The sequence below is a fragment of the Magnolia sinica genome, chromosome 1, assembly GCF_029962835.1.
Source record: "Magnolia sinica isolate HGM2019 chromosome 1, MsV1, whole genome shotgun sequence".
NCBI lineage: Eukaryota > Viridiplantae > Streptophyta > Magnoliopsida > Magnoliales > Magnoliaceae > Magnolia > Magnolia sinica.
In genome coordinates this window covers 12863655-12935743 of record NC_080573.1, presented here as the reverse complement: position 1 = coordinate 12935743, position 72089 = coordinate 12863655, and the positions used below count along the sequence as shown (strand labels likewise).

The 72089-nt window shown below is 39.3% G+C and overlaps 2 protein-coding genes across 3 annotated transcripts; both read left to right on the top strand.

The window, feature by feature from the left end:
- The first annotated feature begins 2638 nt into the window (after positions 1-2638).
- On the top strand, positions 2639-6331 carry LOC131240269 (protein translation factor SUI1 homolog). The gene is made up of 5 exons (XM_058238396.1): positions 2639-2662; positions 4158-4249; positions 5442-5647; positions 5738-5791; positions 6045-6331. The coding sequence occupies exons 2-5, from the start codon at positions 4213-4215 to the stop codon at positions 6087-6089; spliced, it is 342 nt and encodes a 113-aa protein (XP_058094379.1). The 5' UTR covers positions 2639-2662; positions 4158-4212; the 3' UTR covers positions 6090-6331.
- Positions 6332-16305: 9974 nt separating this feature from the next.
- On the top strand, positions 16306-52901 carry LOC131240252 (CDP-diacylglycerol--inositol 3-phosphatidyltransferase 1-like). Of its 2 annotated transcripts, XM_058238384.1 has the most exons (11): positions 16306-16506; positions 21759-21889; positions 22058-22142; positions 22248-22297; positions 37258-37297; positions 39126-39170; positions 39269-39334; positions 44682-44796; positions 44885-44941; positions 45033-45131; positions 52692-52901. In XM_058238384.1, the coding sequence occupies exons 2-11, from the start codon at positions 21829-21831 to the stop codon at positions 52749-52751; spliced, it is 678 nt and encodes a 225-aa protein (XP_058094367.1). In that variant the 5' UTR covers positions 16306-16506; positions 21759-21828; the 3' UTR covers positions 52752-52901. The 2 variants fall into 2 exon arrangements, with proteins under 2 accessions (XP_058094367.1, XP_058094362.1); XM_058238379.1 differs by lacking the exon at positions 16306-16506 and having other exon boundaries at positions 21723-21889.
- Positions 52902-72089: the final 19188 nt, after the last annotated feature.

Sequence of the window (72089 nt, the reverse complement as noted above, 5' to 3'; positions counted from 1 at the left end):
TCTTGATCTAGAACATAATAAACTTCGGTAATTTGTACATTTTTTCCTTTGAATGTGGACGGTCTGTATGACATTGAAATAACCAAAGTTTAAATATTTTGATCAAATTTTTTTTCTGGATTATCACTTTCCACGTGTGACCCACAATCTAAACGGTTTGAATCATTGAAAAAGACCCTCAAACTAACGTTTAAACCCCAGACGTTTCCTATTACAGTACGGCGGGACCTATTGTAACACTCCACCCGGGTGAAGATGCTGCACGTCTTCCATGTGGGCGCGGACGCCTGCAACAAGGATGCTGCTACTCCCACTCGCGCGAGTGGCGGTAGTACGGAATAAACATCGCCTCTCTTCCATCGAGAAGCGCTGAAGAGCGATTCGCCAAGTGAGAGAATCAAGGGCGAATCGCGGCAAGCTTCCTAAAGACGCACATAAGTGCGAGATCCTGGCCGTTTATCTGATCGGTACTAAATTCGTCCAATTACGCTCATTAGGTGCAGCAAAAGTGCACTTAAAAAAGGGTGCGGATTAGCTCGTGTAATGCACACCACCGAGGTGGTGCGTTGACGTAACCATGTTCCATAGGCCCACCCAGGGTTATATATTATTTTCAAACCGTCCGTCCATGTCGCCTGATCATTGTAAGGCTTGAGCTGAAAAATAAAACAACTCCTAACACCAAGTGAATCATTGTAAGGGGTCACTTAGCACGGGGGGCTGGAGCAGATTGAATGGGGTTTTCAATCACCTAGTTGTTTGGCAACATAAAGTAAATGTGGGTTTCAAGCAAGGAATCCAAGGTGAGAGCTTGGATCACACTTAAAATCATTTCAATAGTTGCGGGCGTAACACATATGTGTCACTGTACACTATCATTCTATTAGGCACAAGGCCCATCAATGATGATCAGCACCGGTCAAACATTGTCTATGTAAATCAGTATCGTCTAAACATTGTCTAGCATCGTCCAAACATTGTCCATGTAAATGAACGATTAAAAATTGTTGGTTAGTCACTCAGATATGATCTTGTACTTGTGGCCCATTCGAGACTTGAAATTTCATCATTTTTGGCAAAGCATATATTTCAGCAGGTTTATCACAACCATTGTATAAAAAATTACATATCTCACTAATTAGAGATGTTAAAGTTAATTTAGTAATTAAATTCAAATCACTATAAATATATCACGGATAGGTACTTTTGGATTAAAGTTGATTCACATTCCAAGGTGCCAAACACACGGGGAGGATTACAAATCTAAGAGGTTTCTAATCCTGGGGTTTCAAATCCAGGGGGTTATAAATCCACGCTCCCAAACAGGCCCTGAGGCTTGAGCTCAAAAATAAAATGTATCTTAAGATCAAGTGGACCATGTTGTAGAAATTAGTGAGATATTAAAGGCCTTATATTGAAACCTTCGTGGGATCGTAGAATTATTAGATCAATCTTAATAGTTGTTTTTTCTTTCCATTTATGTTTAGTTGACCTTGTAAATAGATTGGATGGAAAATAAACATTTTGGTAAGCTTTATAAATGCTTTAATGATGGGAATCATTATCCAACTATTATTTATAGTGTGATCCACTCAAGTTTTAAACGTAACTAATTTTTAAATTAATGTCCTAAAATGATCTCACCAAGTGGATGAGTGGTAGTTGGCCATGTAACTTAAAATTAGGAGGATGTCAAGTGCTCGAATATGCATGCCACGTGCACATCAGCCAATCCAATCCACTTAGGTGAAAAAAACTATTAGTGTGGTTTATTTGGCAATTGGCTTTCTTAAATTATTTGTCAAAATGGATGGGCAGTGTCAATAAAACATATTCATTAAGGGCCATTTGGCCAGGTGGAGTGAATGGCATTGGAAGCAATTGGAAGCTAAATACCAAGATTAGCCGGGCATGCCAGACGGTGAGGGTGACTTGATCCTGAGATATAACAATCCCATGGATCTTAAGACAATCCATCATTATTTTTAAATCCCATCCAATCCATCCTAATCCGTTCAAATTTACCTAGGAGGTGTTTGGCCAGAGGAATTGGAAGGGATGAGAAGGTTTAATCCCGGGATTGGCCGTGAGTGCCAAACAGACTTGATATAGCAATCCCATGAACCTCAAGACAATCCACTGACAACACCATCGTAACCTTGAAATCCATCGTGTCTTCCACCCTAATACCATTCAATCCCTTCCCATCCACCCGGCCAAACGGGCCCCAAGGTGGGTTCCGCAGATACCGTTGGATTCACGCAACAATTGAACCAGATCTGTCACGCAAGTTCAACTCTCTGACGTATACCGCGACTCGCTTATTCAATATATCCTCGCGCGAGTCGCTTTGGCATTCGTCGTCGTTATGTACCGAGAAAAAGCGTAAACCGACTCTAAAAGAGGTAATATTCAATTAGAACCGTCCGATCTTAAATCGACGGTCGCCGACAAAACTCTTAACTCGAGGTCCCAGAGATTCCTAACCAGAGTTAACTTGTGTGGTTATGAAGAATTCTCTCTACTATAAATAAAGCCGCGCAAAACAAACCCAGCCACTCATAAGCTTATCCTTCTCCTTCTCCGCAGATCTCAGGATTTCCTAATTAGGGTTTCTTCATCCGCTTTTCAGCCCTATCTTGAATTCAGGTAATTTCCTTTTCTTTTCATTCAGGGATTTTATTTTCTCCTCGAAATCATTTGATCTGGTTCGTTTTTATTCTTGATCTGGTTACGTGGGCAGGTTTTTTTGATCTGTGGCAGGAACTGCAGATCTTGTTTTGATTTTCTTTGGCCTGCAACGTTGTAGATTTCGATTCTTTCTTTTCTTGTTTTGAGATTATCTCGCTGTTTTACTTGAAAAGGATTTTTTTTATGGTTATGGTGTGTTGATTTTCTTGATCTGAGTTTCTTTTATTTTCCATGTTATTTATTCATTTGAATCTTGATCTATACCATAATCAGAACCGTTCATCAATAATTTATACAATAATCAGAACCGTTCATCAAGTGGGCTCCACAGCGCATGGCTGATGGTGCGATAGTTCCAGCGGATGATCTTCCATGGTCATCAGCGTAAGGATGGAACTGAGGAACATCTACGTTTGCATCCTCCAATTAGAAGTTTCTTGACTTTGATGGTCAGGATGGTTGGGTTTGAATTGTTTTTGGATAAACCGTCCACAACGGGCCTCCATCATGGACGATTCCTAGCAATTGAGGGTTGGTCACCAGTGAGGGTCTTGTGGATTTCAAATTTAGGTGGTATGGTTTTGTGGATTACAATTTTAGGTGGTCTTGATTGCTTCTGTGTGCGTTTGTTCTGTACTAGAGAATTTTGTGTTTTTGTGTTTTTATCCTGGTTTATTGGAGGTGAAAGAAAATAACCGTTTATCTAGGTTACTATTTGGTAAAGTAAAATCAAACTGATGAATTCCACCTAGCTTAGCATGCGCCCATCTTTCCACCAGCATGTTGTATGTGTAGGCAATCCAATCCATGTGAGAAGTCGACCCCATGGTGAAGATTGCTTCTTTAAGAAAGAACTCCCATTCACTTGTTATGTGGGCCACTACTCTTTGGTGAGTTGGAGCGTTGGCCGGCTGTTGATATCTACTGTGTGATCCTCCTGATGAGCGTGCAGTGCTGATATTTGCTCCAGGTGTTCTTCATGGTGGGTTTCACCATTTGCATGGCTCACATGTCTTATAGAATTGACATGTTGGTGGGAAAGATGGGGAATGATGCTGAGATGGCCTACAACCGGTTGTAGGTTGCCAGTTCTTTATATTAAGTTCTGAAAATAATGAAATTGGTATAAAAATTTAAGGGAATGGATGATTAAAACCTATCTTAGCATGTATGGTAAAATTGTTTTCAAAATGAATTTATTGCATGATGGATTTCAGGGGTTATCAATTAGTGTTTAAATGACCGTAGAATGACTATAAACCATTCAAATAAAAATAATATTATATTATGAGTGTCCTCATGATATAAAAATAATATTATATTATGAGTGTCCTCATGATAGTTGACTAGTTGAGGCCTGAAATGATGTTCTGATTTAATCAGATAACATGAGTATAATATTATCGAAGCTAATGGCAAGTTAGCAATCTCATGTCTCCTTTTCATTTCTTTCTATAGTGATAAACAAAAACGAAGAAGCTCCGTTCGCGTCACCTAGTCGAGATTCAACAGCCAAGTTTCATGTCTGAGATCGACATCCAGATTCCCACTGCCTTCGGTATGTATTCTATGCTGTTATGGGTGCTAATGTGCCTTTGAATTTGGAGATAAAGTGCATTTCTTTTCCTTCTGTCTTACATAAAGAGGCATTAGAAGTACAATTAGCGATCAACTTTGGGAGTGAAATTGTGATGGGTGCATGGGTTTGTAGGGCTGTGTTCGGTTATATAATGGATTGTTATCCATGGATTGAATCGAAACAACTAATCTAACAATGTGGAAATAACCAAATTGTAGTTTTATTGCATTCATGTTTAGGGTCATGGCACCAAATTGCAATTACGTTACTATCAAGATGGATTTGAAAGGGATGTAGCCATTCATAATAGGGATCCGAATCACAATTATTTGGGCATCAACTTAGATATGGAACTGCAGTCTCAAGGACTATTTTGCAATTGTGAATGCTAGGAAACATTCCTTGGGTGCGGTTGGATGGCCATTCATTTGAAACACAATTACACTGGATATGGATTTCTTTAGTAGCAGTCATATTTTTAGGATATGGGCCCCAAACTGCAATCACATTGGCTTTCAATGTGGAGTAGAAAGGATCTTAATTGCGATGCAAGTGGCTGCTTCACCTCATCATGAATTGCTTGGAAGCATCATTAACTTCTGTCTTCTCATCTTTTGATTAGACTTAGTTGCAATTGTATTCATTTCTGCATCCAGAATGCAGCTTTGAGTTTTTATAATTTCCTGTTGTTTGAATTGAATCTTCAACCTGCACACGTAAACACAGTCTTGAGTATTTTGCTCGGGGTATTCTCTTTGTCAACAGCCTTATAAGGAACATATAATACTGAAACCAGATTCAGAGTCTGTTTGGGTAGGGATTCTTTAAACTCAGGTTTAAGCCGAATCCTGATTCTGGCCCTTCCTTGTAAGATTCCCCATGTGAAAACGGTTCTTTCTCTGCATAATTGCAATTATGATACATGCAACTAGTTGGAGTTACACAGGCACAAAGGGCTGCGGGACTTAAGAGGAAACACCCATAAATTTGAAATTTGTGAATATGTATCTTGTATGTGGATTAGAAAGCTTGTTCAATTTGGATGGTATTTGATTTAAAGGCATGTGACTTCTTGCTCAAAAAATAAAAAAAAATCAAAGACATGCCCTGTTGCGGCATTTGTCGAACTGTTTGTTGGGTGAGTTGAACTCACAATTGCGGGTCATGCCAGATCCGTTCGCTGATGCAAATGCTGAGGACTCCGGTGCTGGGTCAAAAGAGTATGTGCATGTGCGCATACAGCAAAGGAACGGTAGGAAAAGCCTGACTACAGTTCAAGGTCTGAAGAAAGAATTCAGCTACAACAAGATCTTGAAGGATCTCAAGAAGGAATTCTGCTGCAATGGTACAGTAGTCCAGGACCCAGAGCTGGGCCAGGTAAAGGAAAAACAAAAACATTATATTATTGAATGCTATTTTTGCATCTGTTGGATGACACGAACTCACACTGCCCTAAAACCTGTGCAGGTCATTCAGCTGCAAGGAGATCAGCGGAAGAATGTTTCCACGTTCCTTGTTCAGGTGTGTACTGCAACCTACCTCTGCCGAGTGTATGGGTGAGATTGAGCACATCTGCAAGATCAATGAACTTGCTGTAGTGCTCATGAGGATCTGGTGCTGTTATCCTGAATAGACTCTGGGACTGGCATCTTCACAGGGTGGTGCTGTGCCCCTGTTGAATGGATTTTGTTTTTTCATCAACTTGTGTTTCATTATTTTCAGAGCAGGTGCTAACACTTTCCCTTCCGTGTTTTTGTTGTTGTTTGCTGTGCAGGCTGGCATTGTGAAGAAGGAACACATCAAAATACATGGTTTTTGAGTGAAACCATATATGCTCTTGCATGAAAGCAAGAAAGAAGGGTATTGTCGGGACACTTGGGAATATCTATCTAATATATAAAAAAGATAAAATAGCAGAAGTGTGTGATATTTAAAGAGAGTAAGAAGGGTCCCGGTTCTTATGTCAGCAGTAACTAATGTTATGTGTGAAAACATTATTCCATGGGAATATGTGGTGTGAGCTTTTATCTATTATTAATACGCCAAGAGCGCTTACTTCTATTATTGTTGTCCATCCCCTTTTAATGGCTTGCTTGTCTTTTCTTTTTCTTTTTTTTCTTTTTATTACATGATCCATGTTTGTTTGCTGTTAATGATGCATGACAGGTCCCATACTGACTCCTCGAGTAGAAATATTATTATTAGGAATGAATTGCATCCATGAATCCATATCGGAAGGATTTTGAAAATATCATGTTAATATTGTGAGTTTGTAAATATAAAAAGAAGTGGTCTCAAGACCAACTAGTTGGACCCACTTGTTACGGTCCACCCAGCGGATAGCTTCCAACTATGGAGCATCCAACCCATCTAATAGGTTGGCGCCACCATGAGGATTACCTTGTGCAAAATCAGCCATATCCACTCATTGAGTGGACCATACTTGTATTTTTCATGTATAATGGCTGGACATTGTTTTGTATGGTGTGGCCCACCTGATGTGTGAATATGGCTCACTTTTTCATTAGTTGATCCTCATGGTGGGCGAACTCATTTTGGTAGGGTTGGATGGCACACGATGGAAGTTATAAGCTGGGTGGACCTGAAATTTTTTTTCCAGCCTGTCGAACTTGAGAACTTCTCATACAAGAATATATTCAAATTTTATTATAAGTTCGGATTAAATAATTTTATTGTCGGTGAGATGTTCCTGATAATATTCTGAGAAAAACCAAAAAAATTCAAAATAAGCGCCGAAATTTTCTGCGAAAAAGAAGACCGTTATACATGTGCAAACACTTGGGTCCATCGCCACCTTCGTACTCGGGCTTTCTTTTACTAAAATTTGGAGTCAACAACTTAATGTGCACAAAATCAATGGCCTCCGTCAGGGAAACAACACCTTCGACGACTGATTCAACTCTCATGTGGGCCACCTATAGGATTATGGCCAAAACCTTCAAATTTACTAGGGATGGGATGGCCATCAAAGTGTTGGGTAATTTTGTCATCGTGATGTAATGCTTCGGATGAAAGAATGGATTGGATGGCAGGTTGGCCCTTATTGGTGGGCCTTCCTGAACCCGACTATTTCCCATGGCGTGGCCTACTTGAGTGGCAGTTGGGTTCAATGGTTAGAATCCACCGGGTGATCTCAATAAAATTCCGCCCACATGGTTTTTGGCTTCCTTTGCTCTCTAAGTATTTGTGTGTAAGATTTAGGTTGTGTTTGGTTTTTCAATACCGGGTGTAATATAAAGCAAATGAGCCATCATTATCATTTAAAGATATTTCTTTAAGCAAGAAGGTGTAATATAAAGCAAATGAGCCATTGTTATTATTCAAAGGTATTTCTTTAAGCAAGAGGTGTAATATAAAGCAAATGAGCCACCATTATCATTTAAAGGTATTTCTTTTAAGTAAGAATTACAGCATGTAAACCAAGAGTCATCAAGAGTCAAATACACATGAGGCAAAGAAAATTGTAACCATTGCATGCATTACAAAACTATCATTTTTATAATAATGTAATGTATGGGTAAAACAAATAAGTCTAGTAGACTTATCATTGTAGCTAAATATAAGTGATGTCACGACACAATTTAATCATTTTCAACCATTTACATCGTAGTTGAAAAATCAAACATGACTTTAAATACAAGTGATGCATATACACATTTTTAGATTTCTAAAATACTTATGACTTTATTTAAAAATGCCTTTTCATATAATTGTGGGGAAAATAACCACAACTCTTCTCATTATGACATAAATGTGGGTCTTGCTAATGTTCCCACCTTCCCAAGGATGTTAGCAACGTCATTAGACTTTTTTGTCATTTTGAATCATTTATTAATTAATACAATCAAAAGCAAGCCAATGTACACAAATTATACAAACTGAGACATCTAAAACTTCCAATCAATAACATGAAAATGGACTTAATTGTCTGGAGAAACAAAATAGGTCCCAATATCATCTTTAAACATCAAGCAAATGTATTTCACGTTATTATAAATTAACGCTTTGATTTGATGATTTAACCATATGGTTTATGGGTAGTAAACAACGGATTGTTGTGACAAATTAACTCCATTCAAAAGGTTTAGGATTACTTGATCAATATTATTCTTACGCATGGCTTATTCTTAGTTGTATGAATGAATAAATGGTTTAAATAGACACTAGCTCCCCTCATGTGTAGTTTAAAAGGTTTAATTTTGTTGCTAATCTCCTTATTTTATTATTATTATTTTTTATTTTTTTTAAGTTTAAAATAAAAAACTTCAAGTAGAATGATTAAAATACTTCAAATCAACATAGCTCGCCTTGTACATTGTTCAAAAGGTGTAGTGTTGTTGCTAATGTCCCCATGTTTGTGCATGTGTAATAAGTTTTAAAACAAAAAACTTCAATTAGGATATGATTGAAATGCATGTATGCATGAACAATAGTATATAGAAGTAATTCTCTGTGAAATCATTACTTTTTAAGTAATATAAATCAATCCATCTTTATTAAAATATTATCTTTCCCTCCTATGGGGTAAGTTACTTTAGATAAGGTACTTATGTCATTAGTAGCTTATCTTGGTTTATACTAATTCAATAGATAAGTATATTTGGTAAACAACATACTTATCAACCAAAAATTAAAAAAATTATGTTTGCTTTCCAACATCATAAGTAATTATCCTTCAAGTCTATTTAACCCCCCTCACATCACATCCACCATCCATCATGTGGGGCCAACATTTGATGTGAACTATTCATTGTGTGGGCCCCACCTTTGATGTGGATTGTCCATCATGCAAGGCCTGCCTTGAATGGGGGTCATTCATCATTAGGGGCCGACCTTTAATATGCACTTTCATTATGTAGGGCTCACCTTTGCTGTTGGCCATCCATCATGTGCGGCTTACCTTCAATATCCCATGCCCATCATGTGAAACCCACCTCTAATGTGGGTCATCCATCATGCAGGGCCTGCCTTGGATATGGGCTATTCATCATTAAGGTTGACTTTTGATGTGGACAGTCCATCATATGGGCTTACCTTGACGTGGATCATCCATCATTTGGGGCCCACCATTATTAATTGCCCATCATGTGGAGCCCACCTTTAATGTCGACTGGACATCTTATGTAGAGCATGTTGTGGACAGTTTCATGGCCAAGATGGATTAGAAAAGGCCCGATTGATAATGGAAGTGATTCGGACCGTCAGACCTTAAATCGAGCATATCTCGCAATTCAGAATGAGTTATCGGATGTAAAATATATGATTTTGGGGTACAACAAGCTACTTTAGCCACCCAACCTGCTACGTAGGGTTGCGCAAGCCGGATTTGCGAGATACCATCAGATCAATAGTCGTTTCTCAATTTTAATTCCATTTTTACTATAAATTGCAAGTTTTAGTTTGATTATAACTCTTTCATCCATTGGGCTTTAGGAGTTACGCCCAGTAATAAAAGTGCTTAGAATAATTAGGAGAACAGCATGGTGAAGCCAAATAGGATACTATTTTTGGCCGATAACCTTGCGCACTAGCCGAAATCATGACTGTCTCAATTGGTAAATTGGTTAAGTGTGTGCAGGAATGCAATCCATTTTATGTACATACTTTGGTCTAAAAAATTAGGGCTGCTGTAAGATTGGTAGCTTACTAACATTGATGATTAGATGGATGGTCTAAATTGTTTGATTAGACCTTTGAAATAATTGACCCTTAATTTTTGGTTAAGTGATTAGATGTTTTGAATGTTAAATAAAGTGATTTTTCACCAGGATGAGCACTTAAAAGTGAACTTTTATTATGCAATGATGAATCCTTTTTTAGAATAATAATATGGATTGTCCTTTTTTCTAATGGAAGACATTGCACGAGGTCACTAGTCAGTACGCCCCGCCATGATGTATGTGTTATATCCACACTATTCATCCATTTTGTGAGATCATTTGAGGTTAAGGGCAAAAAACAATGCGGATCCAAAACTCAAGTAGACCACACCACACAAAGTAGCGGGGACAATGACACCCACCGTAGAAAGCTTGCTAGTGCCCACCCTGATGTTTATTTGCCATCCAACTTGTCCATATGGTCACATAGACCTAGATCAATGGAAAATACACATATTAGCTTGATCCAAAACTTCTATGACCCCTGAGAAGTTTTCAATGTTAGCCGTTCAATCTCCACTGCTTTCTCTGGTGTGGTCCCTTTGAGCTTTGGATGCACCTCACTTTTGAGCCTATGCCATAAAATGATCTTGGAATATGGATGGACTGTGTGGATATAACACATTCATCATGGTGGGCCCCACAAAACTTGGTGATGTCAACACACCATTGAGGTTGGTGTTGTGTGGCACACCGTACGATCCACTTCCTTTTATAATAGTTAATCAACTAGTTAGAAAGATGTAATCAAAGTGACATTTTCTTATGAATAGAAAATCAAATGTGAACCCCATAAATGGTCACTCCAATTACCTTTTTGTAATATAATAAGGGAGATATTTCATTTCTCATTCATTGATCAATGGTTAGTATCATCACGCCATTGTGATTTCTAGAGGGATGGGCAAGTAAAGACAACCCCACATCACAAGCCTTTTCTAGTATACAAAATGGATGGGCCACTTCCCAGTCATGGACTTGATTGTTAGGATGATGCAATCAAAGTGATTTCTTAGTAGGCATGACAATCAAAGGTGAGCTCCATATGATGGACGGTCTAGATCAATGATCAATCCCTCAGTATAATTAATATTATTTTTTTCTAAGTGCACATGTGATATTTAACTACAGAGATATGAGAAATAATCACTGACATGCAAGATATTACAATTTTACATACACTGTACTTTCTGATCAACATGCATGAAAATTGCAGGGCCCATCATGAAGATCATCTAGTAAAGAAATTAGATGAGTTTACTTATTAGATGGGCCATGCTACTGTGCTCAATAGGTAACCAGTAGCCTGACCAGATATAATGGTGCATTTATTTTGAGAAGGGTGATCTTTATATCCTATTGATTTCATGGTTTTGATTTTCAAAACAAGTGGAGGGTTTGTGGAACAGATGGCTTGTGGTAACCTTACTTGTATATGATTAGTTCTCCAGAAGTGTACTTAAGTATAAAACACTCATTAGAATACCAATTACTACATTGTACATAAGATAATAACTTATTATTTCTTTTTATTCTCTCAGTTTTAATTTATTGTAACTTTAAAGTGATTGTAGGAAAAGTAAAATGTATATAAAAGAAATTAACAATCATTGAAAAATGAAAGATATGATTTTTTATTTATTTTTTGCTATTTAATTTAATTTAATTTAAATTTTTTCAATGGGTGTGATGTATGACCACTTTCTAATGGTTATCCCATGTCTCTTATCAGCTTTTTATGGTTTTAAGACTTTAACGAGTTATGAAAGAGTCAAGTAAGGACAAGTCGATCCTTGTGACTCCTTCATAAGGGGAAGCATTGTAAAATACACTCTTTAAAATTTTCAGAAACGAAACTATCTTGAATTTATAATCATAATAATCTTCTTTGCTGCATGGAAACATGATGTAGAGTGGGTTGTGGACATTTTCATGTCCAAGATGGATCAGAGAAGGCCCGATCAAAGACAAAAGTCATTAACACTGTCAAAACCTTAAAACAAGCATATCTCGCAAACTGGAATGAGTTATTCGACGTACCATATATGATTTTGGGTAAGACAAGCTACTTTGGCCAACCAACCCGACTGTGTCGGGTTGCCCATGTCAAATTTGCAATATTCCATCACATCAACGGTTGAATTCCATGTTTATGTCCATTTTTACTAAAAATTGTAAGTTTTAGTTTGATTATAATTCTTCATCCGTTGTGCTTTATGAGCTGCACCCAACATGAAAAGTGTTTAGAAAAATTAGGAGAATAACATAGTTAAGCCAAATGAGACACTATAAATAGAAAATTTATTTTTCATAGTAAGTTACGAATTTTAGGGAGTTTTAGTTATAGTTTAATTCCTAAACTTATTCCAAGTCTTGATATCCCTATTTAAATGGTTGTAGACTCATTTATTTCAGCTATCAGTATTCAACAAATTTATTTTGACTTTGTAGAATTATTTCTAGTTTCTATTTTTCCTTGTTGATTTGAGAAGTCTTTGTGAGGAGTCCAGAGAAACTTCGTAGATTCGAAGTAGTTATCCCCTTGAGGAAGACGGTGAGCGACCTCATCACGTTCATCCCTGCATCAAATAAGAAGGAAATCCCATTAGAAATTATTCTCTACCACAAGGGAAGAGTTACTATATATACTATAAAATTTCTACATTTTACGGATTAAGATTTCTAAGAGGGATAGGATTTCTCTAGAGTTAGGGCTAGTGAAGAGAGAAAAGCGTCTTAAACCAAAACTTTACACTTATATTTTTAAATCTCTACTATGGAGAAATCCTAATTATAAACTAACTTTAATGGCTCGTTTGGGAGCTTGTAAATGGAAGTAAATGGGAAATGAATTTGGAGTAAATGAATTGAGAGTAAATGACTAACGCAATTGTATTTGGATGGGAGTAAATGAAATGCATTTGAAATCAAAATATTATATTTGGATGGGAGTAAATGGAAAGAGTTAGAATGCATTTGAATTTTTTAATATAATCACAGTAATATATGTGATATTTCAAATCAACTTTAATATCCCAAATCAGTATACATATGTGATATTTGATAGAATGATTGTAATAAGCCCCTTGAAATATATACTTTAACTAAAAATGAGGAAATTTCAAGCCTCACATAGGCCACAAATGTAAGGATCACGAACAAGCAGCATGCCAACATTTTTTAACCATCTAGTTATATCACCATCCTTTAGATGATTTGGTTCATACTTTTAGTATGATTTTAGTGATGTAGTGGATATTTGGATTATTTCAGAATATCATTAATGTGGCACGTGTATGGTTGACATGTGCATAACGACACCTTTGTTTACACATGCGACTCTCCAAGGGAGCTCAAAAAGCCATTTCATCCCATTTACTTCCAAATCCTCTCTTAAAGGGAATTTCATTTGTATGCACGTTTATTTCCATTTCATTTCATTTACTTCCATCCAAACAAACCTCATATACCATTTACCCCCATTCACCTCCATTTACTTAATCCAAACATCTCTTAATATCTCTAATGTTATGGTTGCAATGTGGTGTACTAACTTACCATGCTCCATTCTAATAAGAAGACCCAAGTTACATCCTTTAATCAAATAGATCTAATATGAGACATTTAACACTATAAACCTTGCTATGGATTGACATTGCACCAAACCACAAGTGAAACATAATCTGCAATCACTTGTCCTGGACTATTAGTTGGGGAACCGTGGAAACACACAGAGATGAATCAAGCAAAGTATTTCAATCGCACAATCAAGTCCAGTCACAAACACTTTGAATTTAACGTGGAAAAACCCTTGAGGGAAAAAACCACGGCACAAAGCAACAATAATACACTATGAAAGCATAAAATTATAAGAGCGAGATCACCTTATTCAAACAAGCCTCGGATCTCCCAAAGTTATGCCCTTAAAACCTTTATGAATGAATTTAGAAAACTTAGAACAACTCTTTATATCCCCAAATTCCGATTACACCCATATATATAACCTATACAAGAATCACAATTGAAATTGAAAACAAATCCCACACTTATGTAATTTTGCGTTTGCACTCGATGGTACCTTCGATGGCAGTTCAATGCTGGGGGAGGGGGATTTGAATCGTAAGTTACTTTAAATAACTATTTATGTGATAAATAGCTTATCTCTATTTCTACGTAATTAACAGATAAGTATATTTGGTAAACAACATACTTATTATCTATATATAAAAAAAAACACATTTGATTTCCAACACCATAAGTAATTATCCCGCATGTTTGTTTGGTCCCCTTCACATCTACCGTCCATCATGCAGGGCCAACTCTTGATGTGGATTGTTTATTGTGTGGATCTCATTTTTGATGTGGGTCGTCCATCATGTGAGACCCACCTTCATAATTAGGGATTGCCCTTTAATGTGTACCGTTCATTAAGTAGGGCCCACCTTTGATGTTAGTCATCCATCATGTGGGGCCTATCTTCAATATCCACTGCCATCATGTGGAACCCACATTTGATGTGGACTGTCCCTCATGTGAGCCTACCTCCGATGTGGGCCATCCATCATGCAAGGCTCGCCTTGGATACGGGCCACTCATCATTAAGCTGACCATTGATGTGGACCGTCCATCATGTGGGGTCCAACTTGATGTGGATCATCCATCATATGTGGCCTACCATTATTAATTGCCCATCATGTGGGCCCCACCTTCAATGTGGGTTGCCCATCATGCAGGGCTTGCCTTGGATGTGGGCTATTCATCATTGGGGGCCAACCTTTGATGTGGATTGTTCATCATGTGGGGCCACTTAGATATGGCCCATCATCATGTGGGGCCTAACTTCAATGTCTATTGCCCATCATGTGGAGCTTATCTTTGATATGGACCATCTATCGTGTAGGCCCCACCTTTGAAGTGGGTCGTTTATTATACCATCCTGATTTGGATGTGGGTTGTTTGTCATTATGGGCCGACCTTTGATGAGGACCATCCATTATATAGGTCCACATTAATATAGGGCCATCCATCATGTGGGGCCTACCTTTGATGTGGAACATCCATCATGTGAGCCCCACTTTTGATCTGAATAGTTTATCATGTGGGGGCTTCTTTGATATAGGGAGCAAGAGACTCACTTGACATGCAGAGAGAGAGAGAGAGAGAGAGAGAGACAGAGAGAGAGAGGGGTACAGAAGTACTAAGTCAAAAAGCAAAATAAATATTACTGAGATAATTACCGCACAGTAGATGAGTTACTTTTACAATAATGCAAACCAAATTTACTAAAGTGAAAAAAAGTGACTTAAGGCCCATTTGAATACCACCAAATAAATTATTTTCATTACTTACAACGCTAGTTAAGTAACTTATTTATGATAAGTAAGCTTTGTTTACGATTAGTTATAAGTAAATTTTTGTCCATAAAAGTATTTAATCACTTAAACAAAAAAAAAAAAAAACAAAAAAACTTTTCTACTTATTGTAAGTTGATGAAGAGATTGAGCATTTGGATCATAAGTTGCTTAAGATAAATTACTTATACTACAAGTAACTTATCTTATTTTTTGCTTATTAAGAAAATAAGTATATTTGGTTAAAAGACATAAGCTTCTCCTTTCTTTTGTCTCTCCCATGCCGCTTTTATAGCAACTTATAAAGAGTAGGAAAGCTACAAAAATTAGCTATAGTGATTAAATACTTTTAAGTAAAAAAGTCACTTATAACTAATCATAAACTAAGCCTACTTATCTGAGATAAGTTACTTAACTACTTTGTAAGTAGAAAAAGTATCTTTTTTTGTATTATCCAAACGGCCCTTAATGATCTTAATACAGGTTAAAGAGTAACTTATCTGGTGGTATCCAAACTGGCCCTTATTGATTGGATCAACCCATTGGCTTGGGCCACTCAGCCCATGGAGTTAGCACGGCAATCCAAGCCCAAGCCTTAAAAAGTTGGCTGGGCCCAGCCTAACCCAACTCAACCTGAAAATTGATAAAATTCTCATTTCCCACTTGAATGTTCAAAATCCATCAATTGATCAAGTGGGCCATACATGCAAAAAGAATAAACATTTTAGAAGAATTAAACTAACGGTCCACATTCCACAACATTGATGTATTGTATGAAGATGGGTCAGGTCGGACTCGGCGGAGAGGGTTAGGCTAAAATTATCTGACGATGAACGTGGGCCCCAAGCCGAGCCGACGGTCCAAGCTAGTAGATAAGACACCAGCCCAAAACCGGGTACGGCGGGCTACCCGGATCTGTTGTCAACGGGTCTTGCTCGCAGCTCGCGTCCATATATGTACCCATAGATCCGTCGGGTCCATTCCCAGCTCCCACCGGGTCCGACAATCATCATCCTTTCTTCCATCTGACGTGTGAAATGCGTGGCTGATCAGTTCTCTCGATTCCTTTATCCGCAGATACGCGAAGAAGACAATCGATTCGATTCGATCTCTTCCTTCGTCTCTGAAGACTCTCTTCAAATCCAAACGAAAAGCTACAAAAAACCCTCGTCTCTGGTCGTGGGGCAATCCACAAGCACGACCGGTAAATCTCAAAACCCTACATTTATCTCCTTTCAGATGCGCTTCGATTTTCTTTTCTCTTTTCAATCTTTTTCGATTTCTCTTCGTTTGAATCTTTCTGTATTAGGGTTTGGATCTGTTCCGTTCTGTCAAAACTTCCTGAAAATTTCAGAGTTTCACTGCCCATTTGTTAACATTTGAATCTGCTTGCCTTCTCCCGATTTTCGGATTTTTACTGGGCGCGTGTAGAGGGGTCCAATCATTGTTCTGGACCGTCCATGCGGTGGCCAGGCGCCACCGGACGGTTCATTTGTTAGCAAAGTGGGTGGTTGAAGATGAAAGTATCTTCTTTGGATTTTGTCATCCGTTTTGTAGGCTATCCTAGGTGGTGGTCTCTGGATTGACGGTCCAGATTGATGTTGGATCTTCTACTTGTTCTGTAGAGTACATGTTTATTGCTTACTAAGTATTGCAATTTTGGGAATGCTTTTCTGGATTTTTTTTCTTTATTATCTTTTTCCCTGATGGTTTAATCTATTTAAATTGTGTGAGTAGTTGTTGGATTTCTGGAGAACGTATTCTGTGGAGGACTGATCACCTTAGCATGATGGTCTATCATCCTGCCAACATGTCTCTCGTGTAGGAAATCTGACCCGTCCGAATAGTTATGCCCCACCATAAAAACCACCAGTCTCAAAAATCAGGCCGATCCACTCATTTGGTGGGGGGCAGATTTATGTTGAGTCAAACATCAGCCGCCCATTGTTTTCTCTATAGGGTGGACCAACCTTATTTTTTTCATCAGGTGAACTTGTTGGTCTGCCCTAGTATTTGTGTTGAGTCAGACTTTGTAATGTAGGGGCATTTTCACACTGGGCTCGAGTTGGGTTGCCAGTGGGATGCAAGGGCACACTCGGGGTGGGCGGCCCGTGTGAGGCGGGTGGCTCGTACAAGGCGGGCCCCACCCGTGTGAGGCAGGTGGCTCGTGTCGTGTGAGGTGGAACCCATGTGATGTGGGGCCCACGAGGGGGGGTTCGGCCGAGGTCTTTACCCAATGCGATGTGAGGCCTGGGCTATGAGATAAAGGGATTGATTCGCCATGCTTTAACAGTTCGAGCTTTTAGAGCAAGTGGTTAATTGTCTTGCATCATTTTGGCTGATTATTGATTTTGATGGCATGGTTTACCCAATGGGTGGACTAGCCGCCTTGTTGGTGGGCTCCACCAGATTTCAAAAGTAAAGGTTTAGTAATGCAAGAACATATGATGGGCAAATTCCTCATTTTATAGGCACAGGGGGCATCCATTAACTAGGCACATCGCCCTATGCTTTAGATGGTCAATGGTAAGAGCCTTGTCTAAACAAACTAGCCATAGAATTGCCTCTGGGAGGACCTTGATACTTCCAGGTTCTTGCCATAAAAACAGCTTGGCGGACCTCACTCCCATTGCATAGAAAGGAATTAAAAAAGCTCACTCTAAGCTTTCCACACTAGTCCTTGCTATCTCCACCCGTCAATCTAATCCGGGACTTGAAACAACTTAGAGGTGGCGGCCAAGCAAGCAAGCGAAGTCAAAAGGTTTCTTCTTCCATTAGATTGTGATGAAAACATGGTGCCCTAACCACCTTGCACCAAGAATATCGAAGCTCTGTGCCACCATTGCCCCTTCTTTGGGAAGCAATGAAGTAAAGATTGGGGAATTCCCAATAGAGAGGCCTGGAGCCACATCATACATCTTATAATGGCCCGTTTGGGAGCTTGTAATCCAAATCACAACTACACAACAGTCAAGGTGATTCCGAATCTTCAGTTGTGTTTGACAGGAATGCACTGGATTCCAAACCTTTCATTTGGGAGTGTGTATTTGGAATGAATTGGAATTCTTAAGTATATTCATTGGACCTGAAGTCGATTAACTAAATCAGCTAAAATTTCCCAAACTAGTATACATACGTGATATAATATTTGATAGAATGATTGTAATAAATGCATTGAAATATGTACTTTGGCCAAAAATGAGGAAATTCCGAGCCTTGGGTGGGCCATGAATGTAAGGATCACAAACAAGTGACTCACCAACATTTTTTAACCATCTATTTAGATGGCTAACGTTTGGATAGTTCGGATCATTCTATTGATGTGATTTTTGAATTGCAATCGATCATCGAACTGTTTTGAGGTATCATCAGTGTGCCATGTGTACAATGGATTAGTAGCCTAATGACACCTTTGTTACATGTGTGACTCTCTTGCCTTTAAAAGGGAGAAAAAAAGGGTATTTCACTCGAATTACACCCAATCACATAAAAATGGTGAGATTTTAAAAATTATAAAAACTGTGTATACTTCCAATTCCATTCACCTTCGAATACTTTGCCAAACACAAAAAACATCATGTTGGGTTTGAAATGACCCTTAAGGGCTCTTTTGGGAGCTTGTATTTGGAATGAATTGGAATCCAAATAACAATTACCATGGAAATGATGTGAATGGAATCCACAACTGTGTTTGGTAGCTTGTAATTATAATGCATTGGAATCCAAAAACCATGTTTGGATGTTTGTAATTGGAATGCATTGGAATTCTTTAGAATATTCACAAGAACCTGAATTTGATCAACTTTATCAACTTTAATATCCCAAATTAGTGTACGTATGTGATATTTGACAAAATGATTGTAATAAGCCCATTGAATTATATACTTTGGCAAAAAATGTGGAAAATCCGAGCCTCATGGGCCACAAACGTAAGGATCACAAACGAGCAACTCACCAAAGTTTTTAACTGTTCACTTAGATGGCCAACGTTTGGATAGTTCGGACATTCTATTAATGTGATTTTAGTGATGTAGCCGAAATTGGATTGTTTCGGGGTATCATCAGTGTGCCATGTGTACGGCATATTAGTAGCCTAGCGACACCTTTGTTACTCGTGCGATTCTCTTGCCTTTGAAAAAGGGTACACAAAAGAAGAGGAAGAAGAAGGCATTTTGCACCAATTACATTGAAATCACAGCAAAACAAAGAGATTTCAAAGCAAACCAAAAAATAACTTTTCATTTACCACCGATTCCATTTACCTCTTATTACACGACGCCAAATGCACCAAAACGGTGCATTTACACCTGAATACAGGGTGCCATATGACACTTAATCTAATTAGGGAGCCATCCACTACTTCAAAGCAGACCTCTTTTGACAAATCTTCTTCCACATTGAGGACTACTTGGTCTACTTTCTACCAAATGCATGGATGGTATTGAGAAAATGCTCTAGTAAACCACCTTCTTCATTGCCAAATGCTTGGATTTAACAACTTCATAGACACAGGCCTCCATGGCCACTTCCACAACAGGGCTTTGTTCATAATCACGAGGTTTTCATACCTGCACCCTCGGCTTCCTGTGGCATGCGTCCTTGCCCCTTTTCACTAGGTCAAATTTGCTTGTGTTTCCTTGCCAAGCAAAATCCCTATGCAGAATTGAGGTTGGGTAGTGGAACATAGACATGAAATGGATTGACATATTTGCCAAGGTGGATTTAATGAGGGTGATCTGGCCACCCGGGCTTAAGTATCCACTTTTCCAGGCAAAAAGCTTCCTTTATACTCTTTTCAAGACTTTATCGCAGAGCCTCTTACCCATTTACTGATGCACAAAGGAAGGTCCAGATGCTAAGATGGAAGATGTCCCATTTTGCAGCCAAACATGGCTGTCAAGAAGATGGACCTTTCCTTCATCCAATTAAACTCCCAAGGTCGCCCATTTAATATTCAACTGCTTGCCTGATACTGCTTCAAAATACTGGATGATCTTTCTGAGATTTGACACATTAGTAGGAAAGATGTGTGATGAGTTCTCCATTTTTTTGTCATTTTGAGATGTTCTAATAATTTGTTGTAGCTTATAAATCTCTTCCTATGCAATACCAGTAATAATCTTTCCTTTATAACAAGGAAATATGTAGTTCTTGGCTGAGCAAAGTGGTGCTTTAACTCGGTCAGCAGCCATACCATGGGGCCCACCTCTTTTTGATCCAGATCGTCCCTCTAGTGGACCTCTATGTCATGGATGGCTCATGCTCTGAAAATCTTTCATACGGTTAGTGGATATTTTTTCTGATTTTCCAGCCCACCAATCAAAGACAAAGGTCATCTGATGGAGATGTTTAAGACATGGCCCAACCGTGATGGGCTGACTCAATGAACAGTCTGGATCACAGAAGGGTAGGTCTCACGGGTATTATTGCTGTGCCCTAGGAAAATTCCATTTGTTCAAGCAGGCATCATACAACCCTCTTGATATTACATCAACGGGTCAAGCATCATATGTGAGCTCGGGCCTGGACTCCTGGATCTGTTTGGTTGGGTCGGGTCGGGTTATAAGTTTTAGTGAAATTATTATAATTCATGCTCAGTCAAGCACATGGGTCGATCAAGTTGGGTCAGTCTGGGCTGGGTTCCTGCTGTGATGGTAATAATTTATGTATGTAATACAAGTGATATACACGTAAAAGTTGCTTTGAAGTGCTGACTTGGCTTGACAAACTTTAATTGGGCCAGACTTGACCCGAAGAAACTTTGCCCATTTCAGGATTGGGTTGGGCTCGGGCTGAACCTGGTTCAGCCCAGGCCTGGCCTGTTGATTGGTTGTCATATGTAGGCAGTTGGTTCTACTCAGTTTATCAGCCTATGTGATGTCTCAACAGGTGAGCTACCAATATTTAGTACTTGCTGGAGTAAGGTTAGCAGGCACAGTTTGGGAAATCATTTGATACAACTCAGTATCGTCCAACTTGTATTGGTTTAAGTCCGAAACTAGACGAGTTTCCACACAGATGTGGGACTGAAATGACCTGGCTTCAGTACCCAGGCAAGCCGCATTCTGAAAATGTTACTTTAAATCCATGTTAGCATGGTTCCTACAACTCTCTCACTCACTCTCTCTCTCTCTCTCTCTCTCTCTATTGATCACTCTTCATTATATTTCCTTGTTAGCATGTTCCCAACCAAGTTGTACCTGTTCCAGTGATCTTTCTAAAATGTAATATGCATAGCTTAATGTATTTTAGGAGAAAATGTTGTAGCCTAACACACAGTACATCACTTTTTTTTTTTTGAAAGACAGTGTTCTTTTTTAACAAAGCATGTGCTCTTTGTTAAGCTCTTTTGCTGACATTTTTTTTTCTTCCTTTTTTTACTTTTATTTTTGTCAAACTGATGAATTTCCTTTTGTACAGTATTTAAGATTTCAACAAATGATTGAACATGTGCAGGAGAGAGCGCGATGGAGGTTGTGTGAAATCAGGTGCATTTTGTTCAATTAAAACTGCTGCAACAGTTGCAATGGCTAAAAAAACACCTCAGAGGACGTTGTCTGTATATCTTTACATCCCAAATATCATTGGTAGGCTTTTGTTAATGTTCCATGGCATATACTTATTAATAGTAATTTTCAGATTAGGCTTTGCATTTTTTCATTCTAGCAATATGATAATCTTGGAACCTTTTAATGTGTTCTTCGTAATTACATTTGATTTATGTTATGAATATTATCGGCTTGTATGGTATGCAGGATACATTAGAATTATCATGAATTGTGTAGCATTTGCTTGCTGCTTTTCTGACAAAAAGCTCTTCGCCATTCTTTACTTTATCAGGTGATTATATAGATCCCTTAAAATTTTAATTCAGAATCTTGTCTCTTTTATTGAATGTGAAATCATCGGGGAAAAAATGAAATATTGATAGAATCTATTTTTCAGCTTTGTTTGTGATGGATTAGATGGCTGGTTTGCCCGCAAGTTCAATCAAGGTACAGTTGGTTTCTCTTAACAAACAATAGCAGGATTGACTAATAGCTCCTTCTTTCTTATATTTTGCATTGAATAGCTCAATTCATATTCAGTATTTGATTTCAGTTTATAGTTTCAAAAATCAAATGTAAGTGCAAAATTAAGTTAATTGAGCTAGTATTTTTATTTTTCATGCATTAAGTGAAACTCATGTCCCATGGTTTGTTGCCCTGCTGTTTCTAGTGTGTGTCACTGAAATGATACATGGAGACATTGCCCTGCCATATTAGACACTTTTTCCAGTATCAACTTCTCCTTTTACTACATTGTGTAAAACTTTATGATTGGTGGAAACAAAAGAGAGGAGAAAGAAGAGAAAAGGTGGGAGTAGAGGAAGAGGGCTGCACAATAGGTTGACACCTTCACACCCTTCTCATATTATTATTAGGGCTTTCATTATTAAAAATTTAAAAGGAAAATCTCAAAACTGCTCCACTTTACTTGAAACGTTATATAAACTAAGTCCATGGGCCTAAACTTGTATCTCAACACATATTTTAGTCCAATAATTACAAGAGGCCACACATGAGACCAAGCTGGTCTACCCGATTGATCACAACAGTCCATTAGCATTCCCCCTTAAGCTGGAGCATAGATATTTACAAGTAGGGAAAGATATTGTACGTCTAGTGTGGAAATAAGTTTTTAAAATCGAGACTCCCCAAGAGCTTTGGTAAACAAATATGCAATCTAATCATCTAACCATAAGTAGAAATATCCTTATGAGAAACCTTATCACAAATGAAGTTGATACGGCCGTACTTGGATGATTAAGATAACTAGTCCAAACTTGAGGATGGCCTGTCCCTCATTGCAATCAAGCAAACGATTGTTAAAGAAAATTTCTCTTCTTTTCACTAATGGCTGAGAATTACATTAATAATTGTGGCATTCCACAAAATTCAAATTCAAATTCCCACAAAATTCAAATTCATATTCAAACTCAATGCTAATTCACTCTCTTGCAATCAAGGCCAATTACTCCCTTGATTGTTGGACTATTATTTTAAATTCAAAATTCAAATTAAAACTCAAAGATAACAATGGATCTTAAGTGGAGTTACTAGGCCCACTCTAGTGACCCAAATGGTTTGGTCCACTAGTAAACCCATGTTCCTAACATTCCTCACCCCTTCAGCAACAACCTCGTCCATAAGGTTGGCATTAGAAAATTAATGCAGGGGCATTTTTACACAGGGCTCGAGTGGGGTGGCCTGTGGGATGCGGGGGCACACTTGGGGTGGGCGGGCCATGTGATGTGGGGCCCACAGAGGGGGTTTGGCCGATGACCTAACCCATGGGATGTGGGTCCTAGGCTATGAGATAAAGGGATTGATTCGCCATGCTCTATCAATTCGAGCTTTTAAAGCAAGTGGTTAGTTGTCCTACATAGTGTTCGAGTTGTCGGCATTGTTACAAGTTTCGCTGGTCGGAGATAAAGATATAATATCGTTATCGCCGATAATATCGTCGATAACCGGAAATGCAAGGAAAAAGGGGGAAACATGGAGAAAATGGTAGAATTTTTTAGTGAAACTTTAGGACATGCCTAAATACACATATTTACATATTCAGGAATGAAAAAATTGCAAAAAGAATGCATTAAATTAGAAGTTTCCATTTAATGTGGGTCAAAAGACATACGTTGTCGTAAGAAATCAGTCAAATAGTAACCAAAATGAGTTTATATAATACAAATGCAAACTTACAACAATTAAGACATGCAAAAGTAAATGAATTAAAAAAATACACATTTCTGGCCATGTTTCATAGAGTGATGAGGTGCTCGTAATCATTGTCCGTATCCCGTGGTAGTTGAGAGTAGTACTGTTGCCCAACATGTTGGTAGTACTAATCCCAGGTCATCCTCTGCTCTTACCAATTGAGGAACTCTCTTATGTACCTTTGATAGTCATCCTCTCCAAACTATACAAGTACGCCTAGAAAATAGCGGGGACAGTGACATCCACCATTCAAAACTTCTTTGGGGCCACAGTAGTTTCGATGAAGCTGATATTTTTGTTTTCACTTCATCTATCTCTATGTTAACTTATGAATAGGATGAATCTCAAAAATACATCACTGTGGGCCTTATAAATGTTTCAACGGTGGGTGTGACGGCTCCCACAGTTTTCTGTGGTGGGTCCACTTGAAATTTAGATCTATCTCATTCTCTTTGTAATGCCATAAAACGATCTCTAAAAATGGTTGGACGGTATGGATACAACACATGCATCATGGTGGGGTCCATAGAGCTTGGTGACGCCACTTTAGTAGTGATTTGGCTACTGACCTTGTTAGTATCCAATCCGCGCTGGTTTCGATGGCAGGGCGTTCAATCCTCCACTGCTTTTTACAGTGTGGTCCACTTGATTTTTGGATCTGTCTTATTTCTTGGATCAAGACTTACGACGAACTCACTAAGTGGAAGGACGGTTTGGATATAACTCATACCTCATGACGGGACCCACTAACTTGGTGACGTCACACGGTGGTAATTAAATTACTACCGTTGAAAATTTCTTAGGGACCACAGAAGTTTTAGATCAAGATTATATTTGTTTTTTCAGTCCATCCAGGTGTATACAACCATATCAAGGGGTTGGATGTAAAATAAACAATACAGTGGGCCCTAGGAAGGTTTCAACGGTGGGCATCCTTAGCATCGTTACTTCCTTGAGCTTTGGATACGGCTCACTTGAGCTTTGGATACGGTTCATTTTTAGCAACATGTCCTAAAATGAAATCACAAAACGGATGGACGGGGAGAATTTCTCACAAACATCACAGTGGGCCCCACCTGAGTTTGCAGCACAGGAACGGGAAAGGCTTTCATAGGAAATCTGCGTCCCTAATCTGTGCCCATCCACTGCGGAAACGGATTGGGTACTCCCCCTACCACTAGCCAATGGCTGGTGGTCAGTGCTGTGGGCCCCACCACGAGGTATGTGTTTCATCCATGCCATCCATCTATTTTTATAAATATTTTATGGTATGACAAAAAAAAAAGAGGTATATCCCAATCTCAATTGGACCGCATTATAAGAAACAGTGTTGAATGAACTTTGACCATTAAAAACTTTTTGGGGGCCATAAAGGTTTTGGAACAACCTGATCTTTGTTTTTTCCCTTCATCTAGGTCTGTATGACCTAATTAATAGATTGGATGTCAAATAAACAGTACAGTGGGCCTTAGGAGGATTTATATGATGGATATCCAATCACTATCATTTTCCTGTGGTGTGGTCCACCTAAGACCTTTTTCCCTCTCGATTTTGGGATAAAGCCCTACAATGATATGTAAAAATGGATAAAACATTTCATCACGGTGGGTCCCACAGAGCCCTACCCGGACAGATTACAATCCGGGCGAGGGTAGGACGACAAATCGGATTGCGTACTGAGTTAGTCAGTACCATTAGCGTGCTGAGTAAACACTGTGGGGTCTGTGGTCCCACCGTGATGCATCTGTTTCATCGATGCCATCGGTCCATTTTTCCAAATCATTTTATGATAACAGTCCAAAAATGAGATGGATCAAAATCTCAAGTGGACCACACAATGTTGATTGAACGTCTACGATCTACCATTAAGAACTTCTTGCGAGCTACGAAAGTTTTGGATCAAGCTGATATTTCTTTTTTCCCTTCACCTAGGTATGTAAGACTTAATCAACGTCTTGGATATCAAATAAACATTACAGTGGGCCTAGGAGGTTTTAAATGGTGGACATTTAATCACTACTATTTTCCCGTGGTGTGGTCCACCTGAGTTTTAGATCTACTTCATTTTTTGGATCAAGCTTTAAAATGATATTTAAAAATTAATGGACAACATGGATACAACAGATGCATCATGGTGGGGCCCACGGAGCACCGACCTGCACCGTCAAAGCGTCGAATCGCCCTCCCCCCTCTCGATCCCCAAATTTCTAAATAACTCCGCAAATCCCTCTCCCCATCCAAAATTTTCACAAATTCATCTCCTTCTCACCAATTTCTCCGGATTTTCAACCCGAAAATCCCTCTCTCTCTTCCCACTCCCCCCCCCCCCAAAAAAAAAAAAAAAAAAACCTCTATTTTCCAACAAGATCCAGGCCCGCAAGCCGATTCTTTTTTCGAAGAAGTTGCCAGAGGATTTTTCGATTGAAAAATAGATTTTTTTGGGGTTGAATCTTACTCGAAAGTTGCCAATCTGCACTCAACAGCCGTGAATTCGCGTCTTCAAACAGATACGGACAAAAAACAGGTATTTTTTGTTTTTGCTTTCGACAATTTTATCGCCGACAACATCCTCCTTTTATCGATAAAGGTAGGTTGTTGGCTGCAGTTCCCAATCGTGGTTGGTGGGAACAGTGAAATATCGGCGACATTTTGAAAATATCGACAATCCGATATTATCGGTGAGATTATCGGCGATACCTGGCATCGAAATGAATAAATGGGGTTTTGGTATTGATGAGCCAGCGATACCGATATTATCGGCGACAATTCGATATTTTTGGCAATAATTTAAACACCGGTCCTACGTTAAAGTGGTATCAGTGTAGGAGGTCTCATGTTCGAGACTCCTCACCAGGGGTGATTAATGCAGGTACATTTTCACATCGGTTTCGAGTGGGGTGGCCTGTGGGATGAGGGGGCATACTTGGGGTGGGTGGCCCGTGTGAGGTGAGTCCTGGGATATGAGATAAAGGGATTGATTCACCAGACTATCAATTCGAGCTTTTAGAGCAAGTGGTTAGTTGTCCTGCGTCAAAAATCACTATAACAGACGATCTTGGTTGATTCATGAAGCATATGCCTTTTTCTCTTTGAAAATGACTTAGGTTTCCTCATTTGCCTTTAGCAAAAATAATTGTCGTGTTTTATATCGGTGTCCAATTGCAAACTTTTCATTACAATTATAATACAACTCCTTTTTGTGCCTGGCTTGCATTTTGGGCCAATCCCTCACGAGAGGCCCTCCCCTGAATTGATGGTCGCAGAAGGTGGTGGAGGCGTTCCATCGGAATCGAAGGGTTTGAAATTACAGTGTAACTTTTGTAATTGCTCTTCCTGTATGCAAGCCAAACCCACAGTGGCCAGCGTCATGGTTGGATGGAAAAGCTTAATGCCCACACGAATATCCTCCCTCAAGCCTGTAAGATTAATGCTCTCTAAGGCCATCATTCCACACTATTTGCCAACTTCTTGAACTGAATTTGATACTTGCGAACCGTCCTCGTTTGGTGCAACTCTGACAAAGCCACATTAAAGTCTTTGTAATCTAATGGTCTGAATCACATGAACAGGGCCTTGACAAACATGGCCCATGTTGTTGTGGGATTGATACATTCGTACCATTGGAACCAATGGTTTGCTTTACCTTCTAAGTGAAAAGACACAAGGAGCGTCTTATCCTCTTCTGATGTACCTTGAAATTTGAAGAATTGTTCCACTCATTATACCCATTCCGTTGGGTTTGACCCGAAAAATTTTTGAAAATCAATTCAAGAATATTGCCCTTGAACCTATCCTCGTCGTTTGAAACCTCCGGTTCTTCATGGTCCTTGTGGTTGTGGTGGTTTTGATTAGAGCTGGGCATCGGACCGAGTCGGATCGGGTTCGGTTCAATCCTATCCGATCTGAAATCTCAACGGCCTTACCCGAACTCAATCCGATCCGAGTCCGAGTCCAGGTTACCTGACTCGAATCAATTCGAACTGTACGTGGCCTGATCCGATCCGAGTCCAATTCGGTCAAAAAAACCGAGTCGGATCGGATTGGGCAAGGTTCGGATATCCTCACTGTTATTTTCGGTGTGGTTCATTTGAGCTTTAAATGTGATTTTTTTTTTCAAATGCTCTAAGATGATCACGAAAAATGGATAATCGGTATGGATATGATAAATACATCATTGTGGGAGCCATGTAACTTTGATTTCATTTGAGCTGTTCGTACAACTCGGAGCTCGAGGTGCATTCGTCCTCTTCTTCACGCGACACGTATCTACTACAGCTAGTGTTAGTGGCATGTTTCACTTTCACACGCAACCGGAAGTACAGCTACGAAACGGATTGGCTACTCCCCTGCCACCAGCCTCGTGGTGGTTGTCGGTGCTTTGTGGGCCCCACCATGATGTATGTGTTTCATCCATTCCGTTCATCCATTTTTAAAGATAATTATATTGCTTCGTACCAAAAATTAGAGGGATATAAATCTCAGGTGGACCACACCACAGGAAAACAATAGTAATTGGATATCCACCATTTAAATCCTCTTAAGGCCCAGTGTACTGTTTATTTGACATCCAATCTATTTATTAGGTCATACAGACCCAGATGAAGGGAAAAAACAAAGATCAGATTGATTCTAAACTTTTATGCCCCCAGATGGCTTTTAATGGTCGACCGTCATTGAACATTGTTTCCTGTAATGTGGTCCACTTGAGATTGGGATATAACTAATTTTTAATATCGTACCATAAAATGATCTAATAAAATAGATTTACGGAGTGGATGAAACAAGTACATAATTGTGGGGCCCATAGAGCACTGACCACCAACCATTCGCGGGTGGTAGGGGGAGTAGCCAATCCATTTATGAGCTACAGCTGGTTGGTCTGTTTCACTTTCACACGCAAATGGTTTCAATCTCGTTAAAATATCATTATCATTTTTTAACGGTCGGATCTTACTAATCCTACTCGATTCACACTGATCCAGGCCGTCGATTCGGTTCGGAACGGGTCGGATCGGATCTGATCGGGTCGGATCCACCGGATCGGGTCAGATATGCCTAGCTCTAGTTTTGATTTCAAAAGACCTCATTCTGGATTAGGAGAGTATCCATGGATTCTTTGACATGACGCATGGTAGATTTCATTTCTCCCATATGCTTATGGTCGCTACTTTGTCTTCCATCTTGTGCTTTGGCATACCCAAACCTGGCTTTGATACCAAATGATACAACCTTACTTGGATGATTAAGACAACTAGTCCAAATTTGAGGATGGATCGTCCCTTGTTGTTATCAAGCAAAAGATTGTCAGGGAGGTTTTTTTTTTTTTTTCATTAATGGTTGAGAATTACATAAATAATTGTGGTATTCCACAAAATTCAACTTTAGACTCAAGGCTAATCCACTCTTCTACAATTAAGGCCAACTTATTTGATTGTTGGACTGCTATTTCAAATTCAAAATTAAAATTAAAATTCAAAGATGAAAATAGATCTTAAGTGGAGATACTAGGCCCACTTTGATGACCTGAATGGTTTGGCCCACTAGTTGACCCATGGACCCTAACAGAAGTGGCAGTCGACCTCTATGTGTTTTGTTCTTGCATGAAACACTGGATTGTTGGCTATGTGCATAGTAGTTAGATTATCACCAGTGTTTTTAAATATCAATGATATTATATTATCAATAATATTCCTAATATTATCAGTATTGCCAGGTAAACGATAACAAAATTGCAAAAAAAAAAAAAAAAACGATACCGAAATTGCTAGAAGTGTAAAAATTTCTGAATATCGCTGATATTTTCTATAATATTGGCCATACTTGGTAATATCATCGATACTAGCAATACTTTGAGAAGAATGCCTTATAAAAGTCCCTTAGTATTGGCGATACCATCGATAATGTCCCTGATACTAGGGAAACATCCGTATATAGGTGAAAATTAACAAAAAAAGGCACAATTTTCCATTTAAAAAAAAAAAAAGAATTTTGTTCTTTAGGTGATTTCAATCACTCTTGGTTTTTATCAAATCAAAGTTTGGATTAGGGAGAAACCTCAACGCAAAACGAATACAGGCTATAACTCAAAGGTGAAAAAAAATCCACAGAAACTTAGATTTTTTTTTTCTTTTCAAGATGTTAGTATAGATTGCAATAGAAATCCATGTCTATTAGAGCTGGGCATCGGACCGAGTCGAATCGGATTCGGTCCAACTCGATTCGGTCCGAAACCTACGTGGGTGGACCCGAACTCGATCCGATCCGGGACTGAGTCCGGGAAATCTGACCCGAACTGATCCGATGTATGGTTTGCCTGACCCGAACTGAGTCCAACTCAGTCAGGGAAACCGAGTAGGATCGGGTTGGGTACAATTCGAATCGATTTTTTTAACGGTGAAGATCATTATCCTCGCTGCTATTTTCGGTGTGGTCCATTTGAGCTTTAGATATGACTCAATTTTTTTTTTTTTTTTTTTCAAATCCTCTAAAATGATCACGAAAATGGATAAACGGTATGGATATAATAAATACATCATTGTGGGCCCCATGTAATTGTGATCTAATTTGAGCCGTTCGTACAACTTGGAGCTTGAGGCGCGTCTCCCCTCGTCTTTGCACAACATGTATTACACCTTAGCTGCTACCTATGTTGTCCCGTCGGATTACATAACGACAGGTTGAGCGAGGGCTACTGAAGTAACGTCACCAAGTTCTGTGGGCCCCACTACACTGTATGTGTTGTATCCACACCGTCCATCCATTTTGAGATATCATTTTAGGCCATGAGCCAAAGAATGATGAAGAGTAAAATCTGTAGTGGACCCCACCACAGAAAACAGTGGGGAGAATGATTCCCACCGTTGAAACTATCCTAAGGCCCACCGTAATGTTTATTTGAAATCCAACTTGTTCAAAAGTTGAAAAAGACAGAAATAAGGGAAAACACAAATATCAGGTTGATCTAAAACTTGTGTGGCCTTTAGAAGTTTTTAATGGTGGGCGTCACTGTCCCCACTGCTTTCTGTGCTGGGGTCCACTGGAGCTTTGGATTTAATTAATTCTTTGGATATTGCCCTGAAATGATCTCTCCAAATGGATGGAAGGTGTGGATACAAAACATACTTCATAGTGGGGCCCACGGAACTTAGTTACGTCACTCTAATAGAGACTCTCGCAGCCTACCATGTTGACGTGCATAACATGTAATGCAACTGTTGCCTGTTGACGTGCCGTGCACGTAACACAGTGGCGACTGGTGAGTAAACTCTGTTGGGGCCCACCGTGAATGCATGTGGTTTATCCACGCCGTCCATTCGTTTTTTCATATCATTTTAGTCGTTGAAACCAAAATTGATGCATATCCAAAGCTCAAGTGGACCACACCATAGGAAAAACCGAAAAAGTAAAAGTATTGATTTTCATTCTGGATCGGGCCGGATCGGATCGGTCTGGATCATTTCGGTTTGGGTTTTCGGATCGGGTCTGTCTGGATTGACCACAACCTGAACCCGACCCGAAAAACAATTGGATCTGGAAGGACAGACTCGATCAGGCCCGATCCAGGCCGTCGGTTCTGTTCGGAACGGGTCGGATCCGCCGGATCGGGTCGGATCTGCCCACCTCTAATGTCTATGCATGACTCTCATGCATTGACATGGATTTGTGTTTAAAAATTAACATTTAAGTGAAAAATGAGGGAAATTGGGGAAATCCTGATTTTCCATTTTCATATTGGAAAATATGCATTCTTCACTTTCAATTAATGTAGAAATTTTATATATTAATGAATGGTTGTCAATTTGTTGATTGGCTACAAAATTTTATATTTATTTTATACTGATTTTTCGACAACACATTGTTAGGCCACTATAAAATGAAACTCTATTATATATAGTTGTTTTTTTGCATTCCACCCTTTTTCCAACATTTCCAAATGTTTCCCTCAGACAATGATATTTTTTTGAGTATCGGCTATAATTTCGGAGACACCGATACATTTTTCCGTATCCCCGACCATTGATACATGTAATGATACTAATACTTTGGACACTGATTATTATAGTACAAAAACATTGGAACTTGGACCACTATTCTCTCAAAAGTGATTTCAGCCAGACAAGTTTACAAGTTGTATGTGCCATAGATCTATCTTTTAGTTCAGCATTAGACTTGGCAACAACATTATGCTTCTTACCTTTTCGGGTAACTATATTACACCAAGAAAGGCACAATAATTTGTAGTAGACCTATCAAATCTTGATTTTGCATAATCTGCATTAGAGTACCCTTTTATTTTAAGATGGCCACGAGATCCATATAAGGTATCTTTTCCAGGTGCATACTAAGTATCTAAGAATCTTCATAACTTTAGCTAAATGTGGAGTTACGTGATTTTGCATAAACTGGCTAGGCACAGTTATAGAGAAGGCAATATTAAACCTGGTAATGGTTAAATAAATGAGTATGCCAACGAGTCTTTTATACATACAAGGGTATTTTAACAACTTTCCTTCTTTCAGATCAAGTCTGAGATGAGGATCCATAGGTGTACCTATGGGTTTGGCACCAAGATACCCGTCACTTTTAACAAATCATTGACATATTTCCTCTAGCATGAATTTATCCCAACTTTAGATCTCGCCACTCTTATCAGCAAGAAAATAGCGAAGCTGAGGACTTTAATCTGGAACTGGGAGTGAAGATTGACTTCAGGTTGTCAATATGTATCAAGTCATTACTTGTACGTTGTAAGTATGTCATCCACATATACAACAAGCATAATATGACTTGATGTAGTTCTTTGAGTGAAAACTAAGTGATCTACTTCTCTTCAAACTCTATAATACTACAATATTGCTGAATTTCTCAAACCAGGCTCGGGAGGACTGTTTCAGCCCATAGATTTGTCTAATCCGCACACTTTAGAGGCTAATTTCCCTTGAGCAACATACCCGGGAGGTTGCTCCATATACACCTCTTCTTACAAATTCCCATGCAGAATTGTGTTCTTCACATCAAGTTGAAAGAGAGGCCAATCACATTTGGCACCTATGGAAATAATGAACTGAATTAGCTATAGGGGAAAAAGTATCCAAATAATCCACTCCATAAACCTAGGTGTATCCTTTAGCTACCAACCAACGCTCAGTGGAACCATCGGGATGAAATTTAACTGTATAAACCCACTTATACTTAGCTGGTGTCTTACCGGATGGAAGAGAAACCAACTCCCATGTGTCATTGGAATACATGGCATTCAGCTCCTCATCCATTTAATATTTTTTATCCAATAATGCACCCCGAACTAACTTAGGAAATGAAACAAAATTTGAAATGGAATACAGTTAAATTTACCTTTATGAACAACAATAGGTAGATCATCGACAACAATAGATATATCATCGACAATCCTGATAGACACAGGAGACACTAGAGCCTCAACAAGAGCGAGGGATGAAGATTCAATGTGAGAGGTAACAGTTTGTAAGCCTTGGTCTATTTTCCTTTCTCTATAATAGGTCTGTCAGGAATCTTTTGAGGTGGTGATGCCTCGGTAATAAGATCTGCTGGGAATATATTAGGTAACGGAACTTCCAAACGAGTGACTTTTTCAACATGTTCAGTTTTAGCATAAAATGGGACATCCTCAAATAAGGTTGCATCAGCTGTAACCAAGTGCCTTTTAAGTGAAGGACGACAATATTTATAACATATCTAAGTACCACACACACACACACACACCGTGATGTGTGACATACATCCATGACGCGCGTTTGGTAGGTCCCCTCTAGGTTATGGGATGTGCCAAAAATCAATCGTATCCGGAACTCAAGTGGGCCACACCATCTGAAACCATGGAAAATCATGCCTAAAACATCTAAAAGCACTTGGTGGGGCCCACCTGATTTTTAGAATGACCTCAAATTTGGCGACCCCTCATCCAAGTGGGACACACAATGGATGGGTTGGATGTCCAAACCACATCTCACTGGGCCCTATATACAATCGGGAAGGTTTCAATGGGCGGCCATCCACTCTAAATTGTTGTCTATGGTGCGGCCCACCTAAGTCATGGACTGGCCTGGCCTGTTTTTTAGGCCCATGGCACACCAATGAAGGGTGCATCTGATTAATGGGATGGATGTCCGTCACACATCACGACAGGGCCCACAGAGCTCGACCTCATGGGAGGCTTCCCATGAGGTCGACCTCATCGTACCTTTTCTATACACACACACACATAACAGAATGTAAAACAAGTTTATTTTTGGTCGGTCCTAAATATGTAAACAAAACAAGTACAATTGAAGGCTTTTGGAGGAGCATAAAAGATTTGTTTGTTAGAAAAAGATAATGAGAAGGGTGTTTTCCCATCCTAAACGTAAAAAGACATTCGATTTATCAAATAACATTCAGTAAGGACTGCATCTCCCCTAAAAAATTGAATTTTCGTTTCCAAGAGTAAACCACATGTGACTCCAATCAAATATCTATTCTTGCGCTCAACTACCCGATTCTGTTGAGGTGGGTAAGCACAAGAAGTCTGATGAATAATACCTTTATATTGTAAATGGGATAGAAAATCACAAGATATAAATTCCAATGCATTGTTAGATTAAAATATGTAAAGAGTTGAGACAAACTGAGTTTTTATTTCACTATGAAAATTCTTGAATTACAGAAAAAACTTTAGACTAATTTTTCATAAGACATAGCCAGGTCATATTAAAAAAAGTTATCAATAAAAAGAACGAATGCTAAGAACCTAACAGACTAGGAACTCGAGTTGGTCCTCACACATCACAATGAACTGACCTAAAATGGAACAATGTTTCGTTCATTAATTCTAGGGGGAAAAGGTACTCTATTGTGTTTATTCAGCTAGTACATTTTGCGATCCAAACCTGATAATTTTGAAGGGATGGAATAAGGTTCTACAGTTTTTGGAGAGGCGGCTTGCCCAGATGACGATGCCACTGGATAGCAGGACCCCTAGGTAGCATTGCAACACCTACTGATTCTCTCTCCAAACAGCACAACCATTCCTCTCATGTTCTCCAATTTTCCTACCCGTCTCGAGGTTATAAAAAACACAATGAGAAGGGAAGAAGGTGACAGAATAAATTAGAGACTTTGTTAGCTTACTGACGGATACAAGATTGAAGGAAAATTAATGAGTATATAAGATAGAAGATAATGACACAGATGCATTAGGCTGAGCAGTACCAAGACCAATAATGTTGGAGAGGGTATCATTAGCTAAGGTAACATATATGCTAGATGAAGTAAGATCAAATAAAGACAAGAAACTATGATTACCAATAATATTATCGGAAGCTAGAGGTGTACACGAGTCGAACCAAGTCGAGCTGGGCACAACTTGACTCGGCTCGGCCACTTGCTGACCCCAGCTTGAACTCGGCTCGGCTCAGTCCTCAAGCCTGATTGGCCAGCTCGGCTCAGTTCGGTCAGCAGCTTGGGCCAGTTCGAGCTGATTTCAAGCCAAGATCGAGCTGAGTTTGCATATGCAGCATTTTCACAAACACATGGACAGCAACTTCAAAATCTCACTGTATGTAAAACAGCAGCAGTGGTTTTATAGGTATTTCATCAAACACGTTCTAAGCAACATACAAATCAAGAAAAAATGGTATTTGTTTCATATACATACCTTCCTTGCCACCAGCCACACTTCATTGAGTCATTTCATCAAACACTTGGTGAGCAACATCAATATCAAAGTAACCGAGTCACCTAACTGGTTCGATCTGAGTTCGATTTGGGTTGGGTTTGATCCGAGTTGAGTTGAGCTCAGGCAAGCTCGGTTCGAAATTTTTTTGAGCTCAAAAAATCAGCTCAACTCGGCTCGAACTCAATTTCGAACCAAGTCAAATTGAGCTTTTTCGAGTCGAGTCGAGCGAGCTAACTGAGCTAACTCGGTTTGCGTACAGCCCTATCAGAAGCCCTAGAATCTATTATCTAGGGAGTGGACTGTTATGAGAAGCAACTCATTTTATCTAAATGAATCAAAGTAGCAATAAATGTGGAGGGTATGTTATTGGATGCAGGATCATTGGAGGAGAGGAGCTATGAATATTCTTCATATGATAATGTGATATTAACCCGTTCACCACTAGTACTGTCAGATGGAACATTGTCAACAACCAGTGCTTGATTGGCCCTCGGAGGTTTTCTGTGAAGGTCCCAACAGAAATCTGTAGAATGATTAGTTAGCCCACAGTGAGTATAGAAATGGTCTCTTCTACCACCACAACCATCTCTACCTCCCCTTGATACTCTACCATCTCTTCCACTGCGATAACCACCACGGCTAGTCCGTCCACTACGATCTCCATGCATACTGCTGTAACTAGATGAGGTAATCAAGGCTAAACATGGTTTGGGGTGGTGGATATGACCTATAATTGTGATGCTTTCCACAAAAGAAAAAGAAAAGAAAAAGTCATTTAAGCACTAGTACAGGCTGCTCTTGGATTTCTAATTTGTTAGAGTGGATGCGAGGAAATGAAGGATGAAGTGCAGAAGTCTAGATTTCTTGTTTGAGCCTTTGCTGCGCCAATCCCATGGTAGGTGAGAAAATAGATGTTGTGGCCAATCTCCTTCTGCTTCCCGCCATGTGTGTGCCCAGAAAAGAGGCCCTCTAAAACTACTGAAACCAGGATTTCCCTTTCTGCTGCTGTAAAGTATTAGCTTTAGGCATTTACACATTAGCTAACCTTTAGCTGGGGCCTGCCAGATGTTGCAAGGCTTGACTGTGGAGTGAAGTGTGGTAATATTGACATCGGGGGTTAGACCCTGTAAGTTCCAGTCCATTCCTTGGTGATCTTTTCCATTGTGGTCCTGTTGAAACAAAGACTAATTAGAGGCTGTCCAATTTGTCCAAAATGACCCCTATATAATGTCCAAAGCGCCTGTAGTAGGCTCCTGAAAATTCTCGTGTTGCTTGTGGTCTGATATTTTAATTTCATATTATCTTTTGGTTATGCCTTATTATCCATGTTTATTTGTTTTCAAACTGAAAAATGGATTGTAAGTTATGATCTGTCACTACAGCTTAAATATCTGTCCTTACTGTAACAATGAGAAGCTTCTGTTTTTCCTGTAAGATGAAACTGATTCAATTGTAGAAGCCGATGCATGGCATTTGACTCATCTCTCTCACTTTACTGATACAGTGTCGACTTTTGGAGCTGTTTTGGATATGGTAACGGACAGGTGCTCTTCTTTCAAACTTTTTGGGCATGGTTTTAAAGAAATCCATGCATACCTCAGTTTTCTCTGTTGATATTTCCCATTGCTTTATGACCTAGCTGTTATTACTTAGTTGGGGCAATTTGGTTCGGAAGTAATACAGTGGTATTCTTTCTTTTTTTTTTTTTTTTTCTCCTGATAGTGCATGCTGAATAAGGAAACACAAAGAAAGTCATTAGATTTTTTCTGCATATTCATTCCTCCCTTTTGCCTATACAAGAAAAAATATCGTCCTACTTTCTTATTTGTTAATAAAACACAAACCTTTTATGAATTTGTGCAAAAATCCCTATATGGTTAAATTCTGTTGGTGGATGATGTGAGGATGTGCAAATGGTGTTAATTTTGAGTTGTTAGCGAGATTAGCTTACTTTTTTACCCTCTTTAATGGTATTACATGCCTTGCACTTTGCAAGATGGTAAGGTGTTTTAAATGTCACACATCGTATTTTGGTGATGTGCAACGTGGAGCCCACATGGCATTGGCATATGGGTTGTGGTCATTAAATTGGTATGCCCCACTTGAGTTCTTTTATTATTTTATTATTATTATTTTTTTGTTGTTGCATAAAACACTCTCCCTTCTTTGCGTGTTCATTTGTTGCATGCCCTATGGTTGGATGATTCTGACCCTTTTAAATGTCGGTCACTTTCTGTAGATGTCCTTTTAAATAGCCCATTGATGCATGGTTACCATCATCTTTGATAAACTTTTGACCATATTTTTGCATGCAATGGATTGGATGGTTAGGATCATCTGATGGTTGTAATTTTGAATTGTGGCTTGCATCAGATGTTTGTTATCTGATGAATGGCGTGGATCTTGCACACGCCACATTGGTACGGGTGCCACGGATCACTTGGTAGGAGGACGGCCCTGGTTAAGTTGGACCATCTTCATAGTAGACCCACCCGCGATTGGCTCAGATCAGGACCGTCCAACTGTAGGTCCTCAACATTGATGGTCCATAGCACAATGGATTGAAACCACACATCTAGCAGGAGCACATGAATAGTGTCGGGTACCATTGGACAGCCTTGTTAGGTGATTGAACGTCTTATGATGCGCCCTAGCATGGGATTATTGTAGATTGAGTCTTCAAATGGAAGACCTGGACACTGTACTGACACCATAGTAAGCCTATCCAATAATTAGGTGGGCCATAATGCATAAAACAAAATGAGAAGTCTTGGCACATGTTCTGTGTTCACCATCTACATGGTGGGGCTAACTCGCTGAATGGCTCAGAGCTTGTAGAGATATGCCATCTAATTGTGGGGGTAACCATTAGATGGCTCAGAACTACATGGTGGGGCTAACTCACCGGATGGCTTAGATCTTGCAGACACGTGCGACCTACATGGAGGTGGGAATCGCTAGATGAATCAAATCTTGTGTACATGTGGCATCGGGGCTAACCCGCTGGAATTCAGTAGCTTAACCACAGGTAAGTTGTCATGAAACAACAGTGGCAGTTTGGAGATTTGTGTACAACAGACAAAAATAGGTGCTGTTTACAACTATGAAAAGGAGAGGGGATTTGACTTGTATAGCCAAAAGAGGAGGGTGTATATGCAAACAACTCAAGCAATTATTGCATTATTCACCAAAACCAAATAAAAAACAGCAATGAAAAGAAAGTATAGCCTTTGAGATGAATATTCTTCTACTGCAGCTATGGCAGGGAGGACATACTGCAGCATTCACCCGTGCTCTTATATTTCACATATATCAATCTATTTCTGTACGCTTGTGGCCTACCTTATTTAAAATTTTCCCTTCATTCCCCAGGGTCAGCACTGCTTGTCTATTGGTAATCCTCTCCCACTTCTACCGGTAAATATGTTATTACCTTCTTCCATTTCTTCATCATTTGTTTCTGGATTCATCACACAACGATCTTGCTGAGAATTATAGTATGATCCACTTTGCAGACCCAGCTTGGTTTTCTTAGCATTACTTGCCTTGGATATTTCCAGCCACTGGTTGCAAATGTACAGGTATTTTTAATCTCTTGATTGATATGTTGGTGATCATGTTATTATATCAACTTAGATTATTCTAATGTTTAAAAAAAAAGATAAAAAAAAGAAAAAAGAAGTGAAGGAACTTCATGAGATCATAAATTTGCTTGGGATGTGTAATTAGTTGTTCCTAATGAAAATTTTCAATTGGGATTCAAACCGCATCGAATGCCTGCCAGCTAGAGCATTAAATGTGCCCTTAATGGTTTTCCTTCTTTCCCCTCTTACCCACTAGAGGCACTCACACTTTAAGTTGCAGTTCTATAATTCTTTCAACTGTTTTCTACTTCTCTAATCATTCGCTTAGGCCCTTGCATGGCACTCCTGAAGGTTAGTTTTCATTGAATAATTCCTTTTAGTCACTTGACCATTACATGATTGGTTACGAGGAAATTTCAAGACAAACCATTCTAATGAGCCCTTGCTATGCAGTTGACTAAGATTATGAATCATGCTCACCCATTTTGTTCAATTATGGTGTGTGCAGAGATTGGGGCCATTCATTAGGTGACAGCATCCATGCTTGTACCATCATCTGACAAGCAGGTCAGTCTAATGATGCAGGCCCATGGTATGGCCCAAGAAGACGTAGGCCCATAGCCCACTATAGGCCCAACATACGTTGATTTTTGGGTTAATTATTTATAGATTTGGGGGCCTAAATCAATGATTATTATTTATTATTTTTGGGAGATATGGGGGGCTAATTTAAAGATATAATTGAAGTGATTGAAGATATGAAGGAGATATAATTGATATGATTAAAGATATGGGTTGGTTTTATAGATATAATTGCTTTCCATGTTTGCTTTTTATTAGGTTTTTTACCATATTAAGGAAGATTAGATTAGTTTGGAATAAATTGTGATTGATTTAAAATCAGTTTCTTAGTTGGGGGAATTTGAATTAAAGAATCATTTAGTATCTATAAAAGGGGGTGGTGGTGTAGGAGATAGTTATTCTAATAATTTTCTAAGTGTGAGTTTTCTTAAAGTTTTTGTAAGAGAGGGTTGATGTTAACGAGGTTCTCTCCCTCTATACTCCATTCTTGTGGGTATACTTTTATTTATTTATTTATTTATTATTATTATCTACAATTTGGGTATCGAGATCTCCTTGACTCGATAACCGAGTTGCACTATTTTGGTATCAGAGTAGGTGATTGTTGGGGAACGACCAACTCTACATCATCTTTTGATGGCTTCGAAGGAGTAATGCAGGGGCATTTTCACACTAGGGTCAAGTGGGGTGGCCTGTGGGATGCGGGGGCACACTCGGGGTGGGCGTCTTGTGTAAGGCAGGTGACTTGTGTGAGGTGGAACCCATGTGATTTGGGATCCACGACGGGGTGGAACCCATGGATTTGGGGCCCACAAGGAGGGTTCATCAGAGGACCTAATTCATGGATGTGGGGCCCGAGCTATGAGATAAAGGGATTAATTCGCTATGCTCTATCAGTCCAAGCTTTTAGAGCAAGTGGTTAATTGCCCTGCATCAAGGAGGTGACACAAGAAGAGTGTGCAATTAATCCAATTAATCCACATACAGAGCAAGTAGATCAACTAACGTATGTGGTGGGTAATTCACTAATGAAGTGGGGGAACTCCGGCATGGAGGGAACCCGGAGACCAAAGTTGGAGCATGCGGACATGTAAGGGAAGGTCCCTTCAAAGTCCTAACCACCATCGGGCGGCCCCGGCTTATAAAGACACAAATGATCGAATTCTTCAATTGTTGAAACATAACTGTGAGCCTAGAATTGAAGTAGGAATTCTGGAAATGATGAAGAGATCCACGGAGTCAAAAAGAAAAGTTCACATTTGAGGTGATTAATGCATTATCGTTGGACCTACATTTGAATTAATCAATGGATCAATTGATGGATCCAATGATGGTGACAGTCACATTGATAGGAATGCAAGTGGAGTCTCAATACTTAAATTAAAACACCTTTGCAAAAGATGATTGTGGCGCAAAAAACGATGCAAATGTTTCAAGATCCACGAAGAACTTTGAAGTTACAACAAACAAGTTGGCACCCACAAAAGTGCAGGCGAAAAAGACATCATCTATAGTGAACACCAACAAAGGTTGTTGCAAGCTGATTCTGAAGGTTACACCCAGTGTTTTAAGCGTGTGGCATACGTTCACCCCTCTAAAGCATGAGGCGTAGGCTAGTGTTAAGTATCGACGATATCAGCCGATATATCTTGTATCCCACCCATGCGATACGAAACACACAAGATGTGGGATATATCCCACATGTACGATTCGGTTAGCATTTTCAATTTTTTTTTTTCCTGTAAATAATGTTAAATCAGTGTCAAATTGTGACAAATCTATGATTTTTCATGCTTTGGGAGCTTTGATTTCGAGATTTGGAGATGGGCGAAGTTGCGGAAAATCGAAAAAAAAATAAAAAATTTCTAATTTCTCGCAAATCGGTTGCAATATTTGTATCCAAACATAAAACCAAACATGTATGTAACCTGATCTAGTTATTCTTCTTTTGCTTTTGAATGTATTGCTCGCGTTTCCACACATCTTCTTACATTTATGAATTATATGAATAGACTTTCAATATACTTGCATAAATTCAATTAGACAATATATGAATAGATTTTGGGTTCTTACTCACGCCTCAGTGCTAGACTCACAAGAGTTTCAACACGAGGTTATGTGTTCGAGTACCTACTGTGGTGAAAAACCATTGTGGTGTGAGTGCGTGGGTGTATGAGGGGTGTGAGTGCGTGTGTAAAACGATATTATTGAAATCTCTAATATTATCTGTATGTCCAGCTCAACGATATTATCAGAAATTTTAGGTATCGGCAATGTATCGCTAAGTTCCGCCAATGTATCGGTATCACCAATATTTTCGATTGCATAAATTCAAGGTATCACTTGTATAGCCAATGTATCGATATCGCCAATGTATTGCCAATATTTTCGACTGTGTAAATTCCAGGGGTCGATTGTATTGCCAATGTATCAACGATATTTCGATAACATTGCCACTATATCAATATCTCCAAAAATCTGTTTATTAAAAAATTTCCATTTTAAAATTTTTAACAGGCACATGGTTGTATGCAATGTTCATTTTTTCGACGATAATATTAATAATGTCCCAATATTATCATTATCTCAACATGGGTGATATTGAGACCACAAACTTTCCTTTTTCCTTTCTTTTCCAATTATCAATGATTTCTCGGTGAAATATCGTGTGTTGTCTATGTTCTAAAATATTGAGGGATGTTTGGATGGAAGGGAGGATGGTTGGATGGAAAGATGGGATAGTTGGATGAAAGATGGGATGGATGTGATGGTTGGATGGAAAGATGGGATAGTTGGATGGAAAGATGGGATGGATGTGATGGTTGGACTGATTTCTTATGACAACACATGCTTTTAGGCTCCCATTAAATGGAAACTTATGCATAACTAGATCTGTCCCTTGCATGTTAAATTAAGAAAATTTATTATTATTATTAATTACAGATACACCCTCCCTTTAGGCTATACAAGATAAAACACCCTCTCCCTTGCATAGTTGTAAATAAACTTTTCCCATTTTGCCTGTAATATAATTAACCCCAATCTGTCATTGCTGTTAGATTTCTGCTTAACTAGAGAAGCTGCCAAATTACATTCTTACCCATCTCGAGTTTATGAAGACAAAAAAATTAGTTGCTCTATCAGGGTGATGGTTGATACACATGACCTCAAAAATTGCACATGTGGCATACTTGTAGCTTAAACTAAACCGCCCATATCATGGGTCCCAATTTAGATTGTACTTGAGCTGATAATTACATACAATTGATTCACTAATTGGCTGATTGGTCATTGTTTCTTTGGATGGTTAATGAAAACAGTGAATGGCCCAAATTCAACAATTAATCAAAGCGTAAGACATTTCAATCAATAAAAAAATAAAATTGGTGACGTATCGACTATGGGCTATGGCTCCTGCTATTCGGGCGGTTTAAGATGAGTTTGTATATGCCATGTGTACAAATTCAAAATAGCCACATATCAACTACTGTAGTCTGCTAGAGTACCCTACATAAAAAAAAAACACTAAGAAACTCTTTCTTGCCTATTCTCACTCCCACTCTCTCCCTATTGTTGCTGGATGTCGTCTCTCTCAACAGCCGCCGACTGTCCTCTCTCCCTACTGGCACTGACCATCTTAACGTTCCACTCTCTCTACTGGCACTCTGTCTTAATGTATTTGCTCGCCAGATATGTAGTGTGCCATCTCTCTCTCTCTCTCTCTGCTCCCCAAAAGCAGCTGCTGCCGATTGCAGTATGATTAAGGTGGATCACATGACGTCCTGATGCACAAACATGTGGAAAAGGGACACGCTTTGGGACCACACTGTTTATCTTTTGGGGCCAATTATGGATGAATGATTCCCCAGAATTTTTCTGATTAGAGGTCACTAACACTTGCCTACAAATAGACGATTAAGAGAAACAAGATGGTTAGGATAGTCCAAGCAAAGCCAAATTTGACCAGCATCCATGCAATGGCAGAGCCCATTTGATCCCTGGTTCAGATTTTCATCCACACGTGCCATATGCACACATTCCGGAGGCATGGAATGGTTAGGATTGTCCGATCTTACTTTTGGACTGTCCTACTCGAGTTAGACTAAAGGATTAGAATCTTATGCAAGTTTGCCAAGTGCATATGGTATTACTGGATGAGCAGTTCGGATCATCTGCTGGCCATACTGGATAAACCGTTCTGATCATCTGTTGGCCCCTAATGGATAAGAAGTTTGGATCATCAATATTTATGAATAGTTTGGATGATATGACGTACCTGCTAGATGAGCGGTTTGGATCATCCATTGCCCTAATCAGCGGTTCAGATCATCTGCTGCCCCCTAATACGCGAGTGGTTCAGATAATCCGTTGAATTAATGAGGGCAAAAAAAAGTCACTTTGAGTGCAAAAATTTTGTTCTGCGAAAATGCTACTATTGAAGGTAAAATATCATTTTAAAACAATACTTGTTGTCATTTAACAATGTTATGCAATTCCGTCACCGAATATGACAGTATTTTAACTCAAGGTAAGTCAGCATTGATACAATCAAAATACAAGGTATTTTTTACAAATATGGATAGGGAATGGATCATGGGGTTATTGAAAATGTGCTTAACGAGAGGGGTGCATATGCACAAAAACTCGATTAAGAATTCAATGTGGTGACAAACAAGTCCATCTGAGAACACACATCTTGTAGAATTTAAGCTTATTTGTTGAGCATTCATGTACAAGTTGTAATTTTGTCTTGCTGTTGCAGTACTTTCCTCTCAGGCAAGGCTAGTCACAAAGACGTGAAAGACAGCACTAACTGGCTCTTGAAGGCATACTATGGAAATCGGTTATTCATGTGCTATTGCTGTGTGGCATCTGAGGCAACTAGCTCTGCCTATCTGCTCCTTGCAATTTCTTTCTCCTACTAGTCATTTTCTTCTGTTAAACAAGTGCATTGTAATCCTGCAGGTTCTTTACATCATCCTGTTCCTCCTTGCCAAGAACCAATCTAACTGTGTGGTTAATGTGAGCCTTTCTAATTGATTGTGTTTCATTACCATTTTTGCTCATAGATATTTGGTTGACATTTTTCCTTTTTTTTTTTTTTTCATGGCAGGTGTTTACGAACACTATCAAAGAGACTCCACTTCTTTCTGTTCCAGTTGTTTTGAGTTTGTTTGGATGGGCAATCAAGCAAATAGTCAACGTCATACAGGTAAGGATTGCCTCTCTAAAAGCTTTCTATATGTCACTATCCAATACCAAGAGACATCAAGGAGAAATTCATATTTCTGTTAAACAATCAAAGGGCCCATCTTTATGTGAAAATGACCAGCTTAGCTTTCCAAATGGTTGAATTTGACATTATTTGGGGAAAAAAGAGATTAATAATAGGATCTTGATGCATCAGATCATGAATAGTATGCACCATTTTGTATATGTGGGGCCCATTGTCATGCCCCGAAATTCGAGTACAGAGTGTGCACCCTCAAACCCGAGTTTCGAGTCATAACTTGTACGTTGTGTACTTAACTCATTCCATTATACGATAATTCAGAGGCAAAAGTAATATTCATTTTACATTCCAATTAGGTCCATTCACAATCATTCACACAAAATGATTTAAGCATTAACATCCGTCCATTTTTAATATCCATATAAACATTCAATCAACATAAATTTGGCACAATTCATTAGTCAATACAACTTACCAATGAGCACTTGCTACAGACCTATAATAATTCAATTAAATAAAATCAATCAATTGCTTAAAATCCTAAAACTACTACCATCATTCATTATATATGAATCATATTATCCTAACAAGTAAAATTCTAATTAAATAATTAGGAACGGTTCAAATGCCATCAGTTCCTTTTCTGATAGATATGGCCATATACCACGTGGGTCGTGCACTAGTTCAGCCACAACTTCTTATTAATGTGTCAACTCATCAGCTAATTGCTCATCCGTACAGTTTTTCCATTAATAAAAATGTAAGTTTGCCAGGCTTAGTGAGAAAACCCAACATGATTCATGCTTATTGAAATTAAGATATAATAGAAACAGAGTATGCACAATGATATGGATGCAAATGGTGTATGAATAAATTACATGGGATGATCGTCCATCTGCGTGGGTTGAAAATCGTTAACCCGCATTCACCCGTTGGGTAGGCTTTCACATTTTAGTAGGCTTGGGCATAGTCCGCATCTGGTAACGATCTACCAGGATTGGCGTTTCTTCCAGGGAGGGCCTCTAAGATCGACAATGCAATGCTTCTGTATGATGGATGATGTATGAATGCATCATTTTCATAACTGTCATAGTTACTTGTCTTGATCAGAACATTCATATGTGAATTTAACGTACAATTATCATAATTCATGCAATATGGCACAAATTAGCATGTGATTTACTGTAGCATACATTCACAATTGTTAAATTAACAACATCATAACAAAACACTCCAATCAGTATATCAATCAACAAAACCATCACAAACAATTTATTTTAATTCCAATGAACATGAGACACAATGAGATTACTAACCTGGGTCTACTAGTGAAGAATTCACAAGATGATCAGATTGGTTTGAATTCAAAAATCTTGTCAATTATTTCCACAACATTGTTATTCATTCGGTTATATTACATGTGGGACCCGCCTTTTGATTATCATCCCAGGTGGCCAAACGCTAAATGACCAAATAATTGAAAATTTTCTATATAATATGTTCATTAAATTTAATTATCATTTTCTTTTTCTTTTAAAATTCTGAAATTGAATGACAAATGATTGATCGGGGTGACCCACTGAATCATACAGATTCTTGAGGTCTTTGCATATCTTACCTTTACACATTGGATAAATGGTGTGGATCTAACCACACATGCACTGATGGGCCATCTCGCCCTTCTACGCCAAGTGATACCAATACTTTTGCAGAAATCTGATCTTTCCTTATCAAACACTTCCAGATATGACTAGTGTGGCCCATCCAATGGTCAAATTGATATGAAAGTCAAGGCCCTTGTATATTTTGGCCTTAGGGATTGTATGATCCGTACATATCTAATCTAATTCGACCAGATGCACACTAATCAATCTTTGCGATAAAAAACTTCACATGGAATTTTAGACTTATCATCTTTACATCGTATCTACCCACAAATTAATGTAATGAATGTGTGGCCGATCCACACCATTCATTGCATAAATAGAGTCAAATTACATTAAATGCACAAAAAATAATGAAAGAATGACAATAAACTTACCGGATCTAAGCTCTCCAAAATCCTCTCTCTCACTTTCTCAGTTGCCGCAAGGTACCTTTTGGTTAATATATGAGTTGGAGTAAATTTCTTCTTACAAGACCCTCCTTAAAAAGAAAGGCTCATTTGAGAGATTGAGAGATATGGGTAGAATTAGATATATATAGAAGGGAGAATGATTAGGAATAGAAATAAAATAGAGATAATATATGAGATAAGAATTACGTTTGGATAAGAGATAAAGATGAGATACGAAATCTCACTCTGAAATTCATTTTTTTTTTTTTTTTTCACGAGCGTTACACCCATGGTTTGGATCTTGACTTTTGGTCTAAAGGAAACCCCACACTGAATGGCGTGCTGACACACCCTTTTGTATATAAAGGGTGCATGGTTTGGATCCCGACCTTTCGTCTGAAGGAAACCACTATGACAGGTGGTGCCAAAAAAAAATCTCCCAGATCAAACAATTCTAACCCTTGGATCAATGCCCTAGGAGTAAATGGTTAGGGAGAAAACACAGCTATCTGCAGTGACAGTGATAGCCCCAAATGGCGTAGATCAAATATCCAATCTGCAAAATATTTGGGGCATACTTATCGCTTATGGGGCCCATTATATCAATAGTCCGGTTCACTGAAATGTGGTTTCCACTTGAACAATATAGAAACATCAAGGCACTTCATATTTAATGCATCGAGGCTATAATTCCATTTTGAAATGGGGCAAGGACACCCTGTGGGTTTGGGTGAGTGGCCAGCACTGTGGGTTTGTTGATCTCTATAGGCGTGGGTTCAACTCATCTCCCTGGCATTACCAGATGCACGTGGTTGTGGGTGATTGCGTGCATTCGTAGTGAATAGTCTTGCCCCAAAATGGGGCGGGGACACACTATGTTGTCAGAAAAAAAAAAAAAAATCCACTCTGAAAATTAGCTTGTATACCATGATGATTTTTTTTTTTTTTTTTTTGAATTTTATACGCTATTGGTGAGTTTTAATAGAAGAAAAAAGTTGTAGCTGTAGCTACGGATAAAGTTATTTATGAGTTGTATCTTAGGGGGCATTTGGATCTTAAGTTGCTTAAGATAAGCTACTTTTTCCACAAGTAACTTATCTTAGTTTCTACTTACTAAGAGGATAAGTATGTTTGGCAAACAACATACTTATCAGCTTCTCCTCTCTTTCGTTTCTCCTGATGCCTCTCTTCAACAACTTATGAAAAATAGAAAAGCTAAAAAAAAATAATTGGATTGATTATGTACTTCAAGTAAAACAGTTATAACTAATCATAAACTAATCTGAAATAAGTCACTTATCTACTGCTGTAAGTAGAAAAATAACTTATTTGGTGGTATCCAAAGGGACCCTAACGGGGCGTTTGGATCGTAAGTTACATAAGCTACTTATGCCCCAAGTTGCTTATCTTGATTTCTACTTGTTAAACTGAAGTGATCAAGTTGCTTCAAATTTAAAAGTTACTTATAATTGATCAGAAACCAAACTTACTTATCTCAAATAAGTTACTTATCTACTGTTGTAAGTAGAAGGACTAACTTATTTGGTGGTATCCAAACAGGCCCTTAGCATTAACCTGGAAACAGGCTTGCTGTTGCAATGCATGCAGTAAATTTTCATCAAGCCTTATCCCAACTAATTGGGGTTGCTATATGAATCTTGTTCTGCCATTCTACTCTATCAAGGAACACATCGTCGGTTAGACCCTAGGTCAATGCATGCTAGAAATATAAGTGCTATTTCAAAATGCATATTAAGTTGTTTATGCGGACTTTTTATTTCTGCATTATTTGCATCTTCTGGTTTATGTATTGGTGTTGGTGATACTATTTTCTTGGTTATTTTTCTTATTTTGGTCAATATTACTTTTTGGTTTGTTGATTGGTTGGATATTGAGGCTATAGATCAGTACTGTCTATTAATGCATGTCTTCCTGGGTTGGGAGATCCTAGCCACCAGTGTCTTGCGCCTTTTTTCTGTTGGATGCAGATGATTTCCATAATTCTCTTCTTGACCATCTATATTTAGGATCTTTAGGCTGCAAATTAAAGACCAGCATTGTCCTGTTGAGTATGTCTTTGGGGAATGTCCATCGACGTGTTGGGTCCAATATCAGACTAATGGTCTTGATCACTGTACCATGTGCTCCACTTGTACGGACTGAAACCTGAGTACGCTGTGCGTATCCTTAGGTCAAGGATCCTGTAATGCCTCCATGAACAAAAATAGCAAAAAGATGAGGGCCGTTGGACCCCCCCTTCTTCTCACCTTGGATGTGGGCCGTCCATCATGTTGGACATCAGATGTGGATCGTCCTTCATATGGAGTGCACCTTTGATATGGACTGTCCATCGTGTGGGCCCAACCTTTGACGTGGGCTGTCCATCATGTAGGGCCCGCCTTGGATGTGGACCATTCAACATTAGGGGCTGACCTTTGATTTGAACCGTCCATTATGTCGGGCCCACTTTGATGTAGGTCATCCATCATGTGGGGTCCACCATCAATGTTAGTTGTCCTTCATGAAGGGCCCTTCAATGTCCACTACCCATCATGTGGAGCCCATATTTGATGTGTGCATCATGTCAGCCCCACCTTCGAAGTGGGCTGTCCATCATGTGGAGCCCAACTTGGATGTGGACCATTCATCTTAGAGCTCAACCTTTGTTGTGGACTTTCCATTATGTGGAGCCCACTGTGATGTGGGTCATCCGTCAGGTGGGCCCCACGTAATGTGGGCCATCCATCATACAGGGTCCACTTTTGATGTTTACTGTCCATTGTGTGGGGGCACACCTTCTATGTGGATCATCCATCATGTTGGGCCACTTTGGATATGGGCAGTCCACCATGTGAGACCTTGAATGTGGACCGTCCATTAGGTGGGGTCCACTTGATGTGCATTGTCCATCATGTGGGGCCCACCTTCAACATGGGTCATTCATCATGTGGATCCCCACCTTCAATATGGGTTGGGTCATTCATCATGTGGGCCCACCTTTGATGTCAATTGTTCATGTGGGCCCACCTTCGATATCCACCATCCATCATGTGGGTCCCACCTCTGTGCGCACACTTGACATGGATCGTCCATCATTTTGGGGCCACACTTTGATGTGGGCCATCCATCATGTGGGGCCCACCTTTGATGTGAACTGTGCATTTGTAAGCCCACCTCAATGTGGACCATTCATCATGTGGTCCCCCAACTTTTGTATGGGTTCATCATGTGGGCCCACCTTCAATCAATATCTACCATCCATCATGTGGGTCCCACCTTTGATGTCAACCTTCCATCACGTGGGCTACCTTTAATGTCCACCATCCATCATGTGGATCTCACCTTAGATGTATGGTTTCAGTACCTCATTCATCAGTTGCATAAAGGTACTCAAGTGCATTGGTGAGACACAAGCCGCTCATACAGGCCCTCCTTTGTGCTAAACGCCATCTACGTGGACTGTCCATTAGGTGGAGCACACTTGATGTGGATTGTCCATCACGTGGGGCCCAATTTTGATGTGAACCGTCCAGTATGTGGGCCCACCTTGATGTGGACAATTCATCATGTGGGCCCACCTATAAGAGAGAGATTGTACAGAGAAGAGGAGGGGAATATGGGAATTACTCAAAAAGTTTAGAGACAAACTTGTCCCAATGTTAGCTAAAAAATGTCTACTCGCATTAGCATAATAAGCTCTTTAAAAAAAGAAAGTAGACTCTCCATCCCTAAAGAATTAAGATGTAAAACCTCTTCTGACTAAAATAAATAGATGTAAAATAGACCATTACCAAACACTATTTTTGAAAAAAAAAAAGACATTTTTTTAGAAATAAGCAAATAAGCTCTTATTTGTAGAGATGCCAAGCGGCCCCTAACAGTTAGTAGTCAGCCTATCATTGAAGTAAGTCCTATTTTCTTTCTTATTAGTAATGACTAATGACTTGTTGCTTAAGTTAGCAAGTTCCTAATTTGTGAGGGGTTGCCCCTGAGATCCTTGCCAGACTCCTAGTCACATGTTTGGAGCTAGAGGCAGAGGTTCATCATGATTATCATCATAACCTTGTCCCAAATATTTTGGGTCAGCTTTATGAATCCCTTCCGGTCAAAAACGTCTTAGCTAGAGACATTGATTTATTGAATAGAATTTCAGTTTCTGCCATTCTGCAACTGGAAGCCTAAGAGGAGAGGTTCATCTTGTGGTTTGCAATTCTAATTTCTGCCTGATAATCCATACTTAGCGAGACTTCTTTATGGTTTATTAAATCTAAACTGTCTGCTTTATTCTGTTGCTCGATTGTTTGCTGAATTGAAATTCTAATTCCTTGTGGTAAATGGTAATTTCCCAAGAGATCTGTCAATATTGGGAGTATTTTTAATGTTTCCTTGGTCCCCACTATTGTCAGTGGCAACATGAGTAACATTTAGGTATTTGTCAGTGGATCATTTTTTAATCGCTAATGAAAATTTTTATTAAAAGAAATACCAAATGTCAGATACAGAAAAGGCCAAAAGGCTAACATTCCAGAAGAACCGATCAAATAGATAGATGAATGAAAGGAACCCACAGCTTCCGCCCAAGTGCAGACTCTGCATTCCATTTAGTGTATTCCAATGCTATTTTTATTTCCGATATCTGTGTCAATGTGCATACAGCATACCGGTGTGTTGGTATGTTGCTGTAAGTATCTAATGCTTTGACAATGGTTTGAGAGAAATGAAACTGAAAGGGCTTTGCAAGGTGTCTTGTAGTATATCATTGAGTTGCAAATTCATATGATTTTTACAATGTATGTGTACTGGGTGATTTTAAATAAAGAGGAAGCATATCTCCTCTCCCTGAGAATTTGTACAGTATGTAGGGCCTTCAGCCTGTACAAGTGGGCCCCATGGCTTGGTGATCCAGACCATTGAGTTAATGGGCCTCACTTTGACGAACTGTGCTGTGAAAGTCTCCTTAATGGGAAGTCCTGACCCTTTGATTGGGGGCCTGCAACTAGATGGTTAAGTGTCTTTAGAAGGAACAGCAATGATGGTCTGTTCTATGGGAAAAATGGTCTGACTTGATACATTTTGGGGCATTTTCTATTCCATTTTGAGGCTCACCAGATCAACAGTCTGGGTTGGATCACTAACCAATGGATGCCACTATTACTGACACCCATGACCTGAGGATGCTGAGGAAATCATCAGACCAAGTATCATATATTTCCTCAAGTAATCCATCCTTACATCCATCTACAAATCCACTTAAGAACTTTGCACTGCTATTATCATGATGGTGTGCGTATCATGATATTCCGGATGTATTGACCTCTTTTATGTAGGCATTAGGACTACAAGAAACGCATCTCGAATTTGGAAGCTTAAGCATACTTTTTACCATGGAATCAATTTCTTCTTCAATTTTGGGATGATTTATTTCTGAAATCAGTAGTCTTATTGATTATTTATTTATTTGTTATTATTATTTTTGTTTGCAGATCAAAACGGCTGCAGATGTCTGTGTGCTTTATGATATAAACAGAAGGGAGAGACCCTGATACTTCTTATTACCCAAGATGACGCCAGGTTTTTCTTTTTCACCCCCATGTATTCATATTCCTTGATGTTTCAGAAAAGAAAAATCTCAGCTTGTGTTCTATGTTCTGATTGATATTTCTTTTTTAAGCATCCTTGAAAAACTTTTGACCTTTTGGCCTCTTTGTTAGCCATGTGCTATTTCTACCTTGTAGCAGCATCATGATGGCTGGTTTGGCAACATGCTAGGTAGGGCTGTCAAAGGGCCGGACCTGGGGTTGGCTTCGGCCTGGAATTTGAACTGTTCAGGCTGGGCCTATTCAAAATTTTGATTTTGCCTGGCCCATTGATAGCCCTAATGCCAAGTGGCATGTATGCCATGCTGATAATCATGTGTGTAGCGGGGAGCATGGATCAACTTGAACTCAGTTGGACCTGATCCATCTTAACACCACAATTTACCCCCAACTTCGGCGAGTTGGACTGATTTACCCCGGACTCGGGTGAGTCGCAACTCGACTTGACACCTGACGAGTCATTGAGTCTTATTTCCATGGTGGGGGAGTATGGTGGCTTGGTGTTGAAAGCCAAAGAAATGCCCACTTTTGTTTATGGATGTCCTCTCTTTTATGGAGAGCACATGCGTATGCACATGGACTTATTGCAGATTGGGTTCTAAACACTTCACTTAAGGATGTGGATTGCCTGCAACTATGGACATGGCCTGATGAAAAAGCGCTATGTGTGCGGATTCTTGTAGCACTAATGTAGCCTAATGAAAAAGCGCATATGTGCTTGTTAGATGTGAGCCCCACAATGAAAGTAAAGATTTCCCTGAGTGAAATGATGCTCTTGGCCTTCCCACTATAGGACCGCACATGGTGCTTTTTCATTGGACCATGTTGGAGATTCTTGCGGCCCCAATTGCAAGCAATTTCCGCCCCTTAATTTATGAGTTGCTTTTTTTACATGTGGTGAACTTGTGTATGAGATTTGGACAAATCACTGGGTACTATAACCTTCCATGGGCGATCTGATGCCCCAAAGATTACATCATTATGACAATCTTAACCACACCCTATCCAGGACTTTTGGGAGGGCAAGTAGATAATCACTAAAGTTTCATTTGATTATCCATTATTCTTGTGAACAATTCTCTGATCCAAGGGCTAGGATTATCCAAGCAGTGTTAATCTTGTGATGTGGTTCATGCAAGGGTTCCTTCTTATGATTAGTGTCAACTTGTACCCATCCATCACATATAAGAAAAAAAGCAGTGACTGAATGCAGGCATGTTTTCTCAGGGTATGTGTAAAGAGGTGGTCTAGTGTCCCTGAAAATTTCTTTTCCTAGTGGCCACTCATTGAAATAGTTCTGACAGTCTAATGTACCCGATTCTCCGGTTACCACAATCTTTGCATTGTGGCACCCTTCCATGGTGGGCCCACTCAATGAATGGTTCCGATGGAAGAGGCGGCATACAATATGCCACAGTTTAGGTTGCTTCGATGGATGAGTCGACCAAAGCGGACTTGGGGCATAAATGGCTTAGCAGCCATTACTGCTATTTCTTATTTTCTCAGTTTTTTTGGTGGTTGCAGTTGTGGTTTCTGTTCTTTTCATTGGGCTGTCTCTGTTCTATAAGGTTGGTGTGTGTCCGTTTTCACAAGTCCTGATTATTCCTCTACTGGGCCCCGCTGTTACGATTGCTCTCTAAAACTTTCCTCCAGCTAACAATTCGCGTTATTCGGCTGGTGGATATTGTCCCTTCATGCATATGCCAACATGAAATTAGATATGGAGACCGCCATTCCTGGCCTTTAAAAATGAAATATCCAAGAAATTGGCTGAGTTTGGCTATCCATAGAGGCATGTGTGTCAATCCAGACCATTAACAAGAGTAGCCCTGGGCCCACCTAATGACTGGATTGGCTTGATTTTCATGCCAAGTGATCTTCCACAGTATTCTGCACAGCCAGGATGCTCTGTAAAAAGTTGCTCGCTAGCAGTTAAGAGGGTTGGCATGGTAAGGTGATTTTTGTTCTCTTATACAGAGAAACTGATAATCTACACGCAAGGTGTGAGGCTGTACCATCTCTCCTCTCAACAGATCACTTATGTAGGACATCTGGATCATGGAAACAGTATCTCACACCATGAAGATTACCCGGTACCAAAATCAGGCAGGTCCGCTCATTCGATGGGCCACATTATTGGATCAGTGGAAGACAAGCGGTCTGATTCAACATGCAGGTGGGGGCCCACTCAATGGAAATGGTATGTTAGCAGTAAAGATGGTATGGCGCCACAAGTGGTGCTGTTGCTTGCAGTTGGAGATGATTACTTTGTGAGATCAAGAACAGATCAGATACAGGCACGGTACCACAACTAGAGGTACTGTACCATCTTTTCTTTCAACTTGCCGCTTGAGTAGGACACATGGGTGGGGTGCCATGAAAACAGCATGCCTTACCATGAAAATCACCTTGGACGAAATTCAGGATGATCTGCTAATCAGGTGGGCCACACAATTCGAATCAATGGCCCACCTAGCGAGTGGATCAACCCGATGGACACGGATTGGGTAGTACACTGGATCCCTAGCTAGGAATGGACGGCGGCTGTGAGGGGCCACGGTGATGTGGGAAGCGGTTTGGCTGGTGTAGTGTAGAAACGTGGCGTGCTAAGACGAGCGCCGACGCTCCTCGAGCTCGAGTTGTACGAACGGTTCAAAGGAGATCAAAGTTACATGTGCCCCACAGTGATGTATTTGTTATATTTACACCGTTCATCTATTTTAAGAGATCATTTTAGAGCATTTCCGAAAAATGAATTATATCCAAAGATCATCTGGACCACACGACAAATAGCAGCGGATATAATGATTTTCACCTTTAAATAATACGTAGGGCCCACCATAACGTTTATTTGCCATCCAATATGTTCATAAGGTCACAAAGAGCAAATTTCGTATTGATCCAAAACTTCTGTGACCCCAATAAGAGTTTCAATGGTAGGCGTTCAATCCCCCACTGCTTTTTGCAGTGTGGTCTAATTGATAGTTAGATCTGTCTTATTTTTTGTCTCAAGCCTTAATACGAGCTCGCCAAATGAATGGAGGGTTTAGATATAATACATACCTCATGATCAGACCCACAGAACTTATTGACGTCAATATAGGTGGTGTGAGGTACACCAGCCAATCCGCTTCCGGTGATGTGTGGATTTTTATCTACTGTCCGTACCACGCACCACCGACCTGGCTGTGTGGGTACGTGTCGTGCGAAGATGAGCGCTGAGGCTCCTCGAGCTCCGGCTTATACGAACGGTTCAAAAGAGATCAAAGTTACATGGGACCCACAATGATGTATTTATTATATCCACACTGTTCATCCATTTGAGCAAGATCATTCTGGAGCATGATCCCAAAAATGAGTCATATCCAAAGCTGAAGTGGACCACACCACAAATAGCAGTGGGGACAATAATTCTCACCATTAAAACATTCGTATGGCCCACAACAACGTTTATTTTCCATCTAATCTGTTCATAAGGTCACACATACCTGGATAAATAGGAAAAACAAATGTCATATTGATCCTAAAATGGTTTCAATGGTAGAAGTTCAATCTTCCACTGCTTTCTGCAGTCTTGTCCACTTAATCTTTGGATCTGTCTTATTTTTCCAATGAAGATGCACGACGAGGTAACAAAATGGAGAGACTGTCTCGATAGATATAACAGTCACATACCTCATGATGGGACCACAGAACTCCACGACATTAACACACCAACTAGGTCGGTGGTAGCCGGTACATCAGCCAATCCGCTTCCATATTTTAGGTGCCCCTTCCACATTTGGAATCCAAAGCTCTAGTTGACTACATAACATAATGAGGATTAAACAGTCACCATCCAAAATTTTTGGAGGCCATGGAAGTTTTAGATGAGGCTGATATTTTATATTTTTATGGCAATTAACCATGTGGGCCCTAAGAGCGTTTCATCAGTGGGTGTTATTATCATTGTTGCTTCCTATATCCTACTGTCGGGTCCACTGGAGCATTGGATCTGCATCATTTTCTAGCTTTGCCTTATAATAATATGGTAAAAATGGATAGACTGTGTGGATAAAACCCTTGTTTGTCTCTGGCTAGGGACGGGCGTGAGTAGTGGGAAGCCTGTGGGGCTCACCGTGGTTTATGTATTTTATCCACTCCGTCCAGCCATTTTACAAGATGATTTTAGTGCTTGAGCGCAAAAATAAAGCATATCCAAAGCTCAAGTGGACCATGCCACGGTAAACGGTGTGAATAGAACAGCTAGTGTTGAAAAATTCTTGGGAGCCACGGATGATCAAGCTGATATTTGTGTTTTCCCTTACAAAAAAACATCACTGTGCCCTTGAGAAGGTTTCCATGGTGGAAGTGATTATTCCCACTATTTTCTGTGGTGTGGTTCACTTGAGCTTTGGATATGCTTCAATTTTGAGATCGACACCTGAAATGAGCTTGGAAAAGTAATTGGACCGTGTGAATAAACCACATACATCCATGGTGGGCTCAACAGAATATAGTCATTACCATAGTGTACCAAGTAACTGAGCAGGCAATCCAATTTTGGGGTGGTGCCCAATCCGGGACTCATTTCTATCACAGGAAGTTCCTGTGCTAGGAAGCTAAGTGGGGCTACTGTGATATCTGTGAGAAATTCACCCTGTTCATCCATTTTGCAGCCTCACTTTGGGACATGCTTACCAAAAACCAGGTGGATCTAAAACTTGAGGCCGTATGTGAGTGAAACCATTGAAATATTCTTAGGCTCCGCATTGATGTTTATATGCCATTTAAACCATTTATAAGGTCATTTTTGCTGGAACACCCAGATCCATAGCTCAATTGGCAAACTGAGTGGAGATACCTTCCCCAGCGGGGTGGCTAACATGGAGTGTGTATACTGACATGGGTGTGTACTAACAAGCTAACCCAAAAAAATAAAAGGGTCATTTTTGCTAGGATGAACTGAAAATACAAAAAACCTAGCCGGGCACGAATCTTTTGTAGATGTTTCAACAGTGGCTGTTCAATCCTCTCTCATAGGCCGCACCTAACTTCCAAGCGCAAGAAACAAAGGAAATCCCCATCCGATTAGGTACTACCCCACCTGTCCTCAGCTCGGAACAGGCTGGTGCTCTAGGGGCCCACCATCATGTATGGGTTTATCAAAACCGTCCATCCATTTTTCCACATCATTTTACATTATAGGCTAAAAAATGATGCAGATCTCAGGATCAAGTGGAACATAGAGCCAGGATTAAACACACATCATTAAAAACTTCTTGATAGCCGTAGAAGCCTTGGATCTGCCTCATTTTCAATCTTTTATTCTAAAATTATATGAAAAAAAATAAATGGATGGTGTTGATAAACCCAAAAATCACAATGGTCCCCTCAGAGCCCCAGCCTATTCTTGTGACACGCAGGGGTAGTACATAATCCACGTTTATCTGATGCCATCTTATCTTTAAGCCCTATCGTTTTCAATGACAGTGATTTCCCACCTAGACACGGTACCACAAGAGGTACCATTTCCTCTATCCTTAAACAGACGCGGCTTCATACGAAACTGTGCCAAAATGAATATTAAAATGATACAAAAAAAAACCAGGTATGAAAAACAGATAGACAGCGTGGATAAACCCAATATATTTATAATAAGCCTAAAATATTTACTTAGTAGGATAAAAGCCTATTTTGATTTCGTAAATCGCACTGTTAGGAGCTCTGTGAGGCCATCCTAATGTATATGTTTTAATTATGTTGACAATATATTTTGACAAATCATTTCGGTATGAATCAAGGAAGGAGCCAGATTGAAGGATCATGTGGACCATATCATCGGAAATAATGGAAATCGAAAGCATACTCTTAAAAACTTTTTAGGAGCCACATAAGTTTTGGATGAAGTTATTTATAATAGTGTAGGTAACTTTATAAATAAGTTGGATGGCAAATAAACATCATAATGGCCTAAGGAAGAATTTAAACACCAATGGATCCTGTAGTGTGGTTCACTTAAGCCTTCATTATAACTCCTTTTAAGGCTCCTAGTATAAAATGATATGTCAAAATAGATCCATCAAGGTGAGACTGTCTCTTGGAAGTAGCTATGTCTTATCAACCTGATTTTAGGGCATGATCCCAAATTTTAAGCAGATCCAAAGTTCAAGAGGACCATGCCACGAGAGGTAAAGGGAATTGAATCGTTTGCTATTAATAACTTTTTGAAAGATTTATAAGTTTTGGGTTAAGTTGATATTTGTGTTTTCCTTTTACATATATCCATGTATTTTTATAAATATGTTAGATGATAAATAAACAATTTTATAGACTGCAGGAAGGAAAAACTTTCCAATGGTGAATATTTTATGACCATGGTTTTTTATGGTGTGGGCCACTTGAACTTTGGTTTTGCCTCATTTTTTAGGATCATACTTTAAATTGTTCCCGTAAAACAGATGGATGGCCTGGATATGTCATATACATATGGCGGGGCCACAAATTTAATACAGAACCTTGGTAACGACCTATTCAAATGATTTTGATTATTAAAATATAGAGTTAGTAATGACTCGACTGTTGACTCAGCCCAGCTAAACACTGAGTTTAGTTCTCGAGTTTCGGAACTATGAATTTTTTAATAGAAAAATGTTCGTAAGTAAAATCATACGAAGGAACGTTCCTTTCCCTGACAAAAGTACTGTCATGGCAAATGTGACATTTCATGTGAGACGTCTATTTGCTTGAGTGGTCCCTATGATACGTCTATGAAATGTAGTACAGCGTGGGTCATTAGCCTGGCCATGACAAAGGATGATGGAAGTGGCTCATCACATGGATCTACATTTAATTTATTAGCATGTGAGGGGATCGTTGGGCCCCACATGGACACCAGGCTGCTGTATGTGCACACCATGTTCTGGGTCCCTTATCTTAACTGGCAATCTTGACCACAGGAAACAGTGGTCATTGAACATCCACCGTTAAAACTTCATAGGGTCCATCCAACCTGTTGATAGGGTCAAACAAACCTGGATGAAAGGAATAAAATAAGAATCAGCTTGACCCAAAACTTTCGTAGCCCACGAAAGGTTTTTAATGGTCAATAACCAATTTTTCCTGTGGTGTGGTCCACCTGGAACTTATATCTTCTTCGATTTTGGGACTATGCCCTAAAATAAAATGAAAAAACAGATGGATGGCGTGGATATACAATACATGTATCGAGGTGGGCCCTACGGTCAGTGTTCACCCACATTGCTGGTTCCAATATCGCACAGCCAAGTGCTTTGGGAAGCGGATTGCCTGTGACCCACCACACAGAGAAATACCTATGCCGCTCCAAACGAAACAACGGAACGGAAATTTCCACTGTTGAAACATTACTGGAGCTGACCATGATGTTTATATGCCATCTAAACCGTTCATAGGGTTATTACCTCTCATATAAACTGTATACACAAATATAATCCTGATACAAAACTTCCATCACCCCCAATCCCCACTGTTTCATTATAGTATGGCAAAACGTGATTTTTATATCTCTCTGATTTTAAGATTTCTGTCCTATCTAATCTTGCAAAATAGATGGACGGACTGGATTTGTCACATACATCCCTGTGGGCCCCACACGGCCCCGAGCATGAGAATATCGCTGTGCGGGGGTCACAGTCAATCCGCTTCCTTTGTGGGCCCTCTCATTTTCATTACAGTGATTTCCAAAACAAGGTAGATAGGGATGTGGATTCAGTGGATCAGATCGGTGGATCCCTATGGGGCCCAACCGTGATGTTTTTGTCTTACATTCATTTCATCTTGAAGGGCATGATCTTTAAAATGAAGCAAATCTAAATAAACATTTCAGGGCCCTCAAAATGTTTTTAACGGTGGATATTTAATCACCGTTGTTTCATGTGAGATTTGTATCTACTCCAATTTTTGGATATGCTGCCCTTAGAATGAGTTGTCAAAACAGATGGGTAGGATGTAAGACACATGCATCAATGTGGACCCCACAATGAGAGATCCATCGAGATCGGTGGATCCAAAGATCTACAGAAGTTGTGTCCGTATGTGAGTAATGGAAGTAGATTGCCGCTGACACCGGGCATAGACTGTGTGGGGTCCACAGAGATGTACTGTATGACCTGGTGATCTAGGGGAGGATGTGAGGTCGAGCACCGTCTTCCTCAAGAGGATAACTATTCCAAATCCACGGAACTTCTCTGGACTCCTCACAGGGACTTCTCGAATCCACGAGGAAAGAAAGCAGAAAATAGAAATAAATTCTAATAAATTCGAAATTGATTAATTGATAATTGATCATCATCTAATGCATCTCCTTACACCATTAATAAAGAAAAAATAAATTAAAATTCGTAATCACCAACAATAGCAAAATTTTAACTCTAATAAAAATCTTAATTCTAATAAAACTCTTCTAAAGCCTAATTTTTAAAAATAAAAATTGCAAATAAACTTTCTTTAGAAGAGTCCTAGTATAACTAAAAGTTATTTCTAAAAGAAAAAAAAATCTAAAACTCTAAAAATATTTTTAAAAAATTGGAATTACTACAAATAATAAAATTTTCCTAAAAATTAATTTTTTGAGCTAAAAGCACGCGTTTTCTGACAAAACGGACGGATGCGACCCACTTCGGTTCACCTCGGATGGCCCATTTCCGTAAAGATTGATAGGTTGTGCGCCCCATAACAATACCCGGATCAAAAGTTATGGTCAATTTACGGTCCATCTTCTTTTGGCTCAACCATGCTAGGAACGTGTCTGTGACAAGTTCTACATCCCCCGGACATAAAGATATACATGTGCTTAGGGTTTTGTGGGGCCCACAGAGATGTCCGACAAATTCACTCGGTCCAGCTGTTTTTAAGGACAAAATTAGTATCCAAGTCTAAAAATCAAGTAGATCCAAAACCTCTGTGGTCCATACCACACAAAAAATCAGGAACTGGATGATATTTATGCCTGTAGTTTACTTTTTTTTTTTGTCAGCTTGTTAGTACGAGCCATTGTCAGTTGACACTTCACTGTTAGCCACCCCCAGTAGGGATCAATACCCAAGAACTCGTTGAAACGAGGTATCTTTCACTCACTCTACCACTTGAGCTATGGATCAGGTGTATGCCTGTAGTTTACTTAAGTCGTAATAACCTTATTAACAGTTTGGATGACATATAAAATCATGGTCAGTCTTAAGAAGATTTCAACGGTGGATGTTTTCCCATTGTTTCACTTGGTAGGGCCTATCTGAGTTTTAGATCTGCCTGATTTTTGTAATCCAACTGTCCTATCATGGTCTTTAAAAACAGTCTAAACAGATGGACAGATTGAATTTGTCACCGACAGTTCTGCAGGCCCCACGGAACCCTAGCATAGGCATATCTTTTGTGCCAGGGTCACAGGCAATATGTACTCCTAGACTATTCATCTACAGGCAACGTCACATTTACAAGTGATTTAGAGTGGGTTGCAGATAATTTCATGGCCAAGATGGATCAAAAAAGGTTTGATCAGAGACACGGGTGATTTAGACCATCGGAACTTAAAACAGACATATCTCACAAACTAAAATAAGTTATCGGCTGTACCATAATTTTGGGGTATGACAAGCTACTTTAGCCACCCAACCCGCTACGACGGGTTGCCCACTCTAAATTTACTAGATTCCATCGTATTGACGGTCAAAATCTTTGTTTATTTTCATTTTTACAATTTTTATTAAGTTTTAACTTGATTGTAATTCTTCATACCTTCAACTTTAGGGGTTGCATCCAATACAAAAAGTGCTTAGAAAAATTAGGAGAACATCATGGTTCGGCCAAATAAGACACTTACTATTTTTGGACAAAAACCATGTTCACTAGTAGGAATCATTACAATCTATAAATAATAAGTTTACTATTTATAAGAAGCTGCAATTTACAGGAGTTTTAGTTATATTATAATTCTGAAACTTCTCTCACTACAAGAAATAGGGTTTTTAGCGATGAAAAAAATTTTGTCGGTAAAAGTAATGTTTTACCGATGAAAATTTTTTTCGTTGGTAAAACAAAACTTTTACCGACGAAATTTTTTTTCGTCGGAAATAAATTTTTTACCAACGAACATTTTCGTCGGTAAAAGTAATTTTCTCGCTATTTTGAAAATTTTCCCACTAAGAGTTTTATCGACGAATATTTTCGTCGGTAAAAAGCAGAGAACCCTTTTAGCGACGAAATTTTCGTCACTAAAGGGTGTTTTGAATTTTTGAAAAAACGAAAAACTCGAAAAGGTTCCTTTTACCGACGAAATTAATTTCGTTGCTAAAGGGTATTTTGAATTTTTGAAAAGACAAAAAACTCGGAAAGTTTCCTTTTACCGATGAAATTAATTTCGTAGCTAAAAGCCACCTTTAGCAACAAAAATTTTCATCGCTAAAGGGTGTTTTGAATTTTTGAAAAGACAAAAAATTGAAAAGTTTCCTTTTACTGATGAAATTAATTTCGTAGCTAAAAGCCACCTTTAGCGACGAAAATTTTTGTCGCTAAAGGGTGTTTTGAATTTTTGAAAAGACAAAAAACTCGAAAAGTTTCCTTTTACCGACGAAATTACTTTCGTAGCTAAAAGTCACCTTTAGCGACGAAAATGTTGTTGCTAAAGGGTGTTTTGAAGTTCTGAAAAGACAAAAAATCGAAAAGTTTCCTTTTACCGACGAAATTAATTTCGTAACTAAAAGTCACCTTTACCGATGAAAATTTTCGTCGCTAAAGGGTATTTTGAACTTTTGAAAAGAAAAAAAGTCGAAAAGTTTCCTTTTACCGACGAAAGTAATTTCGTAGCTAAAAGCCACCTTTAGCGACGAAAATGTTCGTCGCTAAACGGTGTTTTGAATTTTTGAAAAAAACAAAAAAATCGACACATTTCCTTTTACCGACGAAAGTAATTGGTAGCTAAAAGCCACCTTTAACGACGAAAATTTTTGTTGATAAAGGGTGTTTTGAATTTTTGAAAAAAATAAAAAAATCGACAAGTTTCCTTTTACCGACGAAAGTAATTTCGTAGCTAAAAGCCACCTTTAGCGATGAAAATTTGCGTTGTTAAAGGGTGTTTTGAATTTTTAAGATATAAAATTTTCGTGCTGTCAGAAAATTTGGCGGTTGGACTTAATTTTCGTCGGTAAAAAAGTTTTAATTTTTTAGATAGAAAATTTTCGCTCTATGTTGGAAAATTTGGCGGTAAGACTTTTACCGATGACAATTTTCGTTGTTACAAGTCTTTTTCGTAAATCTTTTTCCCGACGGCTAGAAACTGTTGGTAAAAATGTTTTTACCGACGAAATATTCGTCGGCAAAAAATGTTTTAATTTTTCACGTAAATTTTTTTTGCTGTCTTAGAAATGTTCGCGGTAAGACTTTTACCGATAAAAATGTTCATCGGTAAAAGTGTTTTTCCTAAATCTTTTTCCCAACGGCTGAAAACAGTCAGTAATAATGTAAAAATGTTTTAATTTTTAAAAATTTTTGTTAGTAAAAATGTGTGTGTGTGTACACACACACACACACACACACACACACACACACACATGGGAAAAGGTACTATGTGCTCGACCTCACGAGTCCATCCCATAAGGTTGAGTTGTGTGGGCCCCACCGTGATGGGTTTCGAACGTCTACCCCATCAGTCAGATGCACCATTCCATCGTGGGCCTAGGTCTCAAAAATCAAGTCAATCCATGACTTGTGTGGGCCACACCACATACAGAAGTGGAGAGGGGCCGTGCACCATTAAAACATTCATAATCATTTTTTGGGCCCACCGAGATGTGGTTTGCAAATCCAGCCCATCCATTATGTGTGTCCCACTTGGATGAGGGTTCAGACCAAGTTTCAGATGCATGCAAATTTCAGGTGGGCCCCACCAAGTGCTTTTATATGTTTTAACGGTGTCTTCACATGATTTTAGATGGTATGGCCCACCTGTTCCGTATACGGCTGATTTTTGGGATATCCCATAATTTAAAGGGGACCCATCAAATGCACGGTGTTGATGGTCGACACGCATCACGGTGGGGCCCACACAGCTAGACCTCACGGGAGCTTATCGTCAAAATGCCAAAAGTCTCATCCTTCTTTATATATATATATATATATATATATATATATATATATATATATATATATATATATATATATATATAGTTTTTATATCATATGAGTGGAAATTTTTTTTATATATATAATTAAAAGGTAATATTTAAATGATTTGTAATATCACATGAAAAAGTATATTGAGAAGTTTAGAAATTTTAACAAAGTTTGAGAAAAATTTTGAGAACAAAATGATGCTTTTGAAGAAAAAAATTGGCAATTTGAAATTTTTGAGAAAAAATTAAAATTTGAGAAAATTTTTGAGAATTTGAAAATAAAAATTCAAAATTTGTTTTTTAATTTTTTTTTGAAATTACAAGGCACATCCACTAATTGAATCTTTAATCGTTTTTGGACAATCTAATCAGTTCAGATTGAAGAGTAAATAACTTCAGATGTTTAAATCAAATTTCACTGAAATTGTTGATCAATCTTGTATGCCCAATATCTTTCTCATATGTAGCCTGATTGAGACGAGTAACTAGTTAAATTGAGAGTATTGATCAGTAAAATAGAGTGAATGGACCAGATATGTAAAATGGGCCAAATATTCTGATCAAAATTGTGACCCAACTTATTGACCTTGTGAGAACCTAAGAATTGATGTTAGTAAGTTTTGTGGGCCCCATCATGATGTGTGTCGAACATCAACACTGTGGATTTAATGTGTCCCCTTTAGGTTATGAGATATCTCAAAAATCATCTGTATACGAAACTCAGTGGGCCATACCATCTAAAACTATGTGAAGACATCCTAAAAAATATAAAAGCACTTGGCGGGTCCCACATGAGTTTTTGGATGTGGTTGAAACTTGGTCTGACCCCTCATCCAAGTGGGACACACATAATGAGTGGGTTGGATATGTGTATCACATTTCGGCAGGCCCAATATATGATTATGAATGTTTCAAGGAAACCCTTCTCCACTACATTTAAGTGAGTTACTCGTTACCCATACCAGAGTAAACTCTGTGGGGTCCACTGTTATTTATTTATTTTATCCACTCCATCATCCATGTTAACAGATAATTTGAGATCTAAAGAACAAAAAGCAAGCATATCCCAAAGCTCAAGTGGACCACACCACAGGAAATAGCGTGATTGAACCTCTACCATTTAAAATTTCTTGGAGCCCATAGAAGTTTTGGATCAAGCTGATGTTTGTGTTTTCTATTCATTCATATATTTTTGATATTATGAACAACCTTTAACCGTTTTTGGATAATTTGATTAGTCCAGATTGAAGAGTAAATAACTTCAGATGTTTAAATCAAAATTCACTCAAATTGTTGATCAATCTTGTTTGCCTAATATCTTTCTCATATGTAGCATGATCGGGGCGAGTGACTAGTCAAATTGAGGGTAATGATCAGTAAAATAGAGTGAATGGACCAGACACGTAAAATGGGTCAAATATGCTGGTCAAAATTGTGACCCAACTTATTGACACCCTGAGAACCCAAGAATTAATGTTGGTAAGTTTTGTGGGGCCCATCATGATGTGTGTCGAACATCAACAACGTGCATTTGATGTGTCCCCTTTAGCTTATGAGATATCTCAAAAATCATCCATATACGAAACTCAGGTGGGCCATACCATCTAAAACTATGTGAAGACATCTAAAAAAAGATAAAAGCACTTGGTGGGGCCCACATGAGTTTTGAATGCGGCTGAAACTAGGTGTGACCCCTCATCCAAGTGGGACACACATAATGAGTGGGTTAGATATGTGAATCACATTTAGGCGGGCCCAATATATGATTATGAAAGTTTTAAGGAAACCCCTCTCCACTATATTATGTGGTATGGCCCACCCAAGTCACGGATTGACATTCTTTATATCATTCAACGCTTTTCTTGGATCATTTTAAGATATTAACTAAAAAATGGGGCAGGTCCAAGGCTTAAGTGGACTACAAAGTGGGGATTGAACATCCACCATTAAAAATAACATTCACATAAGATTTGGATCAAGCTGATGTTTGTGTTTTTCCTTCATTCATATCTTTTTAATATTATGAATATGTTGGATGACAAATAAACATTACTGTGGGCCCAACGAAGCTATCAACGGTGGAAATCATTATTCCACATTGTTTCGTGTGGCATGGTACACTTGAGTTTTGTGGTGTGGTCCATTTAATCTTTAGATATGATTCATTTTTTGGATAATTCACTAAAATGATTTAGAAGAACTTCAGATGTTTAAATCAAATTTCACTGAAATTTTTTAGATTGTGTCCTAAAATGAGATTTCAAAACGTATGTATGGAGTGGATTTAATTTTAAAAAATAATATCAAAATGGGCCCACAGGGATCCACTCACCTCAGTGGATCCCCGCCACGCATATTTTAGATATAAGAAAATGTCATATCAGCTTTCTTTTTTATCCCACATTTTTCCATTGAAGGTTGTTGGTGGGAGAGCGGATTAGGTACGGCCTGACTGTGGGGCCTACCTTGATATATGTATTGTATATCCATGAAGAAATCGGATTGCTTACCGAGTTACTCAGTACGCTCTTATCATACTGAGTAAAATCAGTTGGGCCCACCGTGAATATATATGGTTTATCCACGCCGTCCATCCATTTTTCTGATTTTACAAATTAGGGATTTAAGGGCTTACAGATTTGAATGTGGACCCCGAATTGAGCTTTTAATCTGTTTCAATATATATATACTTAGACGGTCCAACCATTGATCAAAGTTGTTCATGGGATTCAGCCTACATTTAATAGGCTATCATGCAAACATCACATCAATCCAACAAATAACAATCATTTGATCAATGGTCTTTAATATGAGCGGTCCAGCCAAGTTACACAAAAGCATGTCCAATTAACAATTTGATCCTTCCATTTATCTGGGTTTGCCATGTTTTGAGTTATGAATTTACAATCATTTTTATTTTTGGACAATCATAACCATCACATTTATGACTTTGAAAATGTATAGTTGCGAAATTAAGGCCTAATCAAAGATAGATTAGTTCATCTGATCATATTATCTGCCTCATTCTTTGGCTCATGACTTAAAATGATATCTCAAAATGGATGGACGATGTGGATATAACAAATACATCATAATGAGGCCCACAATACTTGGTGTCCTCACCGTATGACGTCTAAGAGGGAAACGGATTGGCTACTCCCCTTACACTAGACCCGTGGCTGGTGGTCGGTGCTCTATGGGTCCCATATGTGTTTCGTCCATGCTGTCCATCCATTTTTACATATCATATTAGGGCTTGATACCAAAAATGAGAGGGATATAAATCCCAGGTGGACCACACCACATGAAAACAATAGTGATTGGATATCCACCATTAAAACCCTCCTAAAGCCCACTGTAATTTTTATTTGACATCCAATCTTTTGATTAGGTCATACAGGCCCAGATGAAGGGAAAAAAATATCAGATTGATCTAAAACTTTATATGGGCCCCAAAAGGTTTTTAATGGTCGACGCTCATTCAACATTGTTTCCTATAATGTGGTCCAGTTGAGATTGGGATATACCTCATTTTTTGTCTCATACCATAAAATGATATGGAAAATAGATGGACAGCAGGGATGAAACACATACATCATGGTGGGCCCCACAAAGCACCGACCTCCAGCCCTTCGCGCTGGTGTCAGCGCGAGTAGCCAATCCATTTCCTGAGAGAGACTTCAAGTCTCTCTCTCTCTCTCTCTGTCCTCTCTCACTCTCTCAATCTCTCTCACTTTCTCACTCTCGCGCACCCTCTCTCTCTCTCGGTCCTCTCTTAATCGCGCCCTCTCTCTCTGTCTCTCGGTGCTCTCTCTCACTCTCGCATACCCTCTCTCTCTCTCTCTGTCCTCTCTCAACTGTGCCCTCTCTCTCTCAACCGCACCCTCTCTCTCTCTAGGTCCTCTCTCTCGTGCACCCTCTCTCTCTCTCTCTCTCTCTCTCTCTCTCTCTCCTTAGAGCTCGGGAACCCTATTTTCGGCGTGGACTCGTGATTGGGGCTCCAACTCAAACAGGAAGTTGTTCTCTTCCTCTAAAGCTCGGTCGACCGTGAGGTATCTCTCTCTCTCTCAATCTCTCTCAATCTCAATACCGATTGAAACGATTTGGGGATTTAGGGATTTAGGGAGTTGGGTCTAATACACAGCTGAACCTAAGCAGTCCAAAATAACTGATAGAATGTTGAGATAATCCAACTAAAAGATTTTTATTGTTTTCTATCAATGATACAAAACAAGACTCATTATCTAGATGGTTAGGATCACTAGGAGACAACCCAGTTTCAAGGACTAAAGCCCCGGCACATAAACATGCACAAAAGACATCCTTAAAGGGATAAAAGTGGACCAAATGCACTGCCACACAATATTGCCTTCTATGGTAGTGTGTTCACTGTACCAGTAGCAGCACATTAGAATTGCCACAACAAGAATAGTTGGTTGCCAAGAATAGACATCTAGAATCCTACGTGTTTTCTTTTTTGTTTGCATGCACAGGCTCATGCACATGCACATGCACATGCTATGCATTTGTATTAATGCTTTTATTGCACCCTTTTTTTTAATTTTTTCCTTTCCTTTATCAAGAAACATCACAAAGGAAGTTGGACGTGTAAGCATGACTTTCACCATATCAATGTATAATGCTTCAAAGCTTCAGGTGAGTTGGTCTTTTGACTATAAAGGAGAATTCTACATACTTCTTTCTTCATTTTTTTTCTTTCACCAGATGATCAGTCAAGCTTAATTTTTGGTTCATGACACATCTTGTCAGGCCCCAAACTTGGAGAAGGGGCTCACAGAATTTTCGATCGCCGAATCTGGTGCCGACAGCCTCTGTAGTGTCCCATTCTCGGATCCCGGCACTCACATGCCAGATTTCGATCCTGGGATGCTACAAAGAGGATTTTCAGTATAATTTTTTTTTGTAATAGAGCATAACCACAAGCATAACCAAGTCACAAAACAACATCACCACATATCTACTATTTCAAAAACTTTAAGTACAATCGGAAAGGGAAATACATGATGATCAAAAGGCTCCAAAATAAACTGATGTGCGCTCTTGCGTCAGCACTACTGCGATTCAACGACACCTGCACACAACGGTCGTGTATAAGCTTACAAAAGCTTAGAGGGTGGTGTGAGTGTGTGCGCAAGGCAAGTGTCAAGTATACAATATCAGAGTAATGCAGAAATATGCGGGTAAGTCCATGAATGTTACCAACTGTACCAAAGCTATGTGATGCAAGGCATGAATGCTATTGGTCATACCAAGGCCATGCGATGCGAGGCCTATGTAGTCAAATGTCATATGCGAAATGCAAAGCAAGCATGCCAGTCCTCATCAAGTACACATATCAGTATAGTTCCTCTCTAGGATATCACTGGGGTCTAGTACACTCCACACTAACTGCCGCCTCCCTAGCCGTACAGCCCAGCGAGTAGAAGAAGAGACCTCACTATCTGCTTAACCAGTAGTCTACCAATACCTACCCGGCTCGTCGATAGCGAACTCATTTGCGAGCTGGTCAAACTTAGCCTAGCTTATAGCCCCCTCACTCGGGCGGATAAGGCCACACCCCCTTCGAACCGACCACGACACAGTAGGAGACGCCGCCTACTGGTATTCGGCACTCGGGCGCTCGTATATCTACTCAGTCTCGACGTTAGAGCATCTCCTGGTACCAAAAAGGTCATGAGACTCTCACCCAAGGACATCCTAAGTGCCCATATGCTAAAACCAAGTATTTTCGATATCCGATATGGCTATCCATGATGTGCCTGTGGAGCCACGACCCTGATGTCGCTAGGGCGTACAATGATCAAGTCATACAAATGCAAGATGCATGAAGCACACTGTCCAGTCATGCAACAATCTTGCGCATACCACGCGCTCATGTGGGGCACTCCGTCTCATAAGGAGTCCTGTAAATGTCTTAGCCCAACGGCTTATGCTATGATCAAACATTCCTCATATCAAGCATACATATGATGCGTATGGGCATGAATCATGGAGTTATACTAAGCATGTTATATGGTGATGAACTATCCTTCCAACGAGGATGGGCCTAGATGGCCTACATACAACAAGTATGGGCCTATCAATGGGCCTTAGGGAGAATTACAATACGGACATTTAACCAACATTAATCTTACAATGTGGACGTCAAACCACTAAGATGGCAGGGCAAGTCGATAGGCCACGGCGCCAACGCTCCCGGTGATCTTGAAAGGTCCTATAAATCTCGGGGCAAGCTTATCATTCACCCCAAATCGAACCACACCCTTCATGGGTGAGACCTTGAGATACACATGGTCCCCAATGGCAAACTCCAAGGGATGACGCCGACGGTTAGCAAAACTCTTCAGCCAGATCTGAGCTATGCACATCCTCTGCTTGATGATATCGATAACCTCCGACGTCTACAGCATAAGCTCGGGACCCAGGAGACGCCGCTCTCTAACCTTGGTCCAACAACTCGGAGATCTGTACAGTCTGTCATATAATGCCTCAAAAGGAGTCATACCAATTGTAACGACCTTGGAATTTTTGTGCTAATCTTTCCTTAAGTAGTTGTTTTTGGGGTAATTAGCGCTTTACTTGATTGCTTGTGAAATTCGCATCAATCACTTTAAATTGTATCTGCATGGCTCTAAACGTGTAGATTAGTGAGCGCTACGTTACTCTGAAATCTGGGATCCATCGCTAAATCCAGTTGTTCTGGGGAATTTTTGGAAGATCTGGATCGGACCTAGACCGCGCGTCGAAAGTCCGATGGCGATGATCTTAGGCTGTTGCGGTCACTGAGTTGGGCTTGGTCTTCACCTCGAAAATCAAGTCGATCTGATGTTCTGGGTCGATTTGGTTGAGCTCGGAGTGAAGAGTGTGAGAACGGTTGGAATTTATTAAGCTTTTTATGAAATCTGAGTCGTGTCGCTTGCGCGACGATTTTAAGCTATCTCACCGTTGGAATCTGACCCAATTTCACCCTCTAATCAGGAAGTTGGCCTAGGCATATCCTAGTGCTTGTGGACCTGATCGAGATTCCGTGACCGTTGAATTGAGTGTGGTCCGCCACGGCTGATCTGAAGAGCCGGTCGGTACGAAAACTCAGCCTGACCTAGATCCATGGTCAGTGAGCTTAAGTCCGACCTTTCGT

What these genes read in the sequence shown, in the direction of transcription:
- LOC131240269 (XM_058238396.1), top strand. Translation starts at nt 4,213, where the DNA reads ATGTCTGAGATCGACATCCAGATTCCCACTGCCTTCG. An exon ending in CCAGATTCCCACTGCCTTCG is followed by an intron (nt 4,250 to 5,441) that starts GTATGTATTCTA and finishes GGGTCATGCCAG; the next exon opens with ATCCGTTCGCTGATGCAAAT. An exon ending in AGGACCCAGAGCTGGGCCAG is followed by an intron (nt 5,648 to 5,737) that starts GTAAAGGAAAAA and finishes AAACCTGTGCAG; the next exon opens with GTCATTCAGCTGCAAGGAGA.
- LOC131240252 (XM_058238379.1), top strand. Translation starts at nt 21,751, where the DNA reads ATGTGCAGGAGAGAGCGCGATGGAGGTTGTGTGAAATCAGGTGCATTT. An exon ending in TTACATCCCAAATATCATTG is followed by an intron (nt 21,890 to 22,057) that starts GTAGGCTTTTGT and finishes TATGGTATGCAG; the next exon opens with GATACATTAGAATTATCATG. An exon ending in GCCATTCTTTACTTTATCAG is followed by an intron (nt 22,143 to 22,247) that starts GTGATTATATAG and finishes TCTATTTTTCAG; the next exon opens with CTTTGTTTGTGATGGATTAG.